A 70,577-nucleotide genomic window follows, 5' to 3' on the forward strand; every position below is an offset into this window, starting at 1 on the left:
ATGGGACGAGGTGAGCGTCCTCGAGCTGCTGGAAGAACCCAGAGAGCCAGTACTGGGTGGTTTTGCAGGAGACAGTCTCCCAGTGCCTCTCCCTGACCAGGCTTGGCTTCAGCCCCAGGAATTTGAGCCGTGCCCTCAAGAGACGCTCGCTGCCTCATCTCCCCGTGTGCCAGCCCAGGCCCTCAGCCAGCAGCTGGGCCCCCGCAAGAAACGTCCCTCCCGCTTCAGCCGGGCACTGCGGGTGCTGCGCAGCCTCTTCCGCTGCCCCTGCCTGGCACCGCAGCCCCAGGATTAGTGCCCGCTGACGGCGCCAGCACCGGCCCCGCAGATGGCGGCCGGCCCGCGGCCTGGCCAGCGGCCTGAGGGAGCCACATGGGCTGCCATTCCCTCAACATGTCCCTGCAGCCTCAGCAATCCCCGGCTGCTTTGGAGCATCCCAAGCGCATCTCCCCAAGACCAAGTTTTACCCACGGCGCCGGCCCCTAACCAGCAGCCACGGGCCGCGGCACTTGGGGCCAGGTGGCACAGCGGTGGATCACAGACAATCATCCAGGTGGGAAGACACCTTGGAAGTCATCCACTCCAACTGGCACCCTGGCACCACCAGCATCAGCCCTACAGCATGTCCCCAAGTGCCCCATCCAGACAAGACCCAAACACTTCCAGGAATAGTGACTCCGACACCTCCCAAGTCAACTTCTTGCAACGCCTGACCCCTCAGGCAGGGAAAAAGTGTTTCTGCTCTTTTATCAGAAGCTCTCCTGCTGGAATCTAAGGCCATTTCTGCTGTTACAAGAAGATAGAGAAATAGTAGTAGTAATGAGGAAGAAGAAATAGAAGTAGCTGTAGGAAATAGGAAAAATAAGAAGAAGAATGAGAAGAAGAATAGGAATAAGAATAAGAATAGGAAGAATAAGAATAAGAATAGGAAGAATAAGAATAAGAATAAGAATAAGAATAAGAATAAGAATAAGAATAAGAATAAGAATAAGAATAAGAAAATTAATAAGAAGACAAAGTAGAAGAATTCGAAGAATTAGCATTAGAAGAATGAGAAGAAGAAATATTAATAGTTGCCGTAAAAATTAGTCATAATAAGTCTAGGAAGAAGCAGAAGAAGAAAAAGAAAAAGAAGATGAAGAAGACAAGAAGTTTCACTTGTAGGAGTATTGAATAAATAAAATAATGAAAATGATAATTGTAATAATGGTCATATCAAGTTACAATACACATTCCCACATCATCTAGAATCATGGAATGGTTTGGCCTGGCAAGGGCCTTAAGGATCATCCAGCTCTCTACCTGAATACCTCCTGCTCTCTTGCTCTCTCTCTGAGACCGCTTTCCTATTTCTTTCCATCTCTCTACCTCACATTTCTTTGCACCTGATGCAAAGTGAAGCAACAGATCCCGAGTCTGCTGCAAGAAACTCTGTCAAACTCGGCCCCGGCCGTGGCGGGTACCTGGCTCTTCCCACCTAGCCCACAAATGTCTATCCATCCACACAACTCTAGGTTTTCGGGCCACCCTGGCCACCAAGAATGGCCTCATGGACAGCATCAACGGGATGCCACTGGGATCTACAGAGCACTGAGGTTTTCTACTTCATCTGTATCTATCACTCTTTTTCCCTTTCTCTCTCTTTCTCTCTCATTTCCTCTTCATGAAATGCCACACTATTGGCTTGGGTGTCTGATGCCATTGGCACCTTAATTTTGGCAGAGGCATGTCTGATCCTTTTAATAAAGGGACGACAACAAGGGGCTGGAAGGCCAAAATCCAAGGCCTCCTCCATGACCCCTCCAGCAGCTTTGGCTGCTGAAGGGGTGCCGGCTGTGGCCCTTTGTGACACAGGCGCCTTGTGTCAGGGCCCTCAGTGATGCGGGACACTGCGGTGCCCAGAGGCCCTTGTGACGCGGCAGAGCCACGCCCTGCCACAGGGCTGTGGAAGCGCCGCAGAGCCCAGGGGTGTCCAGTCCCGTCAGAGCCGCTCTGCGAGAACAAAGCAGCTCCCGGGATCTCGGTGCGCTCGACGACGTCTGGCACGCAGGCGGATAAGGTGAAGCCCAAGTCCCAGGCACCCAGTCCCTTGCCCAGCTGGCTGAAGCCCAGGCCCTCAGCGGGCCGTGGCTGGCGGCAGGGGGCTGCTCAGTCCTAGCCCTGGTGGAGACTGAGGAGGAGGAGGGGCCCTTGGTCAACATGGACCAATACCAGGTGGATCAAAAGATGTCCAAGCAGGGAGGTGTTAGTGGCCAAGAGCATGGCCTGTGGGAAAAGCTACCGTTCCCAGAGGTGCCGCAAGGGGAAAAAGAATTGAGGAAAGAAAAGCTGGCCCAAGGGGAAGAGCTTGGCAGCAGCCAGGGCCTGTCCCAAGGGGCAGAAGGCCTGGAGCAAAGCGTGGCTTCAGAAAAAGAACCAGCAGCTCCAGGAGAAGGGGATCTGGTCCACATCTCAGCCCCACACAGCCCTGGCTGCCCCCCCAGCCCATTAGCCAGCTCGCCTCCAGCCCTGGCCCTCACCGAGCAGCTGGAGGAGGCAGTCAGGGGGTCAGTCCCAGCACAGCAAGTGGCTGAAGAGGGAGTATTGGCTGGGGAGCTGAAGCGCTTCCAATGCAAAGATGAGGAAGACTCAGAGCTGCTCCAAGGAGATGCCGCTAGCTATGATGATGTGTCCCAAGAGGAAGCCTTCAGTGAGCAAGAGCTGTCCCAAGTAGAAGGCAGTAGCAATCCTGAGCTCCTTGACTGGGAGGAATGTGTCGATCAAGAGCTGTCCCTAGGAGGAGCCAGGAGCTACAAACCATGTTCTGATTGGCAAGAATGCTTGGAGCCATGGCTTTCCCAGGCAGCACTCGTAAGCTCCCCAGCACACTGCTACTGGGAAGAATACAGCAAGCGAGAGCTGTCGCCCAATGATGTTGGTAGCTCCCAAGAAAGGTCAGACTGGGAACAATTCATTCTCCAAGAGCTTTCCCAAGACCAAGACTCCATTGGCCACGAGCTTCCCAAAGGCAATGGGAAGCCACCCTCCGTGCAGTCCAGCTGGGAAGATGACAGCGACCAAGAGCTCAAGCAGGACAACAGGGAAAGTGAGACCACCCACAGGCTTGGGGTCAAGGCCCTGCTGCAGGACAAGGACGAATGGGACGAGGTGAGCGTCCTCGAGCTGCTGGAAGAACCCAGAGAGCCAGTACTGGGTGGTTTTGCAGGAGACAGTCTCCCAGTGCCTCTCCCTGACCAGGCTTGGCTTCAGCCCCAGGAATTTGAGCCGTGCCCTCAAGAGACGCTCGCTGCCTCATCTCCCCGTGTGCCAGCCCAGGCCCTCAGCCAGCAGCTGGGCCCCCGCAAGAAACGTCCCTCCCGCTTCAGCCGGGCACTGCGGGCGCTGCGCAGCCTCTTCCGCTGCCCCTGCCTGGCACCGCAGCCCCAGGATTAGTGCCCGCTGACGGCGCCAGCACCGGCCCCGCAGATGGCGGCCGGCCCGCGGCCTGGCCAGCGGCCTGAGGGAGCCACATGGGCTGCCATTCCCTCAACATGTCCCTGCAGCCTCAGCAATCCCCGGCTGCTTTGGAGCATCCCAAGCGCATCTCCCCAAGACCAAGTTTTACCCACGGCGCCGGCCCCTAACCAGCAGCCACGGGCCGCGGCACTTGGGGCCAGGTGGCACAGCGGTGGATCACAGACAATCATCCAGGTGGGAAGACACCTTGGAAGTCATCCACTCCAACTGGCACCCTGGCACCACCAGCATCAGCCCTACAGCATGTCCCCAAGTGCCCCATCCAGACAAGACCCAAACACTTCCAGGAATAGTGACTCCGACACCTCCCAAGTCAACTTCTTGCAACGCCTGACCCCTCAGGCAGGGAAAAAGTGTTTCTGCTCTTTTATCAGAAGCTCTCCTGCTGGAATCTAAGGCCATTTCCGCTGTTACAAGAAGATAGAGAAATAGTAGTAGTAATGAGGAAGAAGAAATAGAAGTAGCTGTAGGAAATAGGAAAAATAAGAAGAAGAATGAGAAGAAGAATAGGAATAAGAATAAGAATAGGAAGAATAAGAATAAGAATAGGAAGAATAAGAATAAGAATAAGAATAAGAATAAGAATAAGAATAAGAATAAGAATAAGAAAATTAATAAGAAGACAAAGTAGAAGAATTCGAAGAATTAGCATTAGAAGAATGAGAAGAAGAAATATTAATAGTTGCAGTAAAAATTAGTCATAATAAGTCTAGGAAGAAGCAGAAGAAGAAGAAGAAAAAGAAGATGAAGAAGACAAGAAGTTTCACTTGTAGGAGTATTGAATAAATAAAATAATGAAAATGATAATTGTAATAATGGTCATATCAAGTTACAATACACATTCCCACATCATCTAGAATCATGGAATGGTTTGGCCTGGCAAGGGCCTTAAGGATCATCCAGCTCTCTACCTGAATACCTCCTGCTCTCTTGCTCTCTCTCTCTGAGACCGCTTTCCTATTTCTTTCCATCTCTCTACCTCACATTTCTTTGCACCTGATGCAAAGTGAAGCAACAGATCCCGAGTCTGCTGCAAGAAACTCTGTCAAACTCGGCCCCGGCCGTGGCGGGTACCTGGCTCTTCCCACCTAGCCCACAAATGTCTATCCATCCACACAACTCTAGGTTTTCGGGCCACCCTGGCCACCAAGAATGGCCTCATGGACAGCATCAACGGGATGCCACTGGGATCTACAGAGCACTGAGGTTTTCTACTTCATCTGTATCTATCACTCTTTTTCCCTTTCTCTCTCTTTCTCTCTCATTTCCTCTTCATGAAATGCCACACTATTGGCTTGGGTGTCTGATGCCATTGGCACCTTAATTTTGGCAGAGGCATGTCTGATCCTTTTAATAAAGGGACGACAACAAGGGGCTGGAAGGCCAAAATCCAAGGCCTCCTCCATGACCCCTCCAGCAGCTTTGGCTGCTGAAGGGGTGCCGGCTGTGGCCCTTTGTGACACAGGCGCCTTGTGTCAGGGCCCTCAGTGATGCGGGACACTGCGGTGCCCAGAGGCCCTTGTGACGCGGCAGAGCCACGCCCTGCCACAGGGCTGTGGAAGCGCCGCAGAGCCCAGGGGTGTCCAGTCCCGTCAGAGCCGCTCTGCGAGAACAAAGCAGCTCCCGGGATCTCGGTGCGCTCGACGACGTCTGGCACGCAGGCGGATAAGGTGAAGCCCAAGTCCCAGGCACCCAGTCCCTTGCCCAGCTGGCTGAAGCCCAGGCCCTCAGCGGGCCGTGGCTGGCGGCAGGGGGCTGCTCAGTCCTAGCCCTGGTGGAGACTGAGGAGGAGGAGGGGCCCTTGGTCAACATGGACCAATACCAGGTGGATCAAAAGATGTCCAAGCAGGGAGGTGTTAGTGGCCAAGAGCATGGCCTGTGGGAAAAGCTACCGTTCCCAGAGGTGCCGCAAGGGGAAAAAGAATTGAGGAAAGAAAAGCTGGCCCAAGGGGAAGAGCTTGGCAGCAGCCAGGGCCTGTCCCAAGGGGCAGAAGGCCTGGAGCAAAGCGTGGCTTCAGAAAAAGAACCAGCAGCTCCAGGAGAAGGGGATCTGGTCCACATCTCAGCCCCACACAGCCCTGGCTGCCCCCCCAGCCCATTAGCCAGCTCGCCTCCAGCCCTGGCCCTCACCGAGCAGCTGGAGGAGGCAGTCAGGGGGTCAGTCCCAGCACAGCAAGTGGCTGAAGAGGGAGTATTGGCTGGGGAGCTGAAGCGCTTCCAATGCAAAGATGAGGAAGACTCAGAGCTGCTCCAAGGAGATGCCGCTAGCTATGATGATGTGTCCCAAGAGGAAGCCTTCAGTGAGCAAGAGCTGTCCCAAGTAGAAGGCAGTAGCAATCCTGAGCTCCTTGACTGGGAGGAATGTGTCGATCAAGAGCTGTCCCTAGGAGGAGCCAGGAGCTACAAACCATGTTCTGATTGGCAAGAATGCTTGGAGCCATGGCTTTCCCAGGCAGCACTCGTAAGCTCCCCAGCACACTGCTACTGGGAAGAATACAGCAAGCGAGAGCTGTCGCCCAATGATGTTGGTAGCTCCCAAGAAAGGTCAGACTGGGAACAATTCATTCTCCAAGAGCTTTCCCAAGACCAAGACTCCATTGGCCACGAGCTTCCCAAAGGCAATGGGAAGCCACCCTCCGTGCAGTCCAGCTGGGAAGATGACAGCGACCAAGAGCTCAAGCAGGACAACAGGGAAAGTGAGACCACCCACAGGCTTGGGGTCAAGGCCCTGCTGCAGAACAAGGACGAATGGGACGAGGTGAGCGTCCTCGAGCTGCTGGAAGAACCCAGAGAGCCAGTACTGGGTGGTTTTGCAGGAGACAGTCTCCCAGTGCCTCTCCCTGACCAGGCTTGGCTTCAGCCCCAGGAATTTGAGCCGTGCCCTCAAGAGACGCTCGCTGCCTCATCTCCCCGTGTGCCAGCCCAGGCCCTCAGCCAGCAGCTGGGCCCCCGCAAGAAACGTCCCTCCCGCTTCAGCCGGGCACTGCGGGCGCTGCGCAGCCTCTTCCGCTGCCCCTGCCTGGCACCGCAGCCCCAGGATTAGTGCCCGCTGACGGCGCCAGCACCGGCCCCGCAGATGGCGGCCGGCCCGCGGCCTGGCCAGCGGCCTGAGGGAGCCACATGGGCTGCCATTCCCTCAACATGTCCCTGCAGCCTCAGCAATCCCCGGCTGCTTTGGAGCATCCCAAGCGCATCTCCCCAAGACCAAGTTTTACCCACGGCGCCGGCCCCTAACCAGCAGCCACGGGCCGCGGCACTTGGGGCCAGGTGGCACAGCGGTGGATCACAGACAATCATCCAGGTGGGAAGACACCTTGGAAGTCATCCACTCCAACTGGCACCCTGGCACCACCAGCATCAGCCCTACAGCATGTCCCCAAGTGCCCCATCCAGACAAGACCCAAACACTTCCAGGAATAGTGACTCCGACACCTCCCAAGTCAACTTCTTGCAACGCCTGACCCCTCAGGCAGGGAAAAAGTGTTTCTGCTCTTTTATCAGAAGCTCTCCTGCTGGAATCTAAGGCCATTTCCGCTGTTACAAGAAGATAGAGAAATAGTAGTAGTAATGAGGAAGAAGAAATAGAAGTAGCTGTAGGAAATAGGAAAAATAAGAAGAAGAATGAGAAGAAGAATAGGAATAAGAATAAGAATAGGAAGAATAAGAATAAGAATAGGAAGAATAAGAATAAGAATAAGAATAAGAATAAGAATAAGAATAAGAATAAGAATAAGAATAAGAAAATTAATAAGAAGACAAAGTAGAAGAATTCGAAGAATTAGCATTAGAAGAATGAGAAGAAGAAATATTAATAGTTGCAGTAAAAATTAGTCATAATAAGTCTAGGAAGAAGCAGAAGAAGAAGAAGAAAAAGAAGATGAAGAAGACAAGAAGTTTCACTTGTAGGAGTATTGAATAAATAAAATAATGAAAATGATAATTGTAATAATGGTCATATCAAGTTACAATACACATTCCCACATCATCTAGAATCATGGAATGGTTTGGCCTGGCAAGGGCCTTAAGGATCATCCAGCTCTCTACCTGAATACCTCCTGCTCTCTTGCTCTCTCTCTGAGACCGCTTTCCTATTTCTTTCCATCTCTCTACCTCACATTTCTTTGCACCTGATGCAAAGTGAAGCAACAGATCCCGAGTCTGCTGCAAGAAACTCTGTCAAACTCGGCCCCGGCCGTGGCGGGTACCTGGCTCTTCCCACCTAGCCCACAAATGTCTATCCATCCACACAACTCTAGGTTTTCGGGCCACCCTGGCCACCAAGAATGGCCTCATGGACAGCATCAACGGGATGCCACTGGGATCTACAGAGCACTGAGGTTTTCTACTTCATCTGTATCTATCACTCTTTTTCCCTTTCTCTCTCTTTCTCTCTCATTTCCTCTTCATGAAATGCCACACTATTGGCTTGGGTGTCTGATGCCATTGGCACCTTAATTTTGGCAGAGGCATGTCTGATCCTTTTAATAAAGGGACGACAACAAGGGGCTGGAAGGCCAAAATCCAAGGCCTCCTCCATGACCCCTCCAGCAGCTTTGGCTGCTGAAGGGGTGCCGGCTGTGGCCCTTTGTGACACAGGCGCCTTGTGTCAGGGCCCTCAGTGATGCGGGACACTGCGGTGCCCAGAGGCCCTTGTGACGCGGCAGAGCCACGCCCTGCCACAGGGCTGTGGAAGCGCCGCAGAGCCCAGGGGTGTCCAGTCCCGTCAGAGCCGCTCTGCGAGAACAAAGCAGCTCCCGGGATCTCGGTGCGCTCGACGACGTCTGGCACGCAGGCGGATAAGGTGAAGCCCAAGTCCCAGGCACCCAGTCCCTTGCCCAGCTGGCTGAAGCCCAGGCCCTCAGCGGGCCGTGGCTGGCGGCAGGGGGCTGCTCAGTCCTAGCCCTGGTGGAGACTGAGGAGGAGGAGGGGCCCTTGGTCAACATGGACCAATACCAGGTGGATCAAAAGATTTCCAAGCAGGGAGGTGTTAGTGGCCAAGAGCATGGCCTGTGGGAAAAGCTACCGTTCCCAGAGGTGCCGCAAGGGGAAAAAGAATTGAGGAAAGAAAAGCTGGCCCAAGGGGAAGAGCTTGGCAGCAGCCAGGGCCTGTCCCAAGGGGCAGAAGGCCTGGAGCAAAGCGTGGCTTCAGAAAAAGAACCAGCAGCTCCAGGAGAAGGGGATCTGGTCCACATCTCAGCCCCACACAGCCCTGGCTGCCCCCCCAGCCCATTAGCCAGCTCGCCTCCAGCCCTGGCCCTCACCGAGCAGCTGGAGGAGGCAGTCAGGGGGTCAGTCCCAGCACAGCAAGTGGCTGAAGAGGGAGTATTGGCTGGGGAGCTGAAGCGCTTCCAATGCAAAGATGAGGAAGACTCAGAGCTGCTCCAAGGAGATGCTGCTAGCTATGATGATGTGTCCCAAGAGGAAGCCTTCAGTGAGCAAGAGCTGTCCCAAGTAGAAGGCAGTAGCAATCCTGAGCTCCTTGACTGGGAGGAATGTGTCGATCAAGAGCTGTCCCTAGGAGGAGCCAGGAGCTACAAACCATGTTCTGATTGGCAAGAATGCTTGGAGCCATGGCTTTCCCAGGCAGCACTCGTAAGCTCCCCAGCACACTGCTACTGGGAAGAATACAGCAAGCGAGAGCTGTCGCCCAATGATGTTGGTAGCTCCCAAGAAAGGTCAGACTGGGAACAATTCATTCTCCAAGAGCTTTCCCAAGACCAAGACTCCATTGGCCACGAGCTTCCCAAAGGCAATGGGAAGCCACCCTCCGTGCAGTCCAGCTGGGAAGATGACAGCGACCAAGAGCTCAAGCAGGACAACAGGGAAAGTGAGACCACCCACAGGCTTGGGGTCAAGGCCCTGCTGCAGGACAAGGACGAATGGGACGAGGTGAGCGTCCTTGAGCTGCTGGAAGAACCCAGAGAGCCAGTACTGGGTGGTTTTGCAGGAGACAGTCTCCCAGTGCCTCTCCCTGACCAGGCTTGGCTTCAGCCCCAGGAATTTGAGCCGTGCCCTCAAGAGACGCTCGCTGCCTCATCTCCCCGTGTGCCAGCCCAGGCCCTCAGCCAGCAGCTGGGCCCCCGCAAGAAACGTCCCTCCCGCTTCAGCCGGGCACTGCGGGCGCTGCGCAGCCTCTTCCGCTGCCCCTGCCTGGCACCGCAGCCCCAGGATTAGTGCCCGCTGACGGCGCCAGCACCGGCCCCGCAGATGGCGGCCGGCCCGCGGCCTGGCCAGCGGCCTGAGGGAGCCACATGGGCTGCCATTCCCTCAACATGTCCCTGCAGCCTCAGCAATCCCCGGCTGCTTTGGAGCATCCCAAGCGCATCTCCCCAAGACCAAGTTTTACCCACGGCGCCGGCCCCTAACCAGCAGCCACGGGCCGCGGCACTTGGGGCCAGGTGGCACAGCGGTGGATCACAGACAATCATCCAGGTGGGAAGACACCTTGGAAGTCATCCACTCCAACTGGCACCCTGGCACCACCAGCATCAGCCCTACAGCATGTCCCCAAGTGCCCCATCCAGACAAGACCCAAACACTTCCAGGAATAGTGACTCCGACACCTCCCAAGTCAACTTCTTGCAACGCCTGACCCCTCAGGCAGGGAAAAAGTGTTTCTGCTCTTTTATCAGAAGCTCTCCTGCTGGAATCTAAGGCCATTTCCGCTGTTACAAGAAGATAGAGAAATAGTAGTAGTAATGAGGAAGAAGAAATAGAAGTAGCTGTAGGAAATAGGAAAAATAAGAAGAAGAATGAGAAGAAGAATAGGAATAAGAATAAGAATAGGAAGAATAAGAATAAGAATAGGAAGAATAAGAATAAGAATAAGAATAAGAATAAGAATAAGAATAAGAAAATTAATAAGAAGACAAAGTAGAAGAATTCGAAGAATTAGCATTAGAAGAATGAGAAGAAGAAATATTAATAGTTGCAGTAAAAATTAGTCATAATAAGTCTAGGAAGAAGCAGAAGAAGAAGAAGAAAAAGAAGATGAAGAAGACAAGAAGTTTCACTTGTAGGAGTATTGAATAAATAAAATAATGAAAATGATAATTGTAATAATGGTCATATCAAGTTACAATACACATTCCCACATCATCTAGAATCATGGAATGGTTTGGCCTGGCAAGGGCCTTAAGGATCATCCAGCTCTCTACCTGAATACCTCCTGCTCTCTTGCTCTCTCTCTGAGACCGCTTTCCTATTTCTTTCCATCTCTCTACCTCACATTTCTTTGCACCTGATGCAAAGTGAAGCAACAGATCCCGAGTCTGCTGCAAGAAACTCTGTCAAACTCGGCCCCGGCCGTGGCGGGTACCTGGCTCTTCCCACCTAGCCCACAAATGTCTATCCATCCACACAACTCTAGGTTTTCGGGCCACCCTGGCCACCAAGAATGGCCTCATGGACAGCATCAACGGGATGCCACTGGGATCTACAGAGCACTGAGGTTTTCTACTTCATCTGTATCTATCACTCTTTTTCCCTTTCTCTCTCTTTCTCTCTCATTTCCTCTTCATGAAATGCCACACTATTGGCTTGGGTGTCTGATGCCATTGGCACCTTAATTTTGGCAGAGGCATGTCTGATCCTTTTAATAAAGGGACGACAACAAGGGGCTGGAAGGCCAAAATCCAAGGCCTCCTCCATGACCCCTCCAGCAGCTTTGGCTGCTGAAGGGGTGCCGGCTGTGGCCCTTTGTGACACAGGCGCCTTGTGTCAGGGCCCTCAGTGATGCGGGACACTGCGGTGCCCAGAGGCCCTTGTGACGCGGCAGAGCCACGCCCTGCCACAGGGCTGTGGAAGCGCCGCAGAGCCCAGGGGTGTCCAGTCCCGTCAGAGCCGCTCTGCGAGAACAAAGCAGCTCCCGGGATCTCGGTGCGCTCGACGACATCTGGCAGGCAGGCGGATAAGGTGAAGCCCAAGTCCCAGGCACCCAGTCCCTTGCCCAGCTGGCTGAAGCCCAGGCCCTCAGCGGGCCGTGGCTGGCGGCAGGGGGCTGCTCAGTCCTAGCCCTGGTGGAGACTGAGGAGGAGGAGGGGCCCTTGGTCAACATGGACCAATACCAGGTGGATCAAAAGATTTCCAAGCAGGGAGGTGTTAGTGGCCAAGAGCATGGCCTGTGGGAAAAGCTACCGTTCCCAGAGGTGCCGCAAGGGGAAAAAGAATTGAGGAAAGAAAAGCTGGCCCAAGGGGAAGAGCTTGGCAGCAGCCAGGGCCTGTCCCAAGGGGCAGAAGGCCTGGAGCAAAGCGTGGCTTCAGAAAAAGAACCAGCAGCTCCAGGAGAAGGGGATCTGGTCCACATCTCAGCCCCACACAGCCCTGGCTGCCCCCCCAGCCCATTAGCCAGCTCGCCTCCAGCCCTGGCCCTCACCGAGCAGCTGGAGGAGGCAGTCAGGGGGTCAGTCCCAGCACAGCAAGTGGCTGAAGAGGGAGTATTGGCTGGGGAGCTGAAGCGCTTCCAATGCAAAGATGAGGAAGACTCAGAGCTGCTCCAAGGAGATGCCGCTAGCTATGATGATGTGTCCCAAGAGGAAGCCTTCAGTGAACAAGAGCTGTCCCAAGTAGAAGGCAGTAGCAATCCTGAGCTCCTTGACTGGGAGGAATGTGTCGATCAAGAGCTGTCCCTAGGAGGAGCCAGGAGCTACAAACCATGTTCTGATTGGCAAGAATGCTTGGAGCCATGGCTTTCCCAGGCAGCACTCGTAAGCTCCCCAGCACACTGCTACTGGGAAGAATACAGCAAGCGAGAGCTGTCGCCCAATGATGTTGGTAGCTCCCAAGAAAGGTCAGACTGGGAACAATTCATTCTCCAAGAGCTTTCCCAAGACCAAGACTCCATTGGCCACGAGCTTCCCAAAGGCAATGGGAAGCCACCCTCCGTGCAGTCCAGCTGGGAAGATGACAGCGACCAAGAGCTCAAGCAGGACAACAGGGAAAGTGAGACCACCCACAGGCTTGGGGTCAAGGCCCTGCTGCAGGACAAGGACGAATGGGACGAGGTGAGCGTCCTCGAGCTGCTGGAAGAACCCAGAGAGCCAGTACTGGGTGGTTTTGCAGGAGACAGTCTCCCAGTGCCTCTCCCTGACCAGGCTTGGCTTCAGCCCCAGGAATTTGAGCCGTGCCCTCAAGAGACGCTCGCTGCCTCATCTCCCCGTGTGCCAGCCCAGGCCCTCAGCCAGCAGCTGGGCCCCCGCAAGAAACGTCCCTCCCGCTTCAGCCGGGCACTGCGGGCGCTGCGCAGCCTCTTCCGCTGCCCCTGCCTGGCACCGCAGCCCCAGGATTAGTGCCCGCTGACGGCGCCAGCACCGGCCCCGCAGATGGCGGCCGGCCCGCGGCCTGGCCAGCGGCCTGAGGGAGCCACATGGGCTGCCATTCCCTCAACATGTCCCTGCAGCCTCAGCAATCCCCGGCTGCTTTGGAGCATCCCAAGCGCATCTCCCCAAGACCAAGTTTTACCCACGGCGCCGGCCCCTAACCAGCAGCCACGGGCCGCGGCACTTGGGGCCAGGTGGCACAGCGGTGGATCACAGACAATCATCCAGGTGGGAAGACACCTTGGAAGTCATCCACTCCAACTGGCACCCTGGCACCACCAGCATCAGCCCTACAGCATGTCCCCAAGTGCCCCATCCAGACAAGACCCAAACACTTCCAGGAATAGTGACTCCGACACCTCCCAAGTCAACTTCTTGCAACGCCTGACCCCTCAGGCAGGGAAAAAGTGTTTCTGCTCTTTTATCAGAAGCTCTCCTGCTGGAATCTAAGGCCATTTCCGCTGTTACAAGAAGATAGAGAAATAGTAGTAGTAATGAGGAAGAAGAAATAGAAGTAGCTGTAGGAAATAGGAAAAATAAGAAGAAGAATGAGAAGAAGAATAGGAATAAGAATAAGAATAGGAAGAATAAGAATAAGAATAGGAAGAATAAGAATAAGAATAAGAATAAGAATAAGAATAAGAATAAGAATAAGAATAAGAATAAGAAAATTAATAAGAAGACAAAGTAGAAGAATTCGAAGAATTAGCATTAGAAGAATGAGAAGAAGAAATATTAATAGTTGCAGTAAAAATTAGTCATAATAAGTCTAGGAAGAAGCAGAAGAAGAAGAAGAAAAAGAAGATGAAGAAGACAAGAAGTTTCACTTGTAGGAGTATTGAATAAATAAAATAATGAAAATGATAATTGTAATAATGGTCATATCAAGTTACAATACACATTCCCACATCATCTAGAATCATGGAATGGTTTGGCCTGGCAAGGGCCTTAAGGATCATCCAGCTCTCTACCTGAATACCTCCTGCTCTCTTGCTCTCTCTCTGAGACCGCTTTCCTATTTCTTTCCATCTCTCTACCTCACATTTCTTTGCACCTGATGCAAAGTGAAGCAACAGATCCCGAGTCTGCTGCAAGAAACTCTGTCAAACTCGGCCCCGGCCGTGGCGGGTACCTGGCTCTTCCCACCTAGCCCACAAATGTCTATCCATCCACACAACTCTAGGTTTTCGGGCCACCCTGGCCACCAAGAATGGCCTCATGGACAGCATCAACGGGATGCCACTGGGATCTACAGAGCACTGAGGTTTTCTACTTCATCTGTATCTATCACTCTTTTTCCCTTTCTCTCTCTTTCTCTCTCATTTCCTCTTCATGAAATGCCACACTATTGGCTTGGGTGTCTGATGCCATTGGCACCTTAATTTTGGCAGAGGCATGTCTGATCCTTTTAATAAAGGGACGACAACAAGGGGCTGGAAGGCCAAAATCCAAGGCCTCCTCCATGACCCCTCCAGCAGCTTTGGCTGCTGAAGGGGTGCCGGCTGTGGCCCTTTGTGACACAGGCGCCTTGTGTCAGGGCCCTCAGTGATGCGGGACACTGCGGTGCCCAGAGGCCCTTGTGACGCGGCAGAGCCACGCCCTGCCACAGGGCTGTGGAAGCGCCGCAGAGCCCAGGGGTGTCCAGTCCCGTCAGAGCCGCTCTGCGAGAACAAAGCAGCTCCCGGGATCTCGGTGCGCTCGACGACGTCTGGCACGCAGGCGGATAAGGTGAAGCCCAAGTCCCAGGCACCCAGTCCCTTGCCCAGCTGGCTGAAGCCCAGGCCCTCAGCGGGCCGTGGCTGGCGGCAGGGGGCTGCTCAGTCCTAGCCCTGGTGGAGACTGAGGAGGAGGAGGGGCCCTTGGTCAACATGGACCAATACCAGGTGGATCAAAAGATTTCCAAGCAGGGAGGTGTTAGTGGCCAAGAGCATGGCCTGTGGGAAAAGCTACCGTTCCCAGAGGTGCCGCAAGGGGAAAAAGAATTGAGGAAAGAAAAGCTGGCCCAAGGGGAAGAGCTTGGCAGCAGCCAGGGCCTGTCCCAAGGGGCAGAAGGCCTGGAGCAAAGCGTGGCTTCAGAAAAAGAACCAGCAGCTCCAGGAGAAGGGGATCTGGTCCACATCTCAGCCCCACACAGCCCTGGCTGCCCCCCCAGCCCATTAGCCAGCTCGCCTCCAGCCCTGGCCCTCACCGAGCAGCTGGAGGAGGCAGTCAGGGGGTCAGTCCCAGCACAGCAAGTGGCTGAAGAGGGAGTATTGGCTGGGGAGCTGAAGCGCTTCCAATGCAAAGATGAGGAAGACTCAGAGCTGCTCCAAGGAGATGCCGCTAGCTATGATGATGTGTCCCAAGAGGAAGCCTTCAGTGAGCAAGAGCTGTCCCAAGTAGAAGGCAGTAGCAATCCTGAGCTCCTTGACTGGGAGGAATGTGTCGATCAAGAGCTGTCCCTAGGAGGAGCCAGGAGCTACAAACCATGTTCTGATTGGCAAGAATGCTTGGAGCCATGGCTTTCCCAGGCAGCACTCGTAAGCTCCCCAGCACACTGCTACTGGGAAGAATACAGCAAGCGAGAGCTGTCGCCCAATGATGTTGGTAGCTCCCAAGAAAGGTCAGACTGGGAACAATTCATTCTCCAAGAGCTTTCCCAAGACCAAGACTCCATTGGCCACGAGCTTCCCAAAGGCAATGGGAAGCCACCCTCCGTGCAGTCCAGCTGGGAAGATGACAGCGACCAAGAGCTCAAGCAGGACAACAGGGAAAGTGAGACCACCCACAGGCTTGGGGTCAAGGCCCTGCTGCAGGACAAGGACGAATGGGACGAGGTGAGCGTCCTTGAGCTGCTGGAAGAACCCAGAGAGCCAGTACTGGGTGGTTTTGCAGGAGACAGTCTCCCAGTGCCTCTCCCTGACCAGGCTTGGCTTCAGCCCCAGGAATTTGAGCCGTGCCCTCAAGAGACGCTCGCTGCCTCATCTCCCCGTGTGCCAGCCCAGGCCCTCAGCCAGCAGCTGGGCCCCCGCAAGAAACGTCCCTCCCGCTTCAGCCGGGCACTGCGGGCGCTGCGCAGCCTCTTCCGCTGCCCCTGCCTGGCACCGCAGCCCCAGGATTAGTGCCCGCTGACGGCGCCAGCACCGGCCCCGCAGATGGCGGCCGGCCCGCGGCCTGGCCAGCGGCCTGAGGGAGCCACATGGGCTGCCATTCCCTCAACATGTCCCTGCAGCCTCAGCAATCCCCGGCTGCTTTGGAGCATCCCAAGCGCATCTCCCCAAGACCAAGTTTTACCCACGGCGCCGGCCCCTAACCAGCAGCCACGGGCCGCGGCACTTGGGGCCAGGTGGCACAGCGGTGGATCACAGACAATCATCCAGGTGGGAAGACACCTTGGAAGTCATCCACTCCAACTGGCACCCTGGCACCACCAGCATCAGCCCTACAGCATGTCCCCAAGTGCCCCATCCAGACAAGACCCAAACACTTCCAGGAATAGTGACTCCGACACCTCCCAAGTCAACTTCTTGCAACGCCTGACCCCTCAGGCAGGGAAAAAGTGTTTCTGCTCTTTTATCAGAAGCTCTCCTGCTGGAATCTAAGGCCATTTCCGCTGTTACAAGAAGATAGAGAAATAGTAGTAGTAATGAGGAAGAAGAAATAGAAGTAGCTGTAGGAAATAGGAAAAATAAGAAGAAGAATGAGAAGAAGAATAGGAATAAGAATAAGAATAGGAAGAATAAGAATAAGAATAGGAAGAATAAGAATAAGAATAAGAATAAGAATAAGAATAAGAATAAGAAAATTAATAAGAAGACAAAGTAGAAGAATTCGAAGAATTAGCATTAGAAGAATGAGAAGAAGAAATATTAATAGTTGCAGTAAAAATTAGTCATAATAAGTCTAGGAAGAAGCAGAAGAAGAAGAAGAAAAAGAAGATGAAGAAGACAAGAAGTTTCACTTGTAGGAGTATTGAATAAATAAAATAATGAAAATGATAATTGTAATAATGGTCATATCAAGTTACAATACACATTCCCACATCATCTAGAATCATGGAATGGTTTGGCCTGGCAAGGGCCTTAAGGATCATCCAGCTCTCTACCTGAATACCTCCTGCTCTCTTGCTCTCTCTCTGAGACCGCTTTCCTATTTCTTTCCATCTCTCTACCTCACATTTCTTTGCACCTGATGCAAAGTGAAGCAACAGATCCCGAGTCTGCTGCAAGAAACTCTGTCAAACTCGGCCCCGGCCGTGGCGGGTACCTGGCTCTTCCCACCTAGCCCACAAATGTCTATCCATCCACACAACTCTAGGTTTTCGGGCCACCCTGGCCACCAAGAATGGCCTCATGGACAGCATCAACGGGATGCCACTGGGATCTACAGAGCACTGAGGTTTTCTACTTCATCTGTATCTATCACTCTTTTTCCCTTTCTCTCTCTTTCTCTCTCATTTCCTCTTCATGAAATGCCACACTATTGGCTTGGGTGTCTGATGCCATTGGCACCTTAATTTTGGCAGAGGCATGTCTGATCCTTTTAATAAAGGGACGACAACAAGGGGCTGGAAGGCCAAAATCCAAGGCCTCCTCCATGACCCCTCCAGCAGCTTTGGCTGCTGAAGGGGTGCCGGCTGTGGCCCTTTGTGACACAGGCGCCTTGTGTCAGGGCCCTCAGTGATGCGGGACACTGCGGTGCCCAGAGGCCCTTGTGACGCGGCAGAGCCACGCCCTGCCACAGGGCTGTGGAAGCGCCGCAGAGCCCAGGGGTGTCCAGTCCCGTCAGAGCCGCTCTGCGAGAACAAAGCAGCTCCCGGGATCTCGGTGCGCTCGACGACATCTGGCAGGCAGGCGGATAAGGTGAAGCCCAAGTCCCAGGCACCCAGTCCCTTGCCCAGCTGGCTGAAGCCCAGGCCCTCAGCGGGCCGTGGCTGGCGGCAGGGGGCTGCTCAGTCCTAGCCCTGGTGGAGACTGAGGAGGAGGAGGGGCCCTTGGTCAACATGGACCAATACCAGGTGGATCAAAAGATTTCCAAGCAGGGAGGTGTTAGTGGCCAAGAGCATGGCCTGTGGGAAAAGCTACCGTTCCCAGAGGTGCCGCAAGGGGAAAAAGAATTGAGGAAAGAAAAGCTGGCCCAAGGGGAAGAGCTTGGCAGCAGCCAGGGCCTGTCCCAAGGGGCAGAAGGCCTGGAGCAAAGCGTGGCTTCAGAAAAAGAACCAGCAGCTCCAGGAGAAGGGGATCTGGTCCACATCTCAGCCCCACACAGCCCTGGCTGCCCCCCCAGCCCATTAGCCAGCTCGCCTCCAGCCCTGGCCCTCACCGAGCAGCTGGAGGAGGCAGTCAGGGGGTCAGTCCCAGCACAGCAAGTGGCTGAAGAGGGAGTATTGGCTGGGGAGCTGAAGCGCTTCCAATGCAAAGATGAGGAAGACTCAGAGCTGCTCCAAGGAGATGCCGCTAGCTATGATGATGTGTCCCAAGAGGAAGCCTTCAGTGAACAAGAGCTGTCCCAAGTAGAAGGCAGTAGCAATCCTGAGCTCCTTGACTGGGAGGAATGTGTCGATCAAGAGCTGTCCCTAGGAGGAGCCAGGAGCTACAAACCATGTTCTGATTGGCAAGAATGCTTGGAGCCATGGCTTTCCCAGGCAGCACTCGTAAGCTCCCCAGCACACTGCTACTGGGAAGAATACAGCAAGCGAGAGCTGTCGCCCAATGATGTTGGTAGCTCCCAAGAAAGGTCAGACTGGGAACAATTCATTCTCCAAGAGCTTTCCCAAGACCAAGACTCCATTGGCCACGAGCTTCCCAAAGGCAATGGGAAGCCACCCTCCGTGCAGTCCAGCTGGGAAGATGACAGCGACCAAGAGCTCAAGCAGGACAACAGGGAAAGTGAGACCACCCACAGGCTTGGGGTCAAGGCCCTGCTGCAGGACAAGGACGAATGGGACGAGGTGAGCGTCCTCGAGCTGCTGGAAGAACCCAGAGAGCCAGTACTGGGTGGTTTTGCAGGAGACAGTCTCCCAGTGCCTCTCCCTGACCAGGCTTGGCTTCAGCCCCAGGAATTTGAGCCGTGCCCTCAAGAGACGCTCGCTGCCTCATCTCCCCGTGTGCCAGCCCAGGCCCTCAGCCAGCAGCTGGGCCCCCGCAAGAAACGTCCCTCCCGCTTCAGCCGGGCACTGCGGGCGCTGCGCAGCCTCTTCCGCTGCCCCTGCCTGGCACCGCAGCCCCAGGATTAGTGCCCGCTGACGGCGCCAGCACCGGCCCCGCAGATGGCGGCCGGCCCGCGGCCTGGCCAGCGGCCTGAGGGAGCCACATGAGCTGCCATTCCCTCAACATGTCCCTGCAGCCTCAGCAATCCCCGGCTGCTTTGGAGCATCCCAAGCGCATCTCCCCAAGACCAAGTTTTACCCACGGCGCCGGCCCCTAACCAGCAGCCACGGGCCGCGGCACTTGGGGCCAGGTGGCACAGCGGTGGATCACAGACAATCATCCAGGTGGGAAGACACCTTGGAAGTCATCCACTCCAACTGGCACCCTGGCACCACCAGCATCAGCCCTACAGCATGTCCCCAAGTGCCCCATCCAGACAAGACCCAAACACTTCCAGGAATAGTGACTCCGACACCTCCCAAGTCAACTTCTTGCAACGCCTGACCCCTCAGGCAGGGAAAAAGTGTTTCTGCTCTTTTATCAGAAGCTCTCCTGCTGGAATCTAAGGCCATTTCCGCTGTTACAAGAAGATAGAGAAATAGTAGTAGTAATGAGGAAGAAGAAATAGAAGTAGCTGTAGGAAATAGGAAAAATAAGAAGAAGAATGAGAAGAAGAATAGGAATAAGAATAAGAATAGGAAGAATAAGAATAAGAATAGGAAGAATAAGAATAAGAATAAGAATAAGAATAAGAATAAGAATAAGAAAATTAATAAGAAGACAAAGTAGAAGAATTCGAAGAATTAGCATTAGAAGAATGAGAAGAAGAAATATTAATAGTTGCAGTAAAAATTAGTCATAATAAGTCTAGGAAGAAGCAGAAGAAGAAGAAGAAAAAGAAGATGAAGAAGACAAGAAGTTTCACTTGTAGGAGTATTGAATAAATAAAATAATGAAAATGATAATTGTAATAATGGTCATATCAAGTTACAATACACATTCCCACATCATCTAGAATCATGGAATGGTTTGGCCTGGCAAGGGCCTTAAGGATCATCCAGCTCTCTACCTGAATACCTCCTGCTCTCTTGCTCTCTCTCTGAGACCGCTTTCCTATTTCTTTCCATCTCTCTACCTCACATTTCTTTGCACCTGATGCAAAGTGAAGCAACAGATCCCGAGTCTGCTGCAAGAAACTCTGTCAAACTCGGCCCCGGCCGTGGCGGGTACCTGGCTCTTCCCACCTAGCCCACAAATGTCTATCCATCCACACAACTCTAGGTTTTCGGGCCACCCTGGCCACCAAGAATGGCCTCATGGACAGCATCAACGGGATGCCACTGGGATCTACAGAGCACTGAGGTTTTCTACTTCATCTGTATCTATCACTCTTTTTCCCTTTCTCTCTCTTTCTCTCTCATTTCCTCTTCATGAAATGCCACACTATTGGCTTGGGTGTCTGATGCCATTGGCACCTTAATTTTGGCAGAGGCATGTCTGATCCTTTTAATAAAGGGACGACAACAAGGGGCTGGAAGGCCAAAATCCAAGGCCTCCTCCATGACCCCTCCAGCAGCTTTGGCTGCTGAAGGGGTGCCGGCTGTGGCCCTTTGTGACACAGGCGCCTTGTGTCAGGGCCCTCAGTGATGCGGGACACTGCGGTGCCCAGAGGCCCTTGTGACGCGGCAGAGCCACGCCCTGCCACAGGGCTGTGGAAGCGCCGCAGAGCCCAGGGGTGTCCAGTCCCGTCAGAGCCGCTCTGCGAGAACAAAGCAGCTCCCGGGATCTCGGTGCGCTCGACGACATCTGGCAGGCAGGCGGATAAGGTGAAGCCCAAGTCCCAGGCACCCAGTCCCTTGCCCAGCTGGCTGAAGCCCAGGCCCTCAGCGGGCCGTGGCTGGCGGCAGGGGGCTGCTCAGTCCTAGCCCTGGTGGAGACTGAGGAGGAGGAGGGGCCCTTGGTCAACATGGACCAATACCAGGTGGATCAAAAGATTTCCAAGCAGGGAGGTGTTAGTGGCCAAGAGCATGGCCTGTGGGAAAAGCTACCGTTCCCAGAGGTGCCGCAAGGGGAAAAAGAATTGAGGAAAGAAAAGCTGGCCCAAGGGGAAGAGCTTGGCAGCAGCCAGGGCCTGTCCCAAGGGGCAGAAGGCCTGGAGCAAAGCGTGGCTTCAGAAAAAGAACCAGCAGCTCCAGGAGAAGGGGATCTGGTCCACATCTCAGCCCCACACAGCCCTGGCTGCCCCCCCAGCCCATTAGCCAGCTCGCCTCCAGCCCTGGCCCTCACCGAGCAGCTGGAGGAGGCAGTCAGGGGGTCAGTCCCAGCACAGCAAGTGGCTGAAGAGGGAGTATTGGCTGGGGAGCTGAAGCGCTTCCAATGCAAAGATGAGGAAGACTCAGAGCTGCTCCAAGGAGATGCCGCTAGCTATGATGATGTGTCCCAAGAGGAAGCCTTCAGTGAACAAGAGCTGTCCCAAGTAGAAGGCAGTAGCAATCCTGAGCTCCTTGACTGGGAGGAATGTGTCGATCAAGAGCTGTCCCTAGGAGGAGCCAGGAGCTACAAACCATGTTCTGATTGGCAAGAATGCTTGGAGCCATGGCTTTCCCAGGCAGCACTCGTAAGCTCCCCAGCACACTGCTACTGGGAAGAATACAGCAAGCGAGAGCTGTCGCCCAATGATGTTGGTAGCTCCCAAGAAAGGTCAGACTGGGAACAATTCATTCTCCAAGAGCTTTCCCAAGACCAAGACTCCATTGGCCACGAGCTTCCCAAAGGCAATGGGAAGCCACCCTCCGTGCAGTCCAGCTGGGAAGATGACAGCGACCAAGAGCTCAAGCAGGACAACAGGGAAAGTGAGACCACCCACAGGCTTGGGGTCAAGGCCCTGCTGCAGGACAAGGACGAATGGGACGAGGTGAGCGTCCTCGAGCTGCTGGAAGAACCCAGAGAGCCAGTACTGGGTGGTTTTGCAGGAGACAGTCTCCCAGTGCCTCTCCCTGACCAGGCTTGGCTTCAGCCCCAGGAATTTGAGCCGTGCCCTCAAGAGACGCTCGCTGCCTCATCTCCCCGTGTGCCAGCCCAGGCCCTCAGCCAGCAGCTGGGCCCCCGCAAGAAACGTCCCTCCCGCTTCAGCCGGGCACTGCGGGCGCTGCGCAGCCTCTTCCGCTGCCCCTGCCTGGCACCGCAGCCCCAGGATTAGTGCCCGCTGACGGCGCCAGCACCGGCCCCGCAGATGGCGGCCGGCCCGCGGCCTGGCCAGCGGCCTGAGGGAGCCACATGGGCTGCCATTCCCTCAACATGTCCCTGCAGCCTCAGCAATCCCCGGCTGCTTTGGAGCATCCCAAGCGCATCTCCCCAAGACCAAGTTTTACCCACGGCGCCGGCCCCTAACCAGCAGCCACGGGCCGCGGCACTTGGGGCCAGGTGGCACAGCGGTGGATCACAGACAATCATCCAGGTGGGAAGACACCTTGGAAGTCATCCACTCCAACTGGCACCCTGGCACCACCAGCATCAGCCCTACAGCATGTCCCCAAGTGCCCCATCCAGACAAGACCCAAACACTTCCAGGAATAGTGACTCCGACACCTCCCAAGTCAACTTCTTGCAACGCCTGACCCCTCAGGCAGGGAAAAAGTGTTTCTGCTCTTTTATCAGAAGCTCTCCTGCTGGAATCTAAGGCCATTTCCGCTGTTACAAGAAGATAGAGAAATAGTAGTAGTAATGAGGAAGAAGAAATAGAAGTAGCTGTAGGAAATAGGAAAAATAAGAAGAAGAATGAGAAGAAGAATAGGAATAAGAATAAGAATAGGAAGAATAAGAATAAGAATAGGAAGAATAAGAATAAGAATAAGAATAAGAATAAGAATAAGAATAAGAATAAGAATAAGAAAATTAATAAGAAGACAAAGTAGAAGAATTCGAAGAATTAGCATTAGAAGAATGAGAAGAAGAAATATTAATAGTTGCAGTAAAAATTAGTCATAATAAGTCTAGGAAGAAGCAGAAGAAGAAGAAGAAAAAGAAGATGAAGAAGACAAGAAGTTTCACTTGTAGGAGTATTGAATAAATAAAATAATGAAAATGATAATTGTAATAATGGTCATATCAAGTTACAATACACATTCCCACATCATCTAGAATCATGGAATGGTTTGGCCTGGCAAGGGCCTTAAGGATCATCCAGCTCTCTACCTGAATACCTCCTGCTCTCTTGCTCTCTCTCTGAGACCGCTTTCCTATTTCTTTCCATCTCTCTACCTCACATTTCTTTGCACCTGATGCAAAGTGAAGCAACAGATCCCGAGTCTGCTGCAAGAAACTCTGTCAAACTCGGCCCCGGCCGTGGCGGGTACCTGGCTCTTCCCACCTAGCCCACAAATGTCTATCCATCCACACAACTCTAGGTTTTCGGGCCACCCTGGCCACCAAGAATGGCCTCATGGACAGCATCAACGGGATGCCACTGGGATCTACAGAGCACTGAGGTTTTCTACTTCATCTGTATCTATCACTCTTTTTCCCTTTCTCTCTCTTTCTCTCTCATTTCCTCTTCATGAAATGCCACACTATTGGCTTGGGTGTCTGATGCCATTGGCACCTTAATTTTGGCAGAGGCATGTCTGATCCTTTTAATAAAGGGACGACAACAAGGGGCTGGAAGGCCAAAATCCAAGGCCTCCTCCATGACCCCTCCAGCAGCTTTGGCTGCTGAAGGGGTGCCGGCTGTGGCCCTTTGTGACACAGGCGCCTTGTGTCAGGGCCCTCAGTGATGCGGGACACTGCGGTGCCCAGAGGCCCTTGTGACGCGGCAGAGCCACGCCCTGCCACAGGGCTGTGGAAGCGCCGCAGAGCCCAGGGGTGTCCAGTCCCGTCAGAGCCGCTCTGCGAGAACAAAGCAGCTCCCAGGATCTCGGTGCGCTCGACGACGTCTGGCACGCAGGCGGATAAGGTGAAGCCCAAGTCCCAGGCACCCAGTCCCTTGCCCAGCTGGCTGAAGCCCAGGCCCTCAGCGGGCCGTGGCTGGCGGCAGGGGGCTGCTCAGTCCTAGCCCTGGTGGAGACTGAGGAGGAGGAGGGGCCCTTGGTCAACATGGACCAATACCAGGTGGATCAAAAGATTTCCAAGCAGGGAGGTGTTAGTGGCCAAGAGCATGGCCTGTGGGAAAAGCTACCGTTCCCAGAGGTGCCGCAAGGGGAAAAAGAATTGAGGAAAGAAAAGCTGGCCCAAGGGGAAGAGCTTGGCAGCAGCCAGGGCCTGTCCCAAGGGGCAGAAGGCCTGGAGCAAAGCGTGGCTTCAGAAAAAGAACCAGCAGCTCCAGGAGAAGGGGATCTGGTCCACATCTCAGCCCCACACAGCCCTGGCTGCCCCCCCAGCCCATTAGCCAGCTCGCCTCCAGCCCTGGCCCTCACCGAGCAGCTGGAGGAGGCAGTCAGGGGGTCAGTCCCAGCACAGCAAGTGGCTGAAGAGGGAGTATTGGCTGGGGAGCTGAAGCGCTTCCAATGCAAAGATGAGGAAGACTCAGAGCTGCTCCAAGGAGATGCCGCTAGCTATGATGATGTGTCCCAAGAGGAAGCCTTCAGTGAGCAAGAGCTGTCCCAAGTAGAAGGCAGTAGCAATCCTGAGCTCCTTGACTGGGAGGAATGTGTCGATCAAGAGCTGTCCCTAGGAGGAGCCAGGAGCTACAAACCATGTTCTGATTGGCAAGAATGCTTGGAGCCATGGCTTTCCCAGGCAGCACTCGTAAGCTCCCCAGCACACTGCTACTGGGAAGAATACAGCAAGCGAGAGCTGTCGCCCAATGATGTTGGTAGCTCCCAAGAAAGGTCAGACTGGGAACAATTCATTCTCCAAGAGCTTTCCCAAGACCAAGACTCCATTGGCCACGAGCTTCCCAAAGGCAATGGGAAGCCACCCTCCGTGCAGTCCAGCTGGGAAGATGACAGCGACCAAGAGCTCAAGCAGGACAACAGGGAAAGTGAGACCACCCACAGGCTTGGGGTCAAGGCCCTGCTGCAGGACAAGGACGAATGGGACGAGGTGAGCGTCCTTGAGCTGCTGGAAGAACCCAGAGAGCCAGTACTGGGTGGTTTTGCAGGAGACAGTCTCCCAGTGCCTCTCCCTGACCAGGCTTGGCTTCAGCCCCAGGAATTTGAGCCGTGCCCTCAAGAGACGCTCGCTGCCTCATCTCCCCGTGTGCCAGCCCAGGCCCTCAGCCAGCAGCTGGGCCCCCGCAAGAAACGTCCCTCCCGCTTCAGCCGGGCACTGCGGGCGCTGCGCAGCCTCTTCCGCTGCCCCTGCCTGGCACCGCAGCCCCAGGATTAGTGCCCGCTGACGGCGCCAGCACCGGCCCCGCAGATGGCGGCCGGCCCGCGGCCTGGCCAGCGGCCTGAGGGAGCCACATGGGCTGCCATTCCCTCAACATGTCCCTGCAGCCTCAGCAATCCCCGGCTGCTTTGGAGCATCCCAAGCGCATCTCCCCAAGACCAAGTTTTACCCACGGCGCCGGCCCCTAACCAGCAGCCACGGGCCGCGGCACTTGGGGCCAGGTGGCACAGCGGTGGATCACAGACAATCATCCAGGTGGGAAGACACCTTGGAAGTCATCCACTCCAACTGGCACCCTGGCACCACCAGCATCAGCCCTACAGCATGTCCCCAAGTGCCCCATCCAGACAAGACCCAAACACTTCCAGGAATAGTGACTCCGACACCTCCCAAGTCAACTTCTTGCAACGCCTGACCCCTCAGGCAGGGAAAAAGTGTTTCTGCTCTTTTATCAGAAGCTCTCCTGCTGGAATCTAAGGCCATTTCCGCTGTTACAAGAAGATAGAGAAATAGTAGTAGTAATGAGGAAGAAGAAATAGAAGTAGCTGTAGGAAATAGGAAAAATAAGAAGAAGAATGAGAAGAAGAATAGGAATAAGAATAAGAATAGGAAGAATAAGAATAAGAATAGGAAGAATAAGAATAAGAATAAGAATAAGAATAAGAATAAGAATAAGAATAAGAATAAGAAAATTAATAAGAAGACAAAGTAGAAGAATTCGAAGAATTAGCATTAGAAGAATGAGAAGAAGAAATATTAATAGTTGCAGTAAAAATTAGTCATAATAAGTCTAGGAAGAAGCAGAAGAAGAAGAAGAAAAAGAAGATGAAGAAGACAAGAAGTTTCACTTGTAGGAGTATTGAATAAATAAAATAATGAAAATGATAATTGTAATAATGGTCATATCAAGTTACAATACACATTCCCACATCATCTAGAATCATGGAATGGTTTGGCCTGGCAAGGGCCTTAAGGATCATCCAGCTCTCTACCTGAATACCTCCTGCTCTCTTGCTCTCTCTCTGAGACCGCTTTCCTATTTCTTTCCATCTCTCTACCTCACATTTCTTTGCACCTGATGCAAAGTGAAGCAACAGATCCCGAGTCTGCTGCAAGAAACTCTGTCAAACTCGGCCCCGGCCGTGGCGGGTACCTGGCTCTTCCCACCTAGCCCACAAATGTCTATCCATCCACACAACTCTAGGTTTTCGGGCCACCCTGGCCACCAAGAATGGCCTCATGGACAGCATCAACGGGATGCCACTGGGATCTACAGAGCACTGAGGTTTTCTACTTCATCTGTATCTATCACTCTTTTTCCCTTTCTCTCTCTTTCTCTCTCATTTCCTCTTCATGAAATGCCACACTATTGGCTTGGGTGTCTGATGCCATTGGCACCTTAATTTTGGCAGAGGCATGTCTGATCCTTTTAATAAAGGGACGACAACAAGGGGCTGGAAGGCCAAAATCCAAGGCCTCCTCCATGACCCCTCCAGCAGCTTTGGCTGCTGAAGGGGTGCCGGCTGTGGCCCTTTGTGACACAGGCGCCTTGTGTCAGGGCCCTCAGTGATGCGGGACACTGCGGTGCCCAGAGGCCCTTGTGACGCGGCAGAGCCACGCCCTGCCACAGGGCTGTGGAAGCGCCGCAGAGCCCAGGGGTGTCCAGTCCCGTCAGAGCCGCTCTGCGAGAACAAAGCAGCTCCCGGGATCTCGGTGCGCTCGACGACGTCTGGCACGCAGGCGGATAAGGTGAAGCCCAAGTCCCAGGCACCCAGTCCCTTGCCCAGCTGGCTGAAGCCCAGGCCCTCAGCGGGCCGTGGCTGGCGGCAGGGGGCTGCTCAGTCCTAGCCCTGGTGGAGACTGAGGAGGAGGAGGGGCCCTTGGTCAACATGGACCAATACCAGGTGGATCAAAAGATGTCCAAGCAGGGAGGTGTTAGTGGCCAAGAGCATGGCCTGTGGGAAAAGCTACCGTTCCCAGAGGTGCCGCAAGGGGAAAAAGAATTGAGGAAAGAAAAGCTGGCCCAAGGGGAAGAGCTTGGCAGCAGCCAGGGCCTGTCCCAAGGGGCAGAAGGCCTGGAGCAAAGCGTGGCTTCAGAAAAAGAACCAGCAGCTCCAGGAGAAGGGGATCTGGTCCACATCTCAGCCCCACACAGCCCTGGCTGCCCCCCCAGCCCATTAGCCAGCTCGCCTCCAGCCCTGGCCCTCACCGAGCAGCTGGAGGAGGCAGTCAGGGGGTCAGTCCCAGCACAGCAAGTGGCTGAAGAGGGAGTATTGGCTGGGGAGCTGAAGCGCTTCCAATGCAAAGATGAGGAAGACTCAGAGCTGCTCCAAGGAGATGCCGCTAGCTATGATGATGTGTCCCAAGAGGAAGCCTTCAGTGAGCAAGAGCTGTCCCAAGTAGAAGGCAGTAGCAATCCTGAGCTCCTTGACTGGGAGGAATGTGTCGATCAAGAGCTGTCCCTAGGAGGAGCCAGGAGCTACAAACCATGTTCTGATTGGCAAGAATGCTTGGAGCCATGGCTTTCCCAGGCAGCACTCGTAAGCTCCCCAGCACACTGCTACTGGGAAGAATACAGCAAGCGAGAGCTGTCGCCCAATGATGTTGGTAGCTCCCAAGAAAGGTCAGACTGGGAACAATTCATTCTCCAAGAGCTTTCCCAAGACCAAGACTCCATTGGCCACGAGCTTCCCAAAGGCAATGGGAAGCCACCCTCCGTGCAGTCCAGCTGGGAAGATGACAGCGACCAAGAGCTCAAGCAGGACAACAGGGAAAGTGAGACCACCCACAGGCTTGGGGTCAAGGCCCTGCTGCAGGACAAGGACGAATGGGACGAGGTGAGCGTCCTCGAGCTGCTGGAAGAACCCAGAGAGCCAGTACTGGGTGGTTTTGCAGGAGACAGTCTCCCAGTGCCTCTCCCTGACCAGGCTTGGCTTCAGCCCCAGGAATTTGAGCCGTGCCCTCAAGAGACGCTCGCTGCCTCATCTCCCCGTGTGCCAGCCCAGGCCCTCAGCCAGCAGCTGGGCCCCCGCAAGAAACGTCCCTCCCGCTTCAGCCGGGCACTGCGGGCGCTGCGCAGCCTCTTCCGCTGCCCCTGCCTGGCACCGCAGCCCCAGGATTAGTGCCCGCTGACGGCGCCAGCACCGGCCCCGCAGATGGCGGCCGGCCCGCGGCCTGGCCAGCGGCCTGAGGGAGCCACATGGGCTGCCATTCCCTCAACATGTCCCTGCAGCCTCAGCAATCCCCGGCTGCTTTGGAGCATCCCAAGCGCATCTCCCCAAGACCAAGTTTTACCCACGGCGCCGGCCCCTAACCAGCAGCCACGGGCCGCGGCACTTGGGGCCAGGTGGCACAGCGGTGGATCACAGACAATCATCCAGGTGGGAAGACACCTTGGAAGTCATCCACTCCAACTGGCACCCTGGCACCACCAGCATCAGCCCTACAGCATGTCCCCAAGTGCCCCATCCAGACAAGACCCAAACACTTCCAGGAATAGTGACTCCGACACCTCCCAAGTCAACTTCTTGCAACGCCTGACCCCTCAGGCAGGGAAAAAGTGTTTCTGCTCTTTTATCAGAAGCTCCCCTGCTGGAATCTAAGGCCATTTCCGCTGTTACAAGAAGATAGAGAAATAGTAGTAGTAATGAGGAAGAAGAAATAGAAGTAGCTGTAGGAAATAGGAAAAATAAGAAGAAGAATGAGAAGAAGAATAGGAATAAGAATAAGAATAGGAAGAATAAGAATAAGAATAGGAAGAATAAGAATAAGAATAAGAATAAGAATAAGAATAAGAATAAGAATAAGAATAAGAATAAGAAAATTAATAAGAAGACAAAGTAGAAGAATTCGAAGAATTAGCATTAGAAGAATGAGAAGAAGAAATATTAATAGTTGCAGTAAAAATTAGTCATAATAAGTCTAGGAAGAAGCAGAAGAAGAAGAAGAAAAAGAAGATGAAGAAGACAAGAAGTTTCACTTGTAGGAGTATTGAATAAATAAAATAATGAAAATGATAATTGTAATAATGGTCATATCAAGTTACAATACACATTCCCACATCATCTAGAATCATGGAATGGTTTGGCCTGGCAAGGGCCTTAAGGATCATCCAGCTCTCTACCTGAATACCTCCTGCTCTCTTGCTCTCTCTCTCTGAGACCGCTTTCCTATTTCTTTCCATCTCTCTACCTCACATTTCTTTGCACCTGATGCAAAGTGAAGCAACAGATCCCGAGTCTGCTGCAAGAAACTCTGTCAAACTCGGCCCCGGCCGTGGCGGGTACCTGGCTCTTCCCACCTAGCCCACAAATGTCTATCCATCCACACAACTCTAGGTTTTCGGGCCACCCTGGCCACCAAGAATGGCCTCATGGACAGCATCAACGGGATGCCACTGGGATCTACAGAGCACTGAGGTTTTCTACTTCATCTGTATCTATCACTCTTTTTCCCTTTCTCTCTCTTTCTCTCTCATTTCCTCTTCATGAAATGCCACACTATTGGCTTGGGTGTCTGATGCCATTGGCACCTTAATTTTGGCAGAGGCATGTCTGATCCTTTTAATAAAGGGACGACAACAAGGGGCTGGAAGGCCAAAATCCAAGGCCTCCTCCATGACCCCTCCAGCAGCTTTGGCTGCTGAAGGGGTGCCGGCTGTGGCCCTTTGTGACACAGGCGCCTTGTGTCAGGGCCCTCAGTGATGCGGGACACTGCGGTGCCCAGAGGCCCTTGTGACGCGGCAGAGCCACGCCCTGCCACAGGGCTGTGGAAGCGCCGCAGAGCCCAGGGGTGTCCAGTCCCGTCAGAGCCGCTCTGCGAGAACAAAGCAGCTCCCGGGATCTCGGTGCGCTCGACGACGTCTGGCACGCAGGCGGATAAGGTGAAGCCCAAGTCCCAGGCACCCAGTCCCTTGCCCAGCTGGCTGAAGCCCAGGCCCTCAGCGGGCCGTGGCTGGCGGCAGGGGGCTGCTCAGTCCTAGCCCTGGTGGAGACTGAGGAGGAGGAGGGGCCCTTGGTCAACATGGACCAATACCAGGTGGATCAAAAGATTTCCAAGCAGGGAGGTGTTAGTGGCCAAGAGCATGGCCTGTGGGAAAAGCTACCGTTCCCAGAGGTGCCGCAAGGGGAAAAAGAATTGAGGAAAGAAAAGCTGGCCCAAGGGGAAGAGCTTGGCAGCAGCCAGGGCCTGTCCCAAGGGGCAGAAGGCCTGGAGCAAAGCGTGGCTTCAGAAAAAGAACCAGCAGCTCCAGGAGAAGGGGATCTGGTCCACATCTCAGCCCCACACAGCCCTGGCTGCCCCCCCAGCCCATTAGCCAGCTCGCCTCCAGCCCTGGCCCTCACCGAGCAGCTGGAGGAGGCAGTCAGGGGGTCAGTCCCAGCACAGCAAGTGGCTGAAGAGGGAGTATTGGCTGGGGAGCTGAAGCGCTTCCAATGCAAAGATGAGGAAGACTCAGAGCTGCTCCAAGGAGATGCCGCTAGCTATGATGATGTGTCCCAAGAGGAAGCCTTCAGTGAGCAAGAGCTGTCCCAAGTAGAAGGCAGTAGCAATCCTGAGCTCCTTGACTGGGAGGAATGTGTCGATCAAGAGCTGTCCCTAGGAGGAGCCAGGAGCTACAAACCATGTTCTGATTGGCAAGAATGCTTGGAGCCATGGCTTTCCCAGGCAGCACTCGTTAGCTCCCCAGCACACTGCTACTGGGAAGAATACAGCAAGCGAGAGCTGTCGCCCAATGATGTTGGTAGCTCCCAAGAAAGGTCAGACTGGGAACAATTCATTCTCCAAGAGCTTTCCCAAGACCAAGACTCCATTGGCCACGAGCTTCCCAAAGGCAATGGGAAGCCACCCTCCGTGCAGTCCAGCTGGGAAGATGACAGCGACCAAGAGCTCAAGCAGGACAACAGGGAAAGTGAGACCACCCACAGGCTTGGGGTCAAGGCCCTGCTGCAGGACAAGGACGAATGGGACGAGGTGAGCGTCCTCGAGCTGCTGGAAGAACCCAGAGAGCCAGTACTGGGTGGTTTTGCAGGAGACAGTCTCCCAGTGCCTCTCCCTGACCAGGCTTGGCTTCAGCCCCAGGAATTTGAGCCGTGCCCTCAAGAGACGCTCGCTGCCTCATCTCCCCGTGTGCCAGCCCAGGCCCTCAGCCAGCAGCTGGGCCCCCGCAAGAAACGTCCCTCCCGCTTCAGCCGGGCACTGCGGGCGCTGCGCAGCCTCTTCCGCTGCCCCTGCCTGGCACCGCAGCCCCAGGATTAGTGCCCGCTGACGGCGCCAGCACCGGCCCCGCAGATGGCGGCCGGCCCGCGGCCTGGCCAGCGGCCTGAGGGAGCCACATGGGCTGCCATTCCCTCAACATGTCCCTGCAGCCTCAGCAATCCCCGGCTGCTTTGGAGCATCCCAAGCGCATCTCCCCAAGACCAAGTTTTACCCACGGCGCCGGCCCCTAACCAGCAGCCACGGGCCGCGGCACTTGGGGCCAGGTGGCACAGCGGTGGATCACAGACAATCATCCAGGTGGGAAGACACCTTGGAAGTCATCCACTCCAACTGGCACCCTGGCACCACCAGCATCAGCCCTACAGCATGTCCCCAAGTGCCCCATCCAGACAAGACCCAAACACTTCCAGGAATAGTGACTCCGACACCTCCCAAGTCAACTTCTTGCAACGCCTGACCCCTCAGGCAGGGAAAAAGTGTTTCTGCTCTTTTATCAGAAGCTCTCCTGCTGGAATCTAAGGCCATTTCCGCTGTTACAAGAAGATAGAGAAATAGTAGTAGTAATGAGGAAGAAGAAATAGAAGTAGCTGTAGGAAATAGGAAAAATAAGAAGAAGAATGAGAAGAAGAATAGGAATAAGAATAAGAATAGGAAGAATAAGAATAAGAATAGGAAGAATAAGAATAAGAATAAGAATAAGAATAAGAATAAGAATAAGAATAAGAATAAGAATAAGAAAATTAATAAGAAGACAAAGTAGAAGAATTCGAAGAATTAGCATTAGAAGAATGAGAAGAAGAAATATTAATAGTTGCAGTAAAAATTAGTCATAATAAGTCTAGGAAGAAGCAGAAGAAGAAGAAGAAAAAGAAGATGAAGAAGACAAGAAGTTTCACTTGTAGGAGTATTGAATAAATAAAATAATGAAAATGATAATTGTAATAATGGTCATATCAAGTTACAATACACATTCCCACATCATCTAGAATCATGGAATGGTTTGGCCTGGCAAGGGCCTTAAGGATCATCCAGCTCTCTACCTGAATACCTCCTGCTCTCTTGCTCTCTCTCTCTGAGACCGCTTTCCTATTTCTTTCCATCTCTCTACCTCACATTTCTTTGCACCTGATGCAAAGTGAAGCAACAGATCCCGAGTCTGCTGCAAGAAACTCTGTCAAACTCGGCCCCGGCCGTGGCGGGTACCTGGCTCTTCCCACCTAGCCCACAAATGTCTATCCATCCACACAACTCTAGGTTTTCGGGCCACCCTGGCCACCAAGAATGGCCTCATGGACAGCATCAACGGGATGCCACTGGGATCTACAGAGCACTGAGGTTTTCTACTTCATCTGTATCTATCACTCTTTTTCCCTTTCTCTCTCTTTCTCTCTCATTTCCTCTTCATGAAATGCCACACTATTGGCTTGGGTGTCTGATGCCATTGGCACCTTAATTTTGGCAGAGGCATGTCTGATCCTTTTAATAAAGGGACGACAACAAGGGGCTGGAAGGCCAAAATCCAAGGCCTCCTCCATGACCCCTCCAGCAGCTTTGGCTGCTGAAGGGGTGCCGGCTGTGGCCCTTTGTGACACAGGCGCCTTGTGTCAGGGCCCTCAGTGATGCGGGACACTGCGGTGCCCAGAGGCCCTTGTGACGCGGCAGAGCCACGCCCTGCCACAGGGCTGTGGAAGCGCCGCAGAGCCCAGGGGAGTCCAGTCCCGTCAGAGCCGCTCTGCGAGAACAAAGCAGCTCCCGGGATCTCGGTGCGCTCGACGACGTCTGGCACGCAGGCGGATAAGGTGAAGCCCAAGTCCCAGGCACCCAGTCCCTTGCCCAGCTGGCTGAAGCCCAGGCCCTCAGCGGGCCGTGGCTGGCGGCAGGGGGCTGCTCAGTCCTAGCCCTGGTGGAGACTGAGGAGGAGGAGGGGCCCTTGGTCAACATGGACCAATACCAGGTGGATCAAAAGATGTCCAAGCAGGGAGGTGTTAGTGGCCAAGAGCATGGCCTGTGGGAAAAGCTACCGTTCCCAGAGGTGCCGCAAGGGGAAAAAGAATTGAGGAAAGAAAAGCTGGCCCAAGGGGAAGAGCTTGGCAGCAGCCAGGGCCTGTCCCAAGGGGCAGAAGGCCTGGAGCAAAGCGTGGCTTCAGAAAAAGAACCAGCAGCTCCAGGAGAAGGGGATCTGGTCCACATCTCAGCCCCACACAGCCCTGGCTGCCCCCCCAGCCCATTAGCCAGCTCGCCTCCAGCCCTGGCCCTCACCGAGCAGCTGGAGGAGGCAGTCAGGGGGTCAGTCCCAGCACAGCAAGTGGCTGAAGAGGGAGTATTGGCTGGGGAGCTGAAGCGCTTCCAATGCAAAGATGAGGAAGACTCAGAGCTGCTCCAAGGAGATGCCGCTAGCTATGATGATGTGTCCCAAGAGGAAGCCTTCAGTGAGCAAGAGCTGTCCCAAGTAGAAGGCAGTAGCAATCCTGAGCTCCTTGACTGGGAGGAATGTGTCGATCAAGAGCTGTCCCTAGGAGGAGCCAGGAGCTACAAACCATGTTCTGATTGGCAAGAATGCTTGGAGCCATGGCTTTCCCAGGCAGCACTCGTAAGCTCCCCAGCACACTGCTACTGGGAAGAATACAGCAAGCGAGAGCTGTCGCCCAATGATGTTGGTAGCTCCCAAGAAAGGTCAGACTGGGAACAATTCATTCTCCAAGAGCTTTCCCAAGACCAAGACTCCATTGGCCACGAGCTTCCCAAAGGCAATGGGAAGCCACCCTCCGTGCAGTCCAGCTGGGAAGATGACAGCGACCAAGAGCTCAAGCAGGACAACAGGGAAAGTGAGACCACCCACAGGCTTGGGGTCAAGGCCCTGCCGCAGGACAAGGACGAATGGGACGAGGTGAGCGTCCTCGAGCTGCTGGAAGAACCCAGAGAGCCAGTACTGGGTGGTTTTGCAGGAGACAGTCTCCCAGTGCCTCTCCCTGACCAGGCTTGGCTTCAGCCCCAGGAATTTGAGCCGTGCCCTCAAGAGACGCTCGCTGCCTCATCTCCCCGTGTGCCAGCCCAGGCCCTCAGCCAGCAGCTGGGCCCCCGCAAGAAACGTCCCTCCCGCTTCAGCCGGGCACTGCGGGCGCTGCGCAGCCTCTTCCGCTGCCCCTGCCTGGCACCGCAGCCCCAGGATTAGTGCCCGCTGACGGCGCCAGCACCGGCCCCGCAGATGGCGGCCGGCCCGCGGCCTGGCCAGCGGCCTGAGGGAGCCACATGGGCTGCCATTCCCTCAACATGTCCCTGCAGCCTCAGCAATCCCCGGCTGCTTTGGAGCATCCCAAGCGCATCTCCCCAAGACCAAGTTTTACCCACGGCGCCGGCCCCTAACCAGCAGCCACGGGCCGCGGCACTTGGGGCCAGGTGGCACAGCGGTGGATCACAGACAATCATCCAGGTGGGAAGACACCTTGGAAGTCATCCACTCCAACTGGCACCCTGGCACCACCAGCATCAGCCCTACAGCATGTCCCCAAGTGCCCCATCCAGACAAGACCCAAACACTTCCAGGAATAGTGACTCCGACACCTCCCAAGTCAACTTCTTGCAACGCCTGACCCCTCAGGCAGGGAAAAAGTGTTTCTGCTCTTTTATCAGAAGCTCTCCTGCTGGAATCTAAGGCCATTTCCGCTGTTACAAGAAGATAGAGAAATAGTAGTAGTAATGAGGAAGAAGAAATAGAAGTAGCTGTAGGAAATAGGAAAAATAAGAAGAAGAATGAGAAGAAGAATAGGAATAAGAATAAGAATAGGAAGAATAAGAATAAGAATAGGAAGAATAAGAATAAGAATAAGAATAAGAATAAGAATAAGAATAAGAATAAGAATAAGAATAAGAATAAGAAAATTAATAAGAAGACAAAGTAGAAGAATTCGAAGAATTAGCATTAGAAGAATGAGAAGAAGAAATATTAATAGTTGCCGTAAAAATTAGTCATAATAAGTCTAGGAAGAAGCAGAAGAAGAAGAAGAAAAAGAAGATGAAGAAGACAAGAAGTTTCACTTGTAGGAGTATTGAATAAATAAAATAATGAAAATGATAATTGTAATAATGGTCATATCAAGTTACAATACACATTCCCACATCATCTAGAATCATGGAATGGTTTGGCCTGGCAAGGGCCTTAAGGATCATCCAGCTCTCTACCTGAATACCTCCTGCTCTCTTGCTCTCTCTCTGAGACCGCTTTCCTATTTCTTTCCATCTCTCTACCTCACATTTCTTTGCACCTGATGCAAAGTGAAGCAACAGATCCCGAGTCTGCTGCAAGAAACTCTGTCAAACTCGGCCCCGGCCGTGGCGGGTACCTGGCTCTTCCCACCTAGCCCACAAATGTCTATCCATCCACACAACTCTAGGTTTTCGGGCCACCCTGGCCACCAAGAATGGCCTCATGGACAGCATCAACGGGATGCCACTGGGATCTACAGAGCACTGAGGTTTTCTACTTCATCTGTATCTATCACTCTTTTTCCCTTTCTCTCTCTTTCTCTCTCATTTCCTCTTCATGAAATGCCACACTATTGGCTTGGGTGTCTGATGCCATTGGCACCTTAATTTTGGCAGAGGCATGTCTGATCCTTTTAATAAAGGGACGACAACAAGGGGCTGGAAGGCCAAAATCCAAGGCCTCCTCCATGACCCCTCCAGCAGCTTTGGCTGCTGAAGGGGTGCCGGCTGTGGCCCTTTGTGACACAGGCGCCTTGTGTCAGGGCCCTCAGTGATGCGGGACACTGCGGTGCCCAGAGGCCCTTGTGACGCGGCAGAGCCACGCCCTGCCACAGGGCTGTGGAAGCGCCGCAGAGCCCAGGGGTGTCCAGTCCCGTCAGAGCCGCTCTGCGAGAACAAAGCAGCTCCCGGGATCTCGGTGCGCTCGACGACGTCTGGCACGCAGGCGGATAAGGTGAAGCCCAAGTCCCAGGCACCCAGTCCCTTGCCCAGCTGGCTGAAGCCCAGGCCCTCAGCGGGCCGTGGCTGGCGGCAGGGGGCTGCTCAGTCCTAGCCCTGGTGGAGACTGAGGAGGAGGAGGGGCCCTTGGTCAACATGGACCAATACCAGGTGGATCAAAAGATGTCCAAGCAGGGAGGTGTTAGTGGCCAAGAGCATGGCCTGTGGGAAAAGCTACCGTTCCCAGAGGTGCCGCAAGGGGAAAAAGAATTGAGGAAAGAAAAGCTGGCCCAAGGGGAAGAGCTTGGCAGCAGCCAGGGCCTGTCCCAAGGGGCAGAAGGCCTGGAGCAAAGCGTGGCTTCAGAAAAAGAACCAGCAGCTCCAGGAGAAGGGGATCTGGTCCACATCTCAGCCCCACACAGCCCTGGCTGCCCCCCCAGCCCATTAGCCAGCTCGCCTCCAGCCCTGGCCCTCACCGAGCAGCTGGAGGAGGCAGTCAGGGGGTCAGTCCCAGCACAGCAAGTGGCTGAAGAGGGAGTATTGGCTGGGGAGCTGAAGCGCTTCCAATGCAAAGATGAGGAAGACTCAGAGCTGCTCCAAGGAGATGCCGCTAGCTATGATGATGTGTCCCAAGAGGAAGCCTTCAGTGAGCAAGAGCTGTCCCAAGTAGAAGGCAGTAGCAATCCTGAGCTCCTTGACTGGGAGGAATGTGTCGATCAAGAGCTGTCCCTAGGAGGAGCCAGGAGCTACAAACCATGTTCTGATTGGCAAGAATGCTTGGAGCCATGGCTTTCCCAGGCAGCACTCGTAAGCTCCCCAGCACACTGCTACTGGGAAGAATACAGCAAGCGAGAGCTGTCGCCCAATGATGTTGGTAGCTCCCAAGAAAGGTCAGACTGGGAACAATTCATTCTCCAAGAGCTTTCCCAAGACCAAGACTCCATTGGCCACGAGCTTCCCAAAGGCAATGGGAAGCCACCCTCCGTGCAGTCCAGCTGGGAAGATGACAGCGACCAAGAGCTCAAGCAGGACAACAGGGAAAGTGAGACCACCCACAGGCTTGGGGTCAAGGCCCTGCTGCAGAACAAGGACGAATGGGACGAGGTGAGCGTCCTCGAGCTGCTGGAAGAACCCAGAGAGCCAGTACTGGGTGGTTTTGCAGGAGACAGTCTCCCAGTGCCTCTCCCTGACCAGGCTTGGCTTCAGCCCCAGGAATTTGAGCCGTGCCCTCAAGAGACGCTCGCTGCCTCATCTCCCCGTGTGCCAGCCCAGGCCCTCAGCCAGCAGCTGGGCCCCCGCAAGAAACGTCCCTCCCGCTTCAGCCGGGCACTGCGGGCGCTGCGCAGCCTCTTCCGCTGCCCCTGCCTGGCACCGCAGCCCCAGGATTAGTGCCCGCTGACGGCGCCAGCACCGGCCCCGCAGATGGCGGCCGGCCCGCGGCCTGGCCAGCGGCCTGAGGGAGCCACATGGGCTGCCATTCCCTCAACATGTCCCTGCAGCCTCAGCAATCCCCGGCTGCTTTGGAGCATCCCAAGCGCATCTCCCCAAGACCAAGTTTTACCCACGGCGCCGGCCCCTAACCAGCAGCCACGGGCCGCGGCACTTGGGGCCAGGTGGCACAGCGGTGGATCACAGACAATCATCCAGGTGGGAAGACACCTTGGAAGTCATCCACTCCAACTGGCACCCTGGCACCACCAGCATCAGCCCTACAGCATGTCCCCAAGTGCCCCATCCAGACAAGACCCAAACACTTCCAGGAATAGTGACTCCGACACCTCCCAAGTCAACTTCTTGCAACGCCTGACCCCTCAGGCAGGGAAAAAGTGTTTCTGCTCTTTTATCAGAAGCTCTCCTGCTGGAATCTAAGGCCATTTCCGCTGTTACAAGAAGATAGAGAAATAGTAGTAGTAATGAGGAAGAAGAAATAGAAGTAGCTGTAGGAAATAGGAAAAATAAGAAGAAGAATGAGAAGAAGAATAGGAATAAGAATAAGAATAGGAAGAATAAGAATAAGAATAGGAAGAATAAGAATAAGAATAAGAATAAGAATAAGAATAAGAATAAGAAAATTAATAAGAAGACAAAGTAGAAGAATTCGAAGAATTAGCATTAGAAGAATGAGAAGAAGAAATATTAATAGTTGCAGTAAAAATTAGTCATAATAAGTCTAGGAAGAAGCAGAAGAAGAAGAAGAAAAAGAAGATGAAGAAGACAAGAAGTTTCACTTGTAGGAGTATTGAATAAATAAAATAATGAAAATGATAATTGTAATAATGGTCATATCAAGTTACAATACACATTCCCACATCATCTAGAATCATGGAATGGTTTGGCCTGGCAAGGGCCTTAAGGATCATCCAGCTCTCTACCTGAATACCTCCTGCTCTCTTGCTCTCTCTCTGAGACCGCTTTCCTATTTCTTTCCATCTCTCTACCTCACATTTCTTTGCACCTGATGCAAAGTGAAGCAACAGATCCCGAGTCTGCTGCAAGAAACTCTGTCAAACTCGGCCCCGGCCGTGGCGGGTACCTGGCTCTTCCCACCTAGCCCACAAATGTCTATCCATCCACACAACTCTAGGTTTTCGGGCCACCCTGGCCACCAAGAATGGCCTCATGGACAGCATCAACGGGATGCCACTGGGATCTACAGAGCACTGAGGTTTTCTACTTCATCTGTATCTATCACTCTTTTTCCCTTTCTCTCTCTTTCTCTCTCATTTCCTCTTCATGAAATGCCACACTATTGGCTTGGGTGTCTGATGCCATTGGCACCTTAATTTTGGCAGAGGCATGTCTGATCCTTTTAATAAAGGGACGACAACAAGGGGCTGGAAGGCCAAAATCCAAGGCCTCCTCCATGACCCCTCCAGCAGCTTTGGCTGCTGAAGGGGTGCCGGCTGTGGCCCTTTGTGACACAGGCGCCTTGTGTCAGGGCCCTCAGTGATGCGGGACACTGCGGTGCCCAGAGGCCCTTGTGACGCGGCAGAGCCACGCCCTGCCACAGGGCTGTGGAAGCGCCGCAGAGCCCAGGGGTGTCCAGTCCCGTCAGAGCCGCTCTGCGAGAACAAAGCAGCTCCCGGGATCTCGGTGCGCTCGACGACGTCTGGCACGCAGGCGGATAAGGTGAAGCCCAAGTCCCAGGCACCCAGTCCCTTGCCCAGCTGGCTGAAGCCCAGGCCCTCAGCGGGCCGTGGCTGGCGGCAGGGGGCTGCTCAGTCCTAGCCCTGGTGGAGACTGAGGAGGAGGAGGGGCCCTTGGTCAACATGGACCAATACCAGGTGGATCAAAAAATGTCCAAGCAGGGAGGTGTTAGTGGCCAAGAGCATGGCCTGTGGGAAAAGCTACCGTTCCCAGAGGTGCCGCAAGGGGAAAAAGAATTGAGGAAAGAAAAGCTGGCCCAAGGGGAAGAGCTTGGCAGCAGCCAGGGCCTGTCCCAAGGGGCAGAAGGCCTGGAGCAAAGCGTGGCTTCAGAAAAAGAACCAGCAGCTCCAGGAGAAGGGGATCTGGTCCACATCTCAGCCCCACACAGCCCTGGCTGCCCCCCCAGCCCATTAGCCAGCTCGCCTCCAGCCCTGGCCCTCACCGAGCAGCTGGAGGAGGCAGTCAGGGGGTCAGTCCCAGCACAGCAAGTGGCTGAAGAGGGAGTATTGGCTGGGGAGCTGAAGCGCTTCCAATGCAAAGATGAGGAAGACTCAGAGCTGCTCCAAGGAGATGCCGCTAGCTATGATGATGTGTCCCAAGAGGAAGCCTTCAGTGAGCAAGAGCTGTCCCAAGTAGAAGGCAGTAGCAATCCTGAGCTCCTTGACTGGGAGGAATGTGTCGATCAAGAGCTGTCCCTAGGAGGAGCCAGGAGCTACAAACCATGTTCTGATTGGCAAGAATGCTTGGAGTCATGGCTTTCCCAGGCAGCACTCGTAAGCTCCCCAGCACACTGCTACTGGGAAGAATACAGCAAGCGAGAGCTGTCGCCCAATGATGTTGGTAGCTCCCAAGAAAGGTCAGACTGGGAACAATTCATTCTCCAAGAGCTTTCCCAAGACCAAGACTCCATTGGCCACGAGCTTCCCAAAGGCAATGGGAAGCCACCCTCCGTGCAGTCCAGCTGGGAAGATGACAGCGACCAAGAGCTCAAGCAGGACAACAGGGAAAGTGAGACCACCCACAGGCTTGGGGTCAAGGCCCTGCTGCAGGACAAGGACGAATGGGACGAGGTGAGCGTCCTCGAGCTGCTGGAAGAACCCAGAGAGCCAGTACTGGGTGGTTTTGCAGGAGACAGTCTCCCAGTGCCTCTCCCTGACCAGGCTTGGCTTCAGCCCCAGGAATTTGAGCCGTGCCCTCAAGAGACGCTCGCTGCCTCATCTCCCCGTGTGCCAGCCCAGGCCCTCAGCCAGCAGCTGGGCCCCCGCAAGAAACGTCCCTCCCGCTTCAGCCGGGCACTGCGGGCGCTGCGCAGCCTCTTCCGCTGCCCCTGCCTGGCACCGCAGCCCCAGGATTAGTGCCCGCTGACGGCGCCAGCACCGGCCCCGCAGATGGCGGCCGGCCCGCGGCCTGGCCAGCGGCCTGAGGGAGCCACATGGGCTGCCATTCCCTCAACATGTCCCTGCAGCCTCAGCAATCCCCGGCTGCTTTGGAGCATCCCAAGCGCATCTCCCCAAGACCAAGTTTTACCCACGGCGCCGGCCCCTAACCAGCAGCCACGGGCCGCGGCACTTGGGGCCAGGTGGCACAGCGGTGGATCACAGACAATCATCCAGGTGGGAAGACACCTTGGAAGTCATCCACTCCAACTGGCACCCTGGCACCACCAGCATCAGCCCTACAGCATGTCCCCAAGTGCCCCATCCAGACAAGACCCAAACACTTCCAGGAATAGTGACTCCGACACCTCCCAAGTCAACTTCTTGCAACGCCTGACCCCTCAGGCAGGGAAAAAGTGTTTCTGCTCTTTTATCAGAAGCTCCCCTGCTGGAATCTAAGGCCATTTCCGCTGTTACAAGAAGATAGAGAAATAGTAGTAGTAATGAGGAAGAAGAAATAGAAGTAGCTGTAGGAAATAGGAAAAATAAGAAGAAGAATGAGAAGAAGAATAGGAATAAGAATAAGAATAGGAAGAATAAGAATAGGAAGAATAAGAATAAGAATAAGAATAAGAATAAGAATAAGAATAAGAATAAGAAAATTAATAAGAAGACAAAGTAGAAGAATTCGAAGAATTAGCATTAGAAGAATGAGAAGAAGAAATATTAATAGTTGCAGTAAAAATTAGTCATAATAAGTCTAGGAAGAAGCAGAAGAAGAAGAAGAAAAAGAAGATGAAGAAGACAAGAAGTTTCACTTGTAGGAGTATTGAATAAATAAAATAATGAAAATGATAATTGTAATAATGGTCATATCAAGTTACAATACACATTCCCACATCATCTAGAATCATGGAATGGTTTGGCCTGGCAAGGGCCTTAAGGATCATCCAGCTCTCTACCTGAATACCTCCTGCTCTCTTGCTCTCTCTCTCTGAGACCGCTTTCCTATTTCTTTCCATCTCTCTACCTCACATTTCTTTGCACCTGATGCAAAGTGAAGCAACAGATCCCGAGTCTGCTGCAAGAAACTCTGTCAAACTCGGCCCCGGCCGTGGCGGGTACCTGGCTCTTCCCACCTAGCCCACAAATGTCTATCCATCCACACAACTCTAGGTTTTCGGGCCACCCTGGCCACCAAGAATGGCCTCATGGACAGCATCAACGGGATGCCACTGGGATCTACAGAGCACTGAGGTTTTCTACTTCATCTGTATCTATCACTCTTTTTCCCTTTCTCTCTCTTTCTCTCTCATTTCCTCTTCATGAAATGCCACACTATTGGCTTGGGTGTCTGATGCCATTGGCACCTTAATTTTGGCAGAGGCATGTCTGATCCTTTTAATAAAGGGACGACAACAAGGGGCTGGAAGGCCAAAATCCAAGGCCTCCTCCATGACCCCTCCAGCAGCTTTGGCTGCTGAAGGGGTGCCGGCTGTGGCCCTTTGTGACACAGGCGCCTTGTGTCAGGGCCCTCAGTGATGCGGGACACTGCGGTGCCCAGAGGCCCTTGTGACGCGGCAGAGCCACGCCCTGCCACAGGGCTGTGGAAGCGCCGCAGAGCCCAGGGGTGTCCAGTCCCGTCAGAGCCGCTCTGCGAGAACAAAGCAGCTCCCGGGATCTCGGTGCGCTCGACGACGTCTGGCACGCAGGCGGATAAGGTGAAGCCCAAGTCCCAGGCACCCAGTCCCTTGCCCAGCTGGCTGAAGCCCAGGCCCTCAGCGGGCCGTGGCTGGCGGCAGGGGGCTGCTCAGTCCTAGCCCTGGTGGAGACTGAGGAGGAGGAGGGGCCCTTGGTCAACATGGACCAATACCAGGTGGATCAAAAAATGTCCAAGCAGGGAGGTGTTAGTGGCCAAGAGCATGGCCTGTGGGAAAAGCTACCGTTCCCAGAGGTGCCGCAAGGGGAAAAAGAATTGAGGAAAGAAAAGCTGGCCCAAGGGGAAGAGCTTGGCAGCAGCCAGGGCCTGTCCCAAGGGGCAGAAGGCCTGGAGCAAAGCGTGGCTTCAGAAAAAGAACCAGCAGCTCCAGGAGAAGGGGATCTGGTCCACATCTCAGCCCCACACAGCCCTGGCTGCCCCCCCAGCCCATTAGCCAGCTCGCCTCCAGCCCTGGCCCTCACCGAGCAGCTGGAGGAGGCAGTCAGGGGGTCAGTCCCAGCACAGCAAGTGGCTGAAGAGGGAGTATTGGCTGGGGAGCTGAAGCGCTTCCAATGCAAAGATGAGGAAGACTCAGAGCTGCTCCAAGGAGATGCCGCTAGCTATGATGATGTGTCCCAAGAGGAAGCCTTCAGTGAGCAAGAGCTGTCCCAAGTAGAAGGCAGTAGCAATCCTGAGCTCCTTGACTGGGAGGAATGTGTCGATCAAGAGCTGTCCCTAGGAGGAGCCAGGAGCTACAAACCATGTTCTGATTGGCAAGAATGCTTGGAGCCATGGCTTTCCCAGGCAGCACTCGTAAGCTCCCCAGCACACTGCTACTGGGAAGAATACAGCAAGCGAGAGCTGTCGCCCAATGATGTTGGTAGCTCCCAAGAAAGGTCAGACTGGGAACAATTCATTCTCCAAGAGCTTTCCCAAGACCAAGACTCCATTGGCCACGAGCTTCCCAAAGGCAATGGGAAGCCACCCTCCGTGCAGTCCAGCTGGGAAGATGACAGCGACCAAGAGCTCAAGCAGGACAACAGGGAAAGTGAGACCACCCACAGGCTTGGGGTCAAGGCCCTGCTGCAGGACAAGGACGAATGGGACGAGGTGAGCGTCCTCGAGCTGCTGGAAGAACCCAGAGAGCCAGTACTGGGTGGTTTTGCAGGAGACAGTCTCCCAGTGCCTCTCCCTGACCAGGCTTGGCTTCAGCCCCAGGAATTTGAGCCGTGCCCTCAAGAGACGCTCGCTGCCTCATCTCCCCGTGTGCCAGCCCAGGCCCTCAGCCAGCAGCTGGGCCCCCGCAAGAAACGTCCCTCCCGCTTCAGCCGGGCACTGCGGGCGCTGCGCAGCCTCTTCCGCTGCCCCTGCCTGGCACCGCAGCCCCAGGATTAGTGCCCGCTGACGGCGCCAGCACCGGCCCCGCAGATGGCGGCCGGCCCGCGGCCTGGCCAGCGGCCTGAGGGAGCCACATGGGCTGCCATTCCCTCAACATGTCCCTGCAGCCTCAGCAATCCCCGGCTGCTTTGGAGCATCCCAAGCGCATCTCCCCAAGACCAAGTTTTACCCACGGCGCCGGCCCCTAACCAGCAGCCACGGGCCGCGGCACTTGGGGCCAGGTGGCACAGCGGTGGATCACAGACAATCATCCAGGTGGGAAGACACCTTGGAAGTCATCCACTCCAACTGGCACCCTGGCACCACCAGCATCAGCCCTACAGCATGTCCCCAAGTGCCCCATCCAGACAAGACCCAAACACTTCCAGGAATAGTGACTCCGACACCTCCCAAGTCAACTTCTTGCAACGCCTGACCCCTCAGGCAGGGAAAAAGTGTTTCTGCTCTTTTATCAGAAGCTCCCCTGCTGGAATCTAAGGCCATTTCCGCTGTTACAAGAAGATAGAGAAATAGTAGTAGTAATGAGGAAGAAGAAATAGAAGTAGCTGTAGGAAATAGGAAAAATAAGAAGAAGAATGAGAAGAAGAATAGGAATAAGAATAAGAATAGGAAGAATAAGAATAGGAAGAATAAGAATAAGAATAAGAATAAGAATAAGAATAAGAATAAGAATAAGAATAAGAATAAGAATAAGAATAAGAATAAGAAAATTAATAAGAAGACAAAGTAGAAGAATTCGAAGAATTAGCATTAGAAGAATGAGAAGAAGAAATATTAATAGTTGCAGTAAAAATTAGTCATAATAAGTCTAGGAAGAAGCAGAAGAAGAAGAAGAAAAAGAAGATGAAGAAGACAAGAAGTTTCACTTGTAGGAGTATTGAATAAATAAAATAATGAAAATGATAATTGTAATAATGGTCATATCAAGTTACAATACACATTCCCACATCATCTAGAATCATGGAATGGTTTGGCCTGGCAAGGGCCTTAAGGATCATCCAGCTCTCTACCTGAATACCTCCTGCTCTCTTGCTCTCTCTCTCTGAGACCGCTTTCCTATTTCTTTCCATCTCTCTACCTCACATTTCTTTGCACCTGATGCAAAGTGAAGCAACAGATCCCGAGTCTGCTGCAAGAAACTCTGTCAAACTCGGCCCCGGCCGTGGCGGGTACCTGGCTCTTCCCACCTAGCCCACAAATGTCTATCCATCCACACAACTCTAGGTTTTCGGGCCACCCTGGCCACCAAGAATGGCCTCATGGACAGCATCAACGGGATGCCACTGGGATCTACAGAGCACTGAGGTTTTCTACTTCATCTGTATCTATCACTCTTTTTCCCTTTCTCTCTCTTTCTCTCTCATTTCCTCTTCATGAAATGCCACACTATTGGCTTGGGTGTCTGATGCCATTGGCACCTTAATTTTGGCAGAGGCATGTCTGATCCTTTTAATAAAGGGACGACAACAAGGGGCTGGAAGGCCAAAATCCAAGGCCTCCTCCATGACCCCTCCAGCAGCTTTGGCTGCTGAAGGGGTGCCGGCTGTGGCCCTTTGTGACACAGGCGCCTTGTGTCAGGGCCCTCAGTGATGCGGGACACTGCGGTGCCCAGAGGCCCTTGTGACGCGGCAGAGCCACGCCCTGCCACAGGGCTGTGGAAGCGCCGCAGAGCCCAGGGGTGTCCAGTCCCGTCAGAGCCGCTCTGCGAGAACAAAGCAGCTCCCGGGATCTCGGTGCGCTCGACGACGTCTGGCACGCAGGCGGATAAGGTGAAGCCCAAGTCCCAGGCACCCAGTCCCTTGCCCAGCTGGCTGAAGCCCAGGCCCTCAGCGGGCCGTGGCTGGCGGCAGGGGGCTGCTCAGTCCTAGCCCTGGTGGAGACTGAGGAGGAGGAGGGGCCCTTGGTCAACATGGACCAATACCAGGTGGATCAAAAGATTTCCAAGCAGGGAGGTGTTAGTGGCCAAGAGTATGGCCTGTGGGAAAAGCTACCGTTCCCAGAGGTGCCGCAAGGGGAAAAAGAATTGAGGAAAGAAAAGCTGGCCCAAGGGGAAGAGCTTGGCAGCAGCCAGGGCCTGTCCCAAGGGGCAGAAGGCCTGGAGCAAAGCGTGGCTTCAGAAAAAGAACCAGCAGCTCCAGGAGAAGGGGATCTGGTCCACATCTCAGCCCCACACAGCCCTGGCTGCCCCCCCAGCCCATTAGCCAGCTCGCCTCCAGCCCTGGCCCTCACCGAGCAGCTGGAGGAGGCAGTCAGGGGGTCAGTCCCAGCACAGCAAGTGGCTGAAGAGGGAGTATTGGCTGGGGAGCTGAAGCGCTTCCAATGCAAAGATGAGGAAGACTCAGAGCTGCTCCAAGGAGATGCCGCTAGCTATGATGATGTGTCCCAAGAGGAAGCCTTCAGTGAGCAAGAGCTGTCCCAAGTAGAAGGCAGTAGCAATCCTGAGCTCCTTGACTGGGAGGAATGTGTCGATCAAGAGCTGTCCCTAGGAGGAGCCAGGAGCTACAAACCATGTTCTGATTGGCAAGAATGCTTGGAGCCATGGCTTTCCCAGGCAGCACTCGTAAGCTCCCCAGCACACTGCTACTGGGAAGAATACAGCAAGCGAGAGCTGTCGCCCAATGATGTTGGTAGCTCCCAAGAAAGGTCAGACTGGGAACAATTCATTCTCCAAGAGCTTTCCTAAGACCAAGACTCCATTGGCCACGAGCTTCCCAAAGGCAATGGGAAGCCACCCTCCGTGCAGTCCAGCTGGGAAGATGACAGCGACCAAGAGCTCAAGCAGGACAACAGGGAAAGTGAGACCACCCACAGGCTTGGGGTCAAGGCCCTGCTGCAGGACAAGGACGAATGGGACGAGGTGAGCGTCCTCGAGCTGCTGGAAGAACCCAGAGAGCCAGTACTGGGTGGTTTTGCAGGAGACAGTCTCCCAGTGCCTCTCCCTGACCAGGCTTGGCTTCAGCCCCAGGAATTTGAGCCGTGCCCTCAAGAGACGCTCGCTGCCTCATCTCCCCGTGTGCCAGCCCAGGCCCTCAGCCAGCAGCTGGGCCCCCGCAAGAAACGTCCCTCCCGCTTCAGCCAGGCACTGCGGCCGCTGCGCAGCCTCTTCCGCTGCCCCTGCCTGGCACCGCAGCCCCAGGATTAGTGCCCGCTGACGGCGCCAGCACCGGCCCCGCAGATGGCGGCCGGCCCGCGGCCTGGCCAGCGGCCTGAGGGAGCCACATGGGCTGCCATTCCCTCAACATGTCCCTGCAGCCTCAGCAATCCCCGGCTGCTTTGGAGCATCCCAAGCGCATCTCCCCAAGACCAAGTTTTACCCACGGCGCCGGCCCCTAACCAGCAGCCACGGGCCGCGGCACTTGGGGCCAGGTGGCACAGCGGTGGATCACAGACAATCATCCAGGTGGGAAGACACCTTGGAAGTCATCCACTCCAACTGGCACCCTGGCACCACCAGCATCAGCCCTACAGCATGTCCCCAAGTGCCCCATCCAGACAAGACCCAAACACTTCCAGGAATAGTGACTCCGACACCTCCCAAGTCAACTTCTTGCAACGCCTGACCCCTCAGGCAGGGAAAAAGTGTTTCTGCTCTTTTATCAGAAGCTCCCCTGCTGGAATCTAAGGCCATTTCCGCTGTTACAAGAAGATAGAGAAATAGTAGTAGTAATGAGGAAGAAGAAATAGAAGTAGCTGTAGGAAATAGGAAAAATAAGAAGAAGAATGAGAAGAAGAATAGGAATAAGAATAAGAATAGGAAGAATAAGAATAAGAATAGGAAGAATAAGAATAAGAATAAGAATAAGAATAAGAATAAGAATAAGAATAAGAATAAGAATAAGAATAAGAATAAGAAAATTAATAAGAAGACAAAGTAGAAGAATTCGAAGAATTAGCATTAGAAGAATGAGAAGAAGAAATATTAATAGTTGCAGTAAAAATTAGTCATAATAAGTCTAGGAAGAAGCAGAAGAAGAAGAAGAAAAAGAAGATGAAGAAGACAAGAAGTTTCACTTGTAGGAGTATTGAATAAATAAAATAATGAAAATGATAATTGTAATAATGGTCATATCAAGTTACAATACACATTCCCACATCATCTAGAATCATGGAATGGTTTGGCCTGGCAAGGGCCTTAAGGATCATCCAGCTCTCTACCTGAATACCTCCTGCTCTCTTGCTCTCTCTCTGAGACCGCTTTCCTATTTCTTTCCATCTCTCTACCTCACATTTCTTTGCACCTGATGCAAAGTGAAGCAACAGATCCCGAGTCTGCTGCAAGAAACTCTGTCAAACTCGGCCCCGGCCGTGGCGGGTACCTGGCTCTTCCCACCTAGCCCACAAATGTCTATCCATCCACACAACTCTAGGTTTTCGGGCCACCCTGGCCACCAAGAATGGCCTCATGGACAGCATCAACGGGATGCCACTGGGATCTACAGAGCACTGAGGTTTTCTACTTCATCTGTATCTATCACTCTTTTTCCCTTTCTCTCTCTTTCTCTCTCATTTCCTCTTCATGAAATGCCACACTATTGGCTTGGGTGTCTGATGCCATTGGCACCTTAATTTTGGCAGAGGCATGTCTGATCCTTTTAATAAAGGGACGACAACAAGGGGCTGGAAGGCCAAAATCCAAGGCCTCCTCCATGACCCCTCCAGCAGCTTTGGCTGCTGAAGGGGTGCCGGCTGTGGCCCTTTGTGACACAGGCGCCTTGTGTCAGGGCCCTCAGTGATGCGGGACACTGCGGTGCCCAGAGGCCCTTGTGACGCGGCAGAGCCACGCCCTGCCACAGGGCTGTGGAAGCGCCGCAGAGCCCAGGGGTGTCCAGTCCCGTCAGAGCCGCTCTGCGAGAACAAAGCAGCTCCCGGGATCTCGGTGCGCTCGACGACATCTGGCAGGCAGGCGGATAAGGTGAAGCCCAAGTCCCAGGCACCCAGTCCCTTGCCCAGCTGGCTGAAGCCCAGGCCCTCAGCGGGCCGTGGCTGGCGGCAGGGGGCTGCTCAGTCCTAGCCCTGGTGGAGACTGAGGAGGAGGAGGGGCCCTTGGTCAACATGGACCAATACCAGGTGGATCAAAAGATTTCCAAGCAGGGAGGTGTTAGTGGCCAAGAGCATGGCCTGTGGGAAAAGCTACCGTTCCCAGAGGTGCCGCAAGGGGAAAAAGAATTGAGGAAAGAAAAGCTGGCCCAAGGGGAAGAGCTTGGCAGCAGCCAGGGCCTGTCCCAAGGGGCAGAAGGCCTGGAGCAAAGCGTGGCTTCAGAAAAAGAACCAGCAGCTCCAGGAGAAGGGGATCTGGTCCACATCTCAGCCCCACACAGCCCTGGCTGCCCCCCCAGCCCATTAGCCAGCTCGCCTCCAGCCCTGGCCCTCACCGAGCAGCTGGAGGAGGCAGTCAGGGGGTCAGTCCCAGCACAGCAAGTGGCTGAAGAGGGAGTATTGGCTGGGGAGCTGAAGCGCTTCCAATGCAAAGATGAGGAAGACTCAGAGCTGCTCCAAGGAGATGCCGCTAGCTATGATGATGTGTCCCAAGAGGAAGCCTTCAGTGAACAAGAGCTGTCCCAAGTAGAAGGCAGTAGCAATCCTGAGCTCCTTGACTGGGAGGAATGTGTCGATCAAGAGCTGTCCCTAGGAGGAGCCAGGAGCTACAAACCATGTTCTGATTGGCAAGAATGCTTGGAGCCATGGCTTTCCCAGGCAGCACTCGTAAGCTCCCCAGCACACTGCTACTGGGAAGAATACAGCAAGCGAGAGCTGTCGCCCAATGATGTTGGTAGCTCCCAAGAAAGGTCAGACTGGGAACAATTCATTCTCCAAGAGCTTTCCCAAGACCAAGACTCCATTGGCCACGAGCTTCCCAAAGGCAATGGGAAGCCACCCTCCGTGCAGTCCAGCTGGGAAGATGACAGCGACCAAGAGCTCAAGCAGGACAACAGGGAAAGTGAGACCACCCACAGGCTTGGGGTCAAGGCCCTGCTGCAGGACAAGGACGAATGGGACGAGGTGAGCGTCCTCGAGCTGCTGGAAGAACCCAGAGAGCCAGTACTGGGTGGTTTTGCAGGAGACAGTCTCCCAGTGCCTCTCCCTGACCAGGCTTGGCTTCAGCCCCAGGAATTTGAGCCGTGCCCTCAAGAGACGCTCGCTGCCTCATCTCCCCGTGTGCCAGCCCAGGCCCTCAGCCAGCAGCTGGGCCCCCGCAAGAAACGTCCCTCCCGCTTCAGCCGGGCACTGCGGGCGCTGCGCAGCCTCTTCCGCTGCCCCTGCCTGGCACCGCAGCCCCAGGATTAGTGCCCGCTGACGGCGCCAGCACCGGCCCCGCAGATGGCGGCCGGCCCGCGGCCTGGCCAGCGGCCTGAGGGAGCCACATGGGCTGCCATTCCCTCAACATGTCCCTGCAGCCTCAGCAATCCCCGGCTGCTTTGGAGCATCCCAAGCGCATCTCCCCAAGACCAAGTTTTACCCACGGCGCCGGCCCCTAACCAGCAGCCACGGGCCGCGGCACTTGGGGCCAGGTGGCACAGCGGTGGATCACAGACAATCATCCAGGTGGGAAGACACCTTGGAAGTCATCCACTCCAACTGGCACCCTGGCACCACCAGCATCAGCCCTACAGCATGTCCCCAAGTGCCCCATCCAGACAAGACCCAAACACTTCCAGGAATAGTGACTCCGACACCTCCCAAGTCAACTTCTTGCAACGCCTGACCCCTCAGGCAGGGAAAAAGTGTTTCTGCTCTTTTATCAGAAGCTCCCCTGCTGGAATCTAAGGCCATTTCCGCTGTTACAAGAAGATAGAGAAATAGTAGTAGTAATGAGGAAGAAGAAATAGAAGTAGCTGTAGGAAATAGGAAAAATAAGAAGAAGAATGAGAAGAAGAATAGGAATAAGAATAAGAATAGGAAGAATAAGAATAAGAATAGGAAGAATAAGAATAAGAATAAGAATAAGAATAAGAATAAGAATAAGAATAAGAATAAGAATAAGAAAATTAATAAGAAGACAAAGTAGAAGAATTCGAAGAATTAGCATTAGAAGAATGAGAAGAAGAAATATTAATAGTTGCAGTAAAAATTAGTCATAATAAGTCTAGGAAGAAGCAGAAGAAGAAGAAGAAAAAGAAGATGAAGAAGACAAGAAGTTTCACTTGTAGGAGTATTGAATAAATAAAATAATGAAAATGATAATTGTAATAATGGTCATATCAAGTTACAATACACATTCCCACATCATCTAGAATCATGGAATGGTTTGGCCTGGCAAGGGCCTTAAGGATCATCCAGCTCTCTACCTGAATACCTCCTGCTCTCTTGCTCTCTCTCTCTGAGACCGCTTTTCTATTTCTTTCCATCTCTCTACCTCACATTTCTTTGCACCTGATGCAAAGTGAAGCAACAGATCCCGAGTCTGCTGCAAGAAACTCTGTCAAACTCGGCCCCGGCCGTGGCGGGTACCTGGCTCTTCCCACCTAGCCCACAAATGTCTATCCATCCACACAACTCTAGGTTTTCGGGCCACCCTGGCCACCAAGAATGGCCTCATGGACAGCATCAACGGGATGCCACTGGGATCTACAGAGCACTGAGGTTTTCTACTTCATCTGTATCTATCACTCTTTTTCCCTTTCTCTCTCTTTCTCTCTCATTTCCTCTTCATGAAATGCCACACTATTGGCTTGGGTGTCTGATGCCATTGGCACCTTAATTTTGGCAGAGGCATGTCTGATCCTTTTAATAAAGGGACGACAACAAGGGGCTGGAAGGCCAAAATCCAAGGCCTCCTCCATGACCCCTCCAGCAGCTTTGGCTGCTGAAGGGGTGCCGGCTGTGGCCCTTTGTGACACAGGCGCCTTGTGTCAGGGCCCTCAGTGATGCGGGACACTGCGGTGCCCAGAGGCCCTTGTGACGCGGCAGAGCCACGCCCTGCCACAGGGCTGTGGAAGCGCCGCAGAGCCCAGGGGTGTCCAGTCCCGTCAGAGCCGCTCTGCGAGAACAAAGCAGCTCCCGGGATCTCGGTGCGCTCGACGACGTCTGGCACGCAGGCGGATAAGGTGAAGCCCAAGTCCCAGGCACCCAGTCCCTTGCCCAGCTGGCTGAAGCCCAGGCCCTCAGCGGGCCGTGGCTGGCGGCAGGGGGCTGCTCAGTCCTAGCCCTGGTGGAGACTGAGGAGGAGGAGGGGCCCTTGGTCAACATGGACCAATACCAGGTGGATCAAAAGATTTCCAAGCAGGGAGGTGTTAGTGGCCAAGAGCATGGCCTGTGGGAAAAGCTACCGTTCCCAGAGGTGCCGCAAGGGGAAAAAGAATTGAGGAAAGAAAAGCTGGCCCAAGGGGAAGAGCTTGGCAGCAGCCAGGGCCTGTCCCAAGGGGCAGAAGGCCTGGAGCAAAGCGTGGCTTCAGAAAAAGAACCAGCAGCTCCAGGAGAAGGGGATCTGGTCCACATCTCAGCCCCACACAGCCCTGGCTGCCCCCCCAGCCCATTAGCCAGCTCGCCTCCAGCCCTGGCCCTCACCGAGCAGCTGGAGGAGGCAGTCAGGGGGTCAGTCCCAGCACAGCAAGTGGCTGAAGAGGGAGTATTGGCTGGGGAGCTGAAGCGCTTCCAATGCAAAGATGAGGAAGACTCAGAGCTGCTCCAAGGAGATGCCGCTAGCTATGATGATGTGTCCCAAGAGGAAGCCTTCAGTGAGCAAGAGCTGTCCCAAGTAGAAGGCAGTAGCAATCCTGAGCTCCTTGACTGGGAGGAATGTGTCGATCAAGAGCTGTCCCTAGGAGGAGCCAGGAGCTACAAACCATGTTCTGATTGGCAAGAATGCTTGGAGCCATGGCTTTCCCAGGCAGCACTCGTTAGCTCCCCAGCACACTGCTACTGGGAAGAATACAGCAAGCGAGAGCTGTCGCCCAATGATGTTGGTAGCTCCCAAGAAAGGTCAGACTGGGAACAATTCATTCTCCAAGAGCTTTCCCAAGACCAAGACTCCATTGGCCACGAGCTTCCCAAAGGCAATGGGAAGCCACCCTCCGTGCAGTCCAGCTGGGAAGATGACAGCGACCAAGAGCTCAAGCAGGACAACAGGGAAAGTGAGACCACCCACAGGCTTGGGGTCAAGGCCCTGCTGCAGGACAAGGACGAATGGGACGAGGTGAGCGTCCTCGAGCTGCTGGAAGAACCCAGAGAGCCAGTACTGGGTGGTTTTGCAGGAGACAGTCTCCCAGTGCCTCTCCCTGACCAGGCTTGGCTTCAGCCCCAGGAATTTGAGCCGTGCCCTCAAGAGACGCTCGCTGCCTCATCTCCCCGTGTGCCAGCCCAGGCCCTCAGCCAGCAGCTGGGCCCCCGCAAGAAACGTCCCTCCCGCTTCAGCCGGGCACTGCGGGCGCTGCGCAGCCTCTTCCGCTGCCCCTGCCTGGCACCGCAGCCCCAGGATTAGTGCCCGCTGACGGCGCCAGCACCGGCCCCGCAGATGGCGGCCGGCCCGCGGCCTGGCCAGCGGCCTGAGGGAGCCACATGGGCTGCCATTCCCTCAACATGTCCCTGCAGCCTCAGCAATCCCCGGCTGCTTTGGAGCATCCCAAGCGCATCTCCCCAAGACCAAGTTTTACCCACGGCGCCGGCCCCTAACCAGCAGCCACGGGCCGCGGCACTTGGGGCCAGGTGGCACAGCGGTGGATCACAGACAATCATCCAGGTGGGAAGACACCTTGGAAGTCATCCACTCCAACTGGCACCCTGGCACCACCAGCATCAGCCCTACAGCATGTCCCCAAGTGCCCCATCCAGACAAGACCCAAACACTTCCAGGAATAGTGACTCCGACACCTCCCAAGTCAACTTCTTGCAACGCCTGACCCCTCAGGCAGGGAAAAAGTGTTTCTGCTCTTTTATCAGAAGCTCTCCTGCTGGAATCTAAGGCCATTTCCGCTGTTACAAGAAGATAGAGAAATAGTAGTAGTAATGAGGAAGAAGAAATAGAAGTAGCTGTAGGAAATAGGAAAAATAAGAAGAAGAATGAGAAGAAGAATAGGAATAAGAATAAGAATAGGAAGAATAAGAATAAGAATAGGAAGAATAAGAATAAGAATAAGAATAAGAATAAGAATAAGAATAAGAATAAGAATAAGAATAAGAATAAGAAAATTAATAAGAAGACAAAGTAGAAGAATTCGAAGAATTAGCATTAGAAGAATGAGAAGAAGAAATATTAATAGTTGCAGTAAAAATTAGTCATAATAAGTCTAGGAAGAAGCAGAAGAAGAAGAAGAAAAAGAAGATGAAGAAGACAAGAAGTTTCACTTGTAGGAGTATTGAATAAATAAAATAATGAAAATGATAATTGTAATAATGGTCATATCAAGTTACAATACACATTCCCACATCATCTAGAATCATGGAATGGTTTGGCCTGGCAAGGGCCTTAAGGATCATCCAGCTCTCTACCTGAATACCTCCTGCTCTCTTGCTCTCTCTCTCTGAGACCGCTTTCCTATTTCTTTCCATCTCTCTACCTCACATTTCTTTGCACCTGATGCAAAGTGAAGCAACAGATCCCGAGTCTGCTGCAAGAAACTCTGTCAAACTCGGCCCCGGCCGTGGCGGGTACCTGGCTCTTCCCACCTAGCCCACAAATGTCTATCCATCCACACAACTCTAGGTTTTCGGGCCACCCTGGCCACCAAGAATGGCCTCATGGACAGCATCAACGGGATGCCACTGGGATCTACAGAGCACTGAGGTTTTCTACTTCATCTGTATCTATCACTCTTTTTCCCTTTCTCTCTCTTTCTCTCTCATTTCCTCTTCATGAAATGCCACACTATTGGCTTGGGTGTCTGATGCCATTGGCACCTTAATTTTGGCAGAGGCATGTCTGATCCTTTTAATAAAGGGACGACAACAAGGGGCTGGAAGGCCAAAATCCAAGGCCTCCTCCATGACCCCTCCAGCAGCTTTGGCTGCTGAAGGGGTGCCGGCTGTGGCCCTTTGTGACACAGGCGCCTTGTGTCAGGGCCCTCAGTGATGCGGGACACTGCGGTGCCCAGAGGCCCTTGTGACGCGGCAGAGCCACGCCCTGCCACAGGGCTGTGGAAGCGCCGCAGAGCCCAGGGGAGTCCAGTCCCGTCAGAGCCGCTCTGCGAGAACAAAGCAGCTCCCGGGATCTCGGTGCGCTCGACGACGTCTGGCACGCAGGCGGATAAGGTGAAGCCCAAGTCCCAGGCACCCAGTCCCTTGCCCAGCTGGCTGAAGCCCAGGCCCTCAGCGGGCCGTGGCTGGCGGCAGGGGGCTGCTCAGTCCTAGCCCTGGTGGAGACTGAGGAGGAGGAGGGGCCCTTGGTCAACATGGACCAATACCAGGTGGATCAAAAGATGTCCAAGCAGGGAGGTGTTAGTGGCCAAGAGCATGGCCTGTGGGAAAAGCTACCGTTCCCAGAGGTGCCGCAAGGGGAAAAAGAATTGAGGAAAGAAAAGCTGGCCCAAGGGGAAGAGCTTGGCAGCAGCCAGGGCCTGTCCCAAGGGGCAGAAGGCCTGGAGCAAAGCGTGGCTTCAGAAAAAGAACCAGCAGCTCCAGGAGAAGGGGATCTGGTCCACATCTCAGCCCCACACAGCCCTGGCTGCCCCCCCAGCCCATTAGCCAGCTCGCCTCCAGCCCTGGCCCTCACCGAGCAGCTGGAGGAGGCAGTCAGGGGGTCAGTCCCAGCACAGCAAGTGGCTGAAGAGGGAGTATTGGCTGGGGAGCTGAAGCGCTTCCAATGCAAAGATGAGGAAGACTCAGAGCTGCTCCAAGGAGATGCCGCTAGCTATGATGATGTGTCCCAAGAGGAAGCCTTCAGTGAGCAAGAGCTGTCCCAAGTAGAAGGCAGTAGCAATCCTGAGCTCCTTGACTGGGAGGAATGTGTCGATCAAGAGCTGTCCCTAGGAGGAGCCAGGAGCTACAAACCATGTTCTGATTGGCAAGAATGCTTGGAGCCATGGCTTTCCCAGGCAGCACTCGTAAGCTCCCCAGCACACTGCTACTGGGAAGAATACAGCAAGCGAGAGCTGTCGCCCAATGATGTTGGTAGCTCCCAAGAAAGGTCAGACTGGGAACAATTCATTCTCCAAGAGCTTTCCCAAGACCAAGACTCCATTGGCCACGAGCTTCCCAAAGGCAATGGGAAGCCACCCTCCGTGCAGTCCAGCTGGGAAGATGACAGCGACCAAGAGCTCAAGCAGGACAACAGGGAAAGTGAGACCACCCACAGGCTTGGGGTCAAGGCCCTGCCGCAGGACAAGGACGAATGGGACGAGGTGAGCGTCCTCGAGCTGCTGGAAGAACCCAGAGAGCCAGTACTGGGTGGTTTTGCAGGAGACAGTCTCCCAGTGCCTCTCCCTGACCAGGCTTGGCTTCAGCCCCAGGAATTTGAGCCGTGCCCTCAAGAGACGCTCGCTGCCTCATCTCCCCGTGTGCCAGCCCAGGCCCTCAGCCAGCAGCTGGGCCCCCGCAAGAAACGTCCCTCCCGCTTCAGCCGGGCACTGCGGGCGCTGCGCAGCCTCTTCCGCTGCCCCTGCCTGGCACCGCAGCCCCAGGATTAGTGCCCGCTGACGGCGCCAGCACCGGCCCCGCAGATGGCGGCCGGCCCGCGGCCTGGCCAGCGGCCTGAGGGAGCCACATGGGCTGCCATTCCCTCAACATGTCCCTGCAGCCTCAGCAATCCCCGGCTGCTTTGGAGCATCCCAAGCGCATCTCCCCAAGACCAAGTTTTACCCACGGCGCCGGCCCCTAACCAGCAGCCACGGGCCGCGGCACTTGGGGCCAGGTGGCACAGCGGTGGATCACAGACAATCATCCAGGTGGGAAGACACCTTGGAAGTCATCCACTCCAACTGGCACCCTGGCACCACCAGCATCAGCCCTACAGCATGTCCCCAAGTGCCCCATCCAGACAAGACCCAAACACTTCCAGGAATAGTGACTCCGACACCTCCCAAGTCAACTTCTTGCAACGCCTGACCCCTCAGGCAGGGAAAAAGTGTTTCTGCTCTTTTATCAGAAGCTCTCCTGCTGGAATCTAAGGCCATTTCCGCTGTTACAAGAAGATAGAGAAATAGTAGTAGTAATGAGGAAGAAGAAATAGAAGTAGCTGTAGGAAATAGGAAAAATAAGAAGAAGAATGAGAAGAAGAATAGGAATAAGAATAAGAATAGGAAGAATAAGAATAAGAATAGGAAGAATAAGAATAAGAATAAGAATAAGAATAAGAATAAGAATAAGAATAAGAATAAGAATAAGAATAAGAAAATTAATAAGAAGACAAAGTAGAAGAATTCGAAGAATTAGCATTAGAAGAATGAGAAGAAGAAATATTAATAGTTGCCGTAAAAATTAGTCATAATAAGTCTAGGAAGAAGCAGAAGAAGAAGAAGAAAAAGAAGATGAAGAAGACAAGAAGTTTCACTTGTAGGAGTATTGAATAAATAAAATAATGAAAATGATAATTGTAATAATGGTCATATCAAGTTACAATACACATTCCCACATCATCTAGAATCATGGAATGGTTTGGCCTGGCAAGGGCCTTAAGGATCATCCAGCTCTCTACCTGAATACCTCCTGCTCTCTTGCTCTCTCTCTGAGACCGCTTTCCTATTTCTTTCCATCTCTCTACCTCACATTTCTTTGCACCTGATGCAAAGTGAAGCAACAGATCCCGAGTCTGCTGCAAGAAACTCTGTCAAACTCGGCCCCGGCCGTGGCGGGTACCTGGCTCTTCCCACCTAGCCCACAAATGTCTATCCATCCACACAACTCTAGGTTTTCGGGCCACCCTGGCCACCAAGAATGGCCTCATGGACAGCATCAACGGGATGCCACTGGGATCTACAGAGCACTGAGGTTTTCTACTTCATCTGTATCTATCACTCTTTTTCCCTTTCTCTCTCTTTCTCTCTCATTTCCTCTTCATGAAATGCCACACTATTGGCTTGGGTGTCTGATGCCATTGGCACCTTAATTTTGGCAGAGGCATGTCTGATCCTTTTAATAAAGGGACGACAACAAGGGGCTGGAAGGCCAAAATCCAAGGCCTCCTCCATGACCCCTCCAGCAGCTTTGGCTGCTGAAGGGGTGCCGGCTGTGGCCCTTTGTGACACAGGCGCCTTGTGTCAGGGCCCTCAGTGATGCGGGACACTGCGGTGCCCAGAGGCCCTTGTGACGCGGCAGAGCCACGCCCTGCCACAGGGCTGTGGAAGCGCCGCAGAGCCCAGGGGTGTCCAGTCCCGTCAGAGCCGCTCTGCGAGAACAAAGCAGCTCCCGGGATCTCGGTGCGCTCGACGACGTCTGGCACGCAGGCGGATAAGGTGAAGCCCAAGTCCCAGGCACCCAGTCCCTTGCCCAGCTGGCTGAAGCCCAGGCCCTCAGCGGGCCGTGGCTGGCGGCAGGGGGCTGCTCAGTCCTAGCCCTGGTGGAGACTGAGGAGGAGGAGGGGCCCTTGGTCAACATGGACCAATACCAGGTGGATCAAAAGATGTCCAAGCAGGGAGGTGTTAGTGGCCAAGAGCATGGCCTGTGGGAAAAGCTACCGTTCCCAGAGGTGCCGCAAGGGGAAAAAGAATTGAGGAAAGAAAAGCTGGCCCAAGGGGAAGAGCTTGGCAGCAGCCAGGGCCTGTCCCAAGGGGCAGAAGGCCTGGAGCAAAGCGTGGCTTCAGAAAAAGAACCAGCAGCTCCAGGAGAAGGGGATCTGGTCCACATCTCAGCCCCACACAGCCCTGGCTGCCCCCCCAGCCCATTAGCCAGCTCGCCTCCAGCCCTGGCCCTCACCGAGCAGCTGGAGGAGGCAGTCAGGGGGTCAGTCCCAGCACAGCAAGTGGCTGAAGAGGGAGTATTGGCTGGGGAGCTGAAGCGCTTCCAATGCAAAGATGAGGAAGACTCAGAGCTGCTCCAAGGAGATGCCGCTAGCTATGATGATGTGTCCCAAGAGGAAGCCTTCAGTGAGCAAGAGCTGTCCCAAGTAGAAGGCAGTAGCAATCCTGAGCTCCTTGACTGGGAGGAATGTGTCGATCAAGAGCTGTCCCTAGGAGGAGCCAGGAGCTACAAACCATGTTCTGATTGGCAAGAATGCTTGGAGCCATGGCTTTCCCAGGCAGCACTCGTAAGCTCCCCAGCACACTGCTACTGGGAAGAATACAGCAAGCGAGAGCTGTCGCCCAATGATGTTGGTAGCTCCCAAGAAAGGTCAGACTGGGAACAATTCATTCTCCAAGAGCTTTCCCAAGACCAAGACTCCATTGGCCACGAGCTTCCCAAAGGCAATGGGAAGCCACCCTCCGTGCAGTCCAGCTGGGAAGATGACAGCGACCAAGAGCTCAAGCAGGACAACAGGGAAAGTGAGACCACCCACAGGCTTGGGGTCAAGGCCCTGCCGCAGGACAAGGACGAATGGGACGAGGTGAGCGTCCTCGAGCTGCTGGAAGAACCCAGAGAGCCAGTACTGGGTGGTTTTGCAGGAGACAGTCTCCCAGTGCCTCTCCCTGACCAGGCTTGGCTTCAGCCCCAGGAATTTGAGCCGTGCCCTCAAGAGACGCTCGCTGCCTCATCTCCCCGTGTGCCAGCCCAGGCCCTCAGCCAGCAGCTGGGCCCCCGCAAGAAACGTCCCTCCCGCTTCAGCCGGGCACTGCGGGCGCTGCGCAGCCTCTTCCGCTGCCCCTGCCTGGCACCGCAGCCCCAGGATTAGTGCCCGCTGACGGCGCCAGCACCGGCCCCGCAGATGGCGGCCGGCCCGCGGCCTGGCCAGCGGCCTGAGGGAGCCACATGGGCTGCCATTCCCTCAACATGTCCCTGCAGCCTCAGCAATCCCCGGCTGCTTTGGAGCATCCCAAGCGCATCTCCCCAAGACCAAGTTTTACCCACGGCGCCGGCCCCTAACCAGCAGCCACGGGCCGCGGCACTTGGGGCCAGGTGGCACAGCGGTGGATCACAGACAATCATCCAGGTGGGAAGACACCTTGGAAGTCATCCACTCCAACTGGCACCCTGGCACCACCAGCATCAGCCCTACAGCATGTCCCCAAGTGCCCCATCCAGACAAGACCCAAACACTTCCAGGAATAGTGACTCCGACACCTCCCAAGTCAACTTCTTGCAACGCCTGACCCCTCAGGCAGGGAAAAAGTGTTTCTGCTCTTTTATCAGAAGCTCTCCTGCTGGAATCTAAGGCCATTTCCGCTGTTACAAGAAGATAGAGAAATAGTAGTAGTAATGAGGAAGAAGAAATAGAAGTAGCTGTAGGAAATAGGAAAAATAAGAAGAAGAATGAGAAGAAGAATAGGAATAAGAATAAGAATAGGAAGAATAAGAATAAGAATAGGAAGAATAAGAATAAGAATAAGAATAAGAATAAGAATAAGAATAAGAATAAGAATAAGAATAAGAATAAGAAAATTAATAAGAAGACAAAGTAGAAGAATTCGAAGAATTAGCATTAGAAGAATGAGAAGAAGAAATATTAATAGTTGCAGTAAAAATTAGTCATAATAAGTCTAGGAAGAAGCAGAAGAAGAAGAAGAAAAAGAAGATGAAGAAGACAAGAAGTTTCACTTGTAGGAGTATTGAATAAATAAAATAATGAAAATGATAATTGTAATAATGGTCATATCAAGTTACAATACACATTCCCACATCATCTAGAATCATGGAATGGTTTGGCCTGGCAAGGGCCTTAAGGATCATCCAGCTCTCTACCTGAATACCTCCTGCTCTCTTGCTCTCTCTCTCTGAGACCGCTTTCCTATTTCTTTCCATCTCTCTACCTCACATTTCTTTGCACCTGATGCAAAGTGAAGCAACAGATCCCGAGTCTGCTGCAAGAAACTCTGTCAAACTCGGCCCCGGCCGTGGCGGGTACCTGGCTCTTCCCACCTAGCCCACAAATGTCTATCCATCCACACAACTCTAGGTTTTCGGGCCACCCTGGCCACCAAGAATGGCCTCATGGACAGCATCAACGGGATGCCACTGGGATCTACAGAGCACTGAGGTTTTCTACTTCATCTGTATCTATCACTCTTTTTCCCTTTCTCTCTCTTTCTCTCTCATTTCCTCTTCATGAAATGCCACACTATTGGCTTGGGTGTCTGATGCCATTGGCACCTTAATTTTGGCAGAGGCATGTCTGATCCTTTTAATAAAGGGACGACAACAAGGGGCTGGAAGGCCAAAATCCAAGGCCTCCTCCATGACCCCTCCAGCAGCTTTGGCTGCTGAAGGGGTGCCGGCTGTGGCCCTTTGTGACACAGGCGCCTTGTGTCAGGGCCCTCAGTGATGCGGGACACTGCGGTGCCCAGAGGCCCTTGTGACGCGGCAGAGCCACGCCCTGCCACAGGGCTGTGGAAGCGCCGCAGAGCCCAGGGGTGTCCAGTCCCGTCAGAGCCGCTCTGCGAGAACAAAGCAGCTCCCGGGATCTCGGTGCGCTCGACGACGTCTGGCACGCAGGCGGATAAGGTGAAGCCCAAGTCCCAGGCACCCAGTCCCTTGCCCAGCTGGCTGAAGCCCAGGCCCTCAGCGGGCCGTGGCTGGCGGCAGGGGGCTGCTCAGTCCTAGCCCTGGTGGAGACTGAGGAGGAGGAGGGGCCCTTGGTCAACATGGACCAATACCAGGTGGATCAAAAAATGTCCAAGCAGGGAGGTGTTAGTGGCCAAGAGCATGGCCTGTGGGAAAAGCTACCGTTCCCAGAGGTGCCGCAAGGGGAAAAAGAATTGAGGAAAGAAAAGCTGGCCCAAGGGGAAGAGCTTGGCAGCAGCCAGGGCCTGTCCCAAGGGGCAGAAGGCCTGGAGCAAAGCGTGGCTTCAGAAAAAGAACCAGCAGCTCCAGGAGAAGGGGATCTGGTCCACATCTCAGCCCCACACAGCCCTGGCTGCCCCCCCAGCCCATTAGCCAGCTCGCCTCCAGCCCTGGCCCTCACCGAGCAGCTGGAGGAGGCAGTCAGGGGGTCAGTCCCAGCACAGCAAGTGGCTGAAGAGGGAGTATTGGCTGGGGAGCTGAAGCGCTTCCAATGCAAAGATGAGGAAGACTCAGAGCTGCTCCAAGGAGATGCCGCTAGCTATGATGATGTGTCCCAAGAGGAAGCCTTCAGTGAGCAAGAGCTGTCCCAAGTAGAAGGCAGTAGCAATCCTGAGCTCCTTGACTGGGAGGAATGTGTCGATCAAGAGCTGTCCCTAGGAGGAGCCAGGAGCTACAAACCATGTTCTGATTGGCAAGAATGCTTGGAGCCATGGCTTTCCCAGGCAGCACTCGTAAGCTCCCCAGCACACTGCTACTGGGAAGAATACAGCAAGCGAGAGCTGTCGCCCAATGATGTTGGTAGCTCCCAAGAAAGGTCAGACTGGGAACAATTCATTCTCCAAGAGCTTTCCCAAGACCAAGACTCCATTGGCCACGAGCTTCCCAAAGGCAATGGGAAGCCACCCTCCGTGCAGTCCAGCTGGGAAGATGACAGCGACCAAGAGCTCAAGCAGGACAACAGGGAAAGTGAGACCACCCACAGGCTTGGGGTCAAGGCCCTGCTGCAGGACAAGGACGAATGGGACGAGGTGAGCGTCCTCGAGCTGCTGGAAGAACCCAGAGAGCCAGTACTGGGTGGTTTTGCAGGAGACAGTCTCCCAGTGCCTCTCCCTGACCAGGCTTGGCTTCAGCCCCAGGAATTTGAGCCGTGCCCTCAAGAGACGCTCGCTGCCTAATCTCCCCGTGTGCCAGCCCAGGCCCTCAGCCAGCAGCTGGGCCCCCGCAAGAAACGTCCCTCCCGCTTCAGCCGGGCACTGCGGGCGCTGCGCAGCCTCTTCCGCTGCCCCTGCCTGGCACCGCAGCCCCAGGATTAGTGCCCGCTGACGGCGCCAGCACCGGCCCCGCAGATGGCGGCCGGCCCGCGGCCTGGCCAGCGGCCTGAGGGAGCCACATGGGCTGCCATTCCCTCAACATGTCCCTGCAGCCTCAGCAATCCCCGGCTGCTTTGGAGCATCCCAAGCGCATCTCCCCAAGACCAAGTTTTACCCACGGCGCCGGCCCCTAACCAGCAGCCACGGGCCGCGGCACTTGGGGCCAGGTGGCACAGCGGTGGATCACAGACAATCATCCAGGTGGGAAGACACCTTGGAAGTCATCCACTCCAACTGGCACCCTGGCACCACCAGCATCAGCCCTACAGCATGTCCCCAAGTGCCCCATCCAGACAAGACCCAAACACTTCCAGGAATAGTGACTCCGACACCTCCCAAGTCAACTTCTTGCAACGCCTGACCCCTCAGGCAGGGAAAAAGTGTTTCTGCTCTTTTATCAGAAGCTCTCCTGCTGGAATCTAAGGCCATTTCCGCTGTTACAAGAAGATAGAGAAATAGTAGTAGTAATGAGGAAGAAGAAATAGAAGTAGCTGTAGGAAATAGGAAAAATAAGAAGAAGAATGAGAAGAAGAATAGGAATAAGAATAAGAATAGGAAGAATAAGAATAAGAATAGGAAGAATAAGAATAAGAATAAGAATAAGAATAAGAATAAGAATAAGAATAAGAATAAGAATAAGAATAAGAATAAGAATAAGAATAAGAAAATTAATAAGAAGACAAAGTAGAAGAATTCGAAGAATTAGCATTAGAAGAATGAGAAGAAGAAATATTAATAGTTGCAGTAAAAATTAGTCATAATAAGTCTAGGAAGAAGCAGAAGAAGAAGAAGAAAAAGAAGATGAAGAAGACAAGAAGTTTCACTTGTAGGAGTATTGAATAAATAAAATAATGAAAATGATAATTGTAATAATGGTCATATCAAGTTACAATACACATTCCCACATCATCTAGAATCATGGAATGGTTTGGCCTGGCAAGGGCCTTAAGGATCATCCAGCTCTCTACCTGAATACCTCCTGCTCTCTTGCTCTCTCTCTCTGAGACCGCTTTCCTATTTCTTTCCATCTCTCTACCTCACATTTCTTTGCACCTGATGCAAAGTGAAGCAACAGATCCCGAGTCTGCTGCAAGAAACTCTGTCAAACTCGGCCCCGGCCGTGGCGGGTACCTGGCTCTTCCCACCTAGCCCACAAATGTCTATCCATCCACACAACTCTAGGTTTTCGGGCCACCCTGGCCACCAAGAATGGCCTCATGGACAGCATCAACGGGATGCCACTGGGATCTACAGAGCACTGAGGTTTTCTACTTCATCTGTATCTATCACTCTTTTTCCCTTTCTCTCTCTTTCTCTCTCATTTCCTCTTCATGAAATGCCACACTATTGGCTTGGGTGTCTGATGCCATTGGCACCTTAATTTTGGCAGAGGCATGTCTGATCCTTTTAATAAAGGGACGACAACAAGGGGCTGGAAGGCCAAAATCCAAGGCCTCCTCCATGACCCCTCCAGCAGCTTTGGCTGCTGAAGGGGTGCCGGCTGTGGCCCTTTGTGACACAGGCGCCTTGTGTCAGGGCCCTCAGTGATGCGGGACACTGCGGTGCCCAGAGGCCCTTGTGACGCGGCAGAGCCACGCCCTGCCACAGGGCTGTGGAAGCGCCGCAGAGCCCAGGGGTGTCCAGTCCCGTCAGAGCCGCTCTGCGAGAACAAAGCAGCTCCCGGGATCTCGGTGCGCTCGACGACGTCTGGCACGCAGGCGGATAAGGTGAAGCCCAAGTCCCAGGCACCCAGTCCCTTGCCCAGCTGGCTGAAGCCCAGGCCCTCAGCGGGCCGTGGCTGGCGGCAGGGGGCTGCTCAGTCCTAGCCCTGGTGGAGACTGAGGAGGAGGAGGGGCCCTTGGTCAACATGGACCAATACCAGGTGGATCAAAAGATGTCCAAGCAGGGAGGTGTTAGTGGCCAAGAGCATGGCCTGTGGGAAAAGCTACCGTTCCCAGAGGTGCCGCAAGGGGAAAAAGAATTGAGGAAAGAAAAGCTGGCCCAAGGGGAAGAGCTTGGCAGCAGCCAGGGCCTGTCCCAAGGGGCAGAAGGCCTGGAGCAAAGCGTGGCTTCAGAAAAAGAACCAGCAGCTCCAGGAGAAGGGGATCTGGTCCACATCTCAGCCCCACACAGCCCTGGCTGCCCCCCCAGCCCATTAGCCAGCTCGCCTCCAGCCCTGGCCCTCACCGAGCAGCTGGAGGAGGCAGTCAGGGGGTCAGTCCCAGCACAGCAAGTGGCTGAAGAGGGAGTATTGGCTGGGGAGCTGAAGCGCTTCCAATGCAAAGATGAGGAAGACTCAGAGCTGCTCCAAGGAGATGCCGCTAGCTATGATGATGTGTCCCAAGAGGAAGCCTTCAGTGAGCAAGAGCTGTCCCAAGTAGAAGGCAGTAGCAATCCTGAGCTCCTTGACTGGGAGGAATGTGTCGATCAAGAGCTGTCCCTAGGAGGAGCCAGGAGCTACAAACCATGTTCTGATTGGCAAGAATGCTTGGAGCCATGGCTTTCCCAGGCAGCACTCGTAAGCTCCCCAGCACACTGCTACTGGGAAGAATACAGCAAGCGAGAGCTGTCGCCCAATGATGTTGGTAGCTCCCAAGAAAGGTCAGACTGGGAACAATTCATTCTCCAAGAGCTTTCCCAAGACCAAGACTCCATTGGCCACGAGCTTCCCAAAGGCAATGGGAAGCCACCCTCCGTGCAGTCCAGCTGGGAAGATGACAGCGACCAAGAGCTCAAGCAGGACAACAGGGAAAGTGAGACCACCCACAGGCTTGGGGTCAAGGCCCTGCTGCAGGACAAGGACGAATGGGACGAGGTGAGCGTCCTCGAGCTGCTGGAAGAACCCAGAGAGCCAGTACTGGGTGGTTTTGCAGGAGACAGTCTCCCAGTGCCTCTCCCTGACCAGGCTTGGCTTCAGCCCCAGGAATTTGAGCCGTGCCCTCAAGAGACGCTCGCTGCCTCATCTCCCCGTGTGCCAGCCCAGGCCCTCAGCCAGCAGCTGGGCCCCCGCAAGAAACGTCCCTCCCGCTTCAGCCGGGCACTGCGGGCGCTGCGCAGCCTCTTCCGCTGCCCCTGCCTGGCACCGCAGCCCCAGGATTAGTGCCCGCTGACGGCGCCAGCACCGGCCCCGCAGATGGCGGCCGGCCCGCGGCCTGGCCAGCGGCCTGAGGGAGCCACATGGGCTGCCATTCCCTCAACATGTCCCTGCAGCCTCAGCAATCCCCGGCTGCTTTGGAGCATCCCAAGCGCATCTCCCCAAGACCAAGTTTTACCCACGGCGCCGGCCCCTAACCAGCAGCCACGGGCCGCGGCACTTGGGGCCAGGTGGCACAGCGGTGGATCACAGACAATCATCCAGGTGGGAAGACACCTTGGAAGTCATCCACTCCAACTGGCACCCTGGCACCACCAGCATCAGCCCTACAGCATGTCCCCAAGTGCCCCATCCAGACAAGACCCAAACACTTCCAGGAATAGTGACTCCGACACCTCCCAAGTCAACTTCTTGCAACGCCTGACCCCTCAGGCAGGGAAAAAGTGTTTCTGCTCTTTTATCAGAAGCTCCCCTGCTGGAATCTAAGGCCATTTCCGCTGTTACAAGAAGATAGAGAAATAGTAGTAGTAATGAGGAAGAAGAAATAGAAGTAGCTGTAGGAAATAGGAAAAATAAGAAGAAGAATGAGAAGAAGAATAGGAATAAGAATAAGAATAGGAAGAATAAGAATAGGAAGAATAAGAATAAGAATAAGAATAAGAATAAGAATAAGAATAAGAATAAGAATAAGAATAAGAATAAGAATAAGAAAATTAATAAGAAGACAAAGTAGAAGAATTCGAAGAATTAGCATTAGAAGAATGAGAAGAAGAAATATTAATAGTTGCAGTAAAAATTAGTCATAATAAGTCTAGGAAGAAGCAGAAGAAGAAGAAGAAAAAGAAGATGAAGAAGACAAGAAGTTTCACTTGTAGGAGTATTGAATAAATAAAATAATGAAAATGATAATTGTAATAATGGTCATATCAAGTTACAATACACATTCCCACATCATCTAGAATCATGGAATGGTTTGGCCTGGCAAGGGCCTTAAGGATCATCCAGCTCTCTACCTGAATACCTCCTGCTCTCTTGCTCTCTCTCTCTGAGACCGCTTTCCTATTTCTTTCCATCTCTCTACCTCACATTTCTTTGCACCTGATGCAAAGTGAAGCAACAGATCCCGAGTCTGCTGCAAGAAACTCTGTCAAACTCGGCCCCGGCCGTGGCGGGTACCTGGCTCTTCCCACCTAGCCCACAAATGTCTATCCATCCACACAACTCTAGGTTTTCGGGCCACCCTGGCCACCAAGAATGGCCTCATGGACAGCATCAACGGGATGCCACTGGGATCTACAGAGCACTGAGGTTTTCTACTTCATCTGTATCTATCACTCTTTTTCCCTTTCTCTCTCTTTCTCTCTCATTTCCTCTTCATGAAATGCCACACTATTGGCTTGGGTGTCTGATGCCATTGGCACCTTAATTTTGGCAGAGGCATGTCTGATCCTTTTAATAAAGGGACGACAACAAGGGGCTGGAAGGCCAAAATCCAAGGCCTCCTCCATGACCCCTCCAGCAGCTTTGGCTGCTGAAGGGGTGCCGGCTGTGGCCCTTTGTGACACAGGCGCCTTGTGTCAGGGCCCTCAGTGATGCGGGACACTGCGGTGCCCAGAGGCCCTTGTGACGCGGCAGAGCCACGCCCTGCCACAGGGCTGTGGAAGCGCCGCAGAGCCCAGGGGTGTCCAGTCCCGTCAGAGCCGCTCTGCGAGAACAAAGCAGCTCCCGGGATCTCGGTGCGCTCGACGACGTCTGGCACGCAGGCGGATAAGGTGAAGCCCAAGTCCCAGGCACCCAGTCCCTTGCCCAGCTGGCTGAAGCCCAGGCCCTCAGCGGGCCGTGGCTGGCGGCAGGGGGCTGCTCAGTCCTAGCCCTGGTGGAGACTGAGGAGGAGGAGGGGCCCTTGGTCAACATGGACCAATACCAGGTGGATCAAAAGATTTCCAAGCAGGGAGGTGTTAGTGGCCAAGAGTATGGCCTGTGGGAAAAGCTACCGTTCCCAGAGGTGCCGCAAGGGGAAAAAGAATTGAGGAAAGAAAAGCTGGCCCAAGGGGAAGAGCTTGGCAGCAGCCAGGGCCTGTCCCAAGGGGCAGAAGGCCTGGAGCAAAGCGTGGCTTCAGAAAAAGAACCAGCAGCTCCAGGAGAAGGGGATCTGGTCCACATCTCAGCCCCACACAGCCCTGGCTGCCCCCCCAGCCCATTAGCCAGCTCGCCTCCAGCCCTGGCCCTCACCGAGCAGCTGGAGGAGGCAGTCAGGGGGTCAGTCCCAGCACAGCAAGTGGCTGAAGAGGGAGTATTGGCTGGGGAGCTGAAGCGCTTCCAATGCAAAGATGAGGAAGACTCAGAGCTGCTCCAAGGAGATGCCGCTAGCTATGATGATGTGTCCCAAGAGGAAGCCTTCAGTGAGCAAGAGCTGTCCCAAGTAGAAGGCAGTAGCAATCCTGAGCTCCTTGACTGGGAGGAATGTGTCGATCAAGAGCTGTCCCTAGGAGGAGCCAGGAGCTACAAACCATGTTCTGATTGGCAAGAATGCTTGGAGCCATGGCTTTCCCAGGCAGCACTCGTAAGCTCCCCAGCACACTGCTACTGGGAAGAATACAGCAAGCGAGAGCTGTCGCCCAATGATGTTGGTAGCTCCCAAGAAAGGTCAGACTGGGAACAATTCATTCTCCAAGAGCTTTCCCAAGACCAAGACTCCATTGGCCACGAGCTTCCCAAAGGCAATGGGAAGCCACCCTCCGTGCAGTCCAGCTGGGAAGATGACAGCGACCAAGAGCTCAAGCAGGACAACAGGGAAAGTGAGACCACCCACAGGCTTGGGGTCAAGGCCCTGCTGCAGAACAAGGACGAATGGGACGAGGTGAGCGTCCTCGAGCTGCTGGAAGAACCCAGAGAGCCAGTACTGGGTGGTTTTGCAGGAGACAGTCTCCCAGTGCCTCTCCCTGACCAGGCTTGGCTTCAGCCCCAGGAATTTGAGCCGTGCCCTCAAGAGACGCTCGCTGCCTCATCTCCCCGTGTGCCAGCCCAGGCCCTCAGCCAGCAGCTGGGCCCCCGCAAGAAACGTCCCTCCCGCTTCAGCCAGGCACTGCGGGCGCTGCGCAGCCTCTTCCGCTGCCCCTGCCTGGCACCGCAGCCCCAGGATTAGTGCCCGCTGACGGCGCCAGCACCGGCCCCGCAGATGGCGGCCGGCCCGCGGCCTGGCCAGCGGCCTGAGGGAGCCACATGGGCTGCCATTCCCTCAACATGTCCCTGCAGCCTCAGCAATCCCCGGCTGCTTTGGAGCATCCCAAGCGCATCTCCCCAAGACCAAGTTTTACCCACGGCGCCGGCCCCTAACCAGCAGCCACGGGCCGCGGCACTTGGGGCCAGGTGGCACAGCGGTGGATCACAGACAATCATCCAGGTGGGAAGACACCTTGGAAGTCATCCACTCCAACTGGCACCCTGGCACCACCAGCATCAGCCCTACAGCATGTCCCCAAGTGCCCCATCCAGACAAGACCCAAACACTTCCAGGAATAGTGACTCCGACACCTCCCAAGTCAACTTCTTGCAACGCCTGACCCCTCAGGCAGGGAAAAAGTGTTTCTGCTCTTTTATCAGAAGCTCCCCTGCTGGAATCTAAGGCCATTTCCGCTGTTACAAGAAGATAGAGAAATAGTAGTAGTAATGAGGAAGAAGAAATAGAAGTAGCTGTAGGAAATAGGAAAAATAAGAAGAAGAATGAGAAGAAGAATAGGAATAAGAATAAGAATAGGAAGAATAAGAATAAGAATAGGAAGAATAAGAATAAGAATAAGAATAAGAATAAGAATAAGAATAAGAATAAGAATAAGAATAAGAATAAGAATAAGAATAAGAATAAGAAAATTAATAAGAAGACAAAGTAGAAGAATTCGAAGAATTAGCATTAGAAGAATGAGAAGAAGAAATATTAATAGTTGCAGTAAAAATTAGTCATAATAAGTCTAGGAAGAAGCAGAAGAAGAAGAAGAAAAAGAAGATGAAGAAGACAAGAAGTTTCACTTGTAGGAGTATTGAATAAATAAAATAATGAAAATGATAATTGTAATAATGGTCATATCAAGTTACAATACACATTCCCACATCATCTAGAATCATGGAATGGTTTGGCCTGGCAAGGGCCTTAAGGATCATCCAGCTCTCTACCTGAATACCTCCTGCTCTCTTGCTCTCTCTCTCTGAGACCGCTTTCCTATTTCTTTCCATCTCTCTACCTCACATTTCTTTGCACCTGATGCAAAGTGAAGCAACAGATCCCGAGTCTGCTGCAAGAAACTCTGTCAAACTCGGCCCCGGCCGTGGCGGGTACCTGGCTCTTCCCACCTAGCCCACAAATGTCTATCCATCCACACAACTCTAGGTTTTCGGGCCACCCTGGCCACCAAGAATGGCCTCATGGACAGCATCAACGGGATGCCACTGGGATCTACAGAGCACTGAGGTTTTCTACTTCATCTGTATCTATCACTCTTTTTCCCTTTCTCTCTCTTTCTCTCTCATTTCCTCTTCATGAAATGCCACACTA

Source organism: Molothrus aeneus, chromosome 1, assembly GCF_037042795.1.
Source record: "Molothrus aeneus isolate 106 chromosome 1, BPBGC_Maene_1.0, whole genome shotgun sequence".
Lineage (NCBI taxonomy): Eukaryota > Metazoa > Chordata > Aves > Passeriformes > Icteridae > Molothrus > Molothrus aeneus.